This window comes from Mercenaria mercenaria, chromosome 7 (genome assembly GCF_021730395.1).
Source record: "Mercenaria mercenaria strain notata chromosome 7, MADL_Memer_1, whole genome shotgun sequence".
Classification (NCBI taxonomy): Eukaryota; Metazoa; Mollusca; class Bivalvia; order Venerida; family Veneridae; genus Mercenaria; species Mercenaria mercenaria.
Genome location: NC_069367.1, coordinates 40038188 through 40110276, shown reverse-complemented (window position 1 = coordinate 40110276; position 72089 = coordinate 40038188). Strand labels below are relative to the sequence as shown.

Here is a 72089-nt window from a genome sequence, read left to right as displayed (position 1 = left end):
GTAAACTGGGGAACTGCAGTAAACAGCGAAAGATACACACCGTTGTAAAATTCTGATTGTGTGTGAGATATGTGTATGACTAGAACCGGCGTACCGGGGAATAAATTTCTATCGCTCAGAATCAGCTCAAATTTCGAGGTATGACTAATTTGAAGGTCAGGAATAACGTGGTATTGTTAAAATGAACTGGGGAATTCCCCGGTTCGAGGCGTATCCCCAGTACGTTGGTGTGTATTCATACGAAATTACCCAGTTGGCAGCGTTTACAAACTCACACGCACACACACACACACACACACACACACACACACACACACAAATAAAGGGACACAGTGGGGCACCGCCTTGGAACACATATCATCTCATAAACCAATACCAATGCTGGACATACCTTCTAATGTTAAAAATAGCTGCCTCGTTAATATAAAATCAGGGACAATTTCAACGTTGAATAATATTCATACTATTCCATGGGTTGATGTTTTTATCTTTGCATATCATAAATCTACAATTCGGTGATGTAACCCTTACCCTGTTAATTTCTATAATGAACTCGTCCATCATTCAATTCCAGCAATCCATTTCCAATTCCAATTTTATTTTTCAAATGGGTGTTCACTGAAAATTTACTGACTGAAGAGCGAACAGTTCAGACCAAGATAATCCTGTACGGCAGGCTGATCTTGGTCTGCATTGCCTCAAAGGCAGAAGCACTTGCCGAACGCAGGCTTAAGGTTAATTTTCTCTATCATGTAGCATATCTTCAAGCGGCAATTGACAGCTTAATTGTACTTCATAGACGTTTTTTTCAAAGTGCAGTATTTTGCGAAGAAATTTGCCACTAATTACTAGTTTTTGGATATGCAATATCTTATATTTTCACGGCTATTTATAATAATCGTTAATCATTTCTTGCTGCTAGAAATTCAGATTTCATTTAATGAAAGAGATATTTAATTTCTTTTCAAATAGTGAAATATATATCAATAATTAATGACGCGAAACTTATTATATGCTATGGAAATCGGGATTGGCATATTGCATAAAAAGTACACTGCACTTGATTTAAATAAAAAGAATTTAAATCATAAAGTTAAGTTACTAAGAGATCCGGTAACATATAATAACATAGAACGTCGTGTATCTGACTGAAATATAACTCGAAAAAAGACAAAATAAATGATGATCTTAACAGTCAGAACGGCTTTTAGACATGATTTTGCTGGTTTGCAAATCAGCGGGGTGCACTGTAAGGTACGACAGCACAGTTTTATAACGTAATTATGCACGTTAAACCCAATGATGAATATCCAACAGGGAAAGCCACGTTCCAAAAACGCAACCTCCCCAAACATAAACCCAGCACGCGGACGCGCACAGGACCAACACACATACACACATGACGAACACACGCACACATACGCACAAAGTAAACACACAAGGATGAAACAAACAAATAAAGGAACACAGGGGGGCATAAGAGTTTTCTACATATTATGTTTCTAATATTTTGGATTTTCAATTACTTTTATAGTGAGAATTTGCAGAAAAATTTGAATATTTCACAAACGGAAGATTTTTAATATGACTTTTTGAGCAACATCTGAAGTAGATCCTTCAAGTGACTCCTTGACTGGGATAATTGTAAAGTGACATACATGTATTGGAGCTATCAGGTAAAGTTGTGCTAAATTAAAGCAGCATGCCTCCAGATTTGGCTAAAAAATAATCTTTCTTTCAAATTGAAGCTTGGTCATATTATGAACATTAGAATATGAATTTTTGTTTCTAACATATTTTAAAAGTTCCAAATCAAGAAAAAAAGATGGCCGCATCTGGAATCGAAACCGGACCGCTTAATAAAGACATTTTCCCGTCGTCGTAACCAATAGCGTTATAGCTGAAGTAATGAATTATGCCTCTATAATATAGATATTTATAATCGAGACAGTTTACCTGTAGTAAAAGCGTGACAAACGCTTTTCAATTTTCATCGTAAAAAGTAGTAAAAGCAGCAAATTCTCAAGTATTTCCGTTTTAAAGCCTTCTTAAGAAATACAGTATATATTTCAAGATATCTGAAAAAAAAAATTATTATCGATTGATCTGGAGGCATGCTGCTTTAATGCCAATATAAGGCTTAATCGGAAACTTAACAACATATACTGAGAAATACTAAGATAAATGATAAATGTCTACATACATCACAATTTTATTATGACATCTATTAAGCAGATTTAATGGTATTTACTGTGTTTAAAGAACGTGGGCATTAGATTTTGATTCCCTAATACCACGGGAATAAGTGTTTCCCGTATACATGCAATTAGAAAAGACGACATGCCACATGCACTAACTAAAGCTGATGGGCTTGTACTCCCAAAAGTAAATGTTTTTTTTACCATTTCTCTAGAAAATTAAATTAATTCAAAGCAAACATCAAGACAAATTTTAATCAAACTGTCTGAAATTACATTATTTTTCAGACCATTGAACTACGACTATCTAACCCTACTTCCTTGCTTGAGATCGATAAATTCTATATTTTTTCGTTTTAAATCAATAAATCGATTGCAGCCGAACGTAAAGATATAAGACCCAATTTAACTGAAACTATTCAAGCATTAAGGTAGTTCCGCACGCTTTGTTAAACGGAAGTAATTGAATAACTTTATTTATCCGGAAAGATAACATTGACTTTGCGTTATGAATTAATGGCAATCCATGAGAAAATTTATTACAAAATCAACGTTACCATCTTTCTAAAGTTAAGATATGACATCAAAGCATTTGGCATGTTGAATAATTCCATATATTATGCCTTAAATTTCAAATCAGTCTGGCACCACACGGCCCAATCCTTTTATGAGCAGAATTTTCTAAGTATATTCTGAAGTTTTCAGACATCATGATTCTATTAAATTTACATTGTTGAAAAGTGTTTGATTCGGACATCACAAACTAAATTAAACAAAAGTATTTTATAAGGTAGGGATGGAATCACTTTGATTTAGCCTCGTATAACAGCAAATTCTGACTTTTTCATTTTTAGGCACAATCAATTCAATGGGCAAGTTATTAATTTCCGGCAATGATATCAAATATTTAAGAGAACTTAAATTAACACTTTTATTTCTCCAAATAAGTGTCCTGTAGTACAACAGTAGGAGTTTCGTTAATCCATTTTTAAGAATCTTGCGTTGGTAAAGGTAAGACAGTATTATAGTCTAAATACTTTTCATGTCATTTTGATTTCACAATCAGCTTCCATAGTTGAGTTTTTGATACTTTTCGTCTCTTACAAATTTAAGTTTCTTTTAGATTATGATAGAGTACAGTTAAAAAGGACTAACCCACACATTTTAGGCGAAAACCAGATTCTCCATATACCATAAGAAGTAAGTGCTCTGAAAGTGACTAATGCTACAAACTTATTGACATAATTATGTTTTTACAAGATATTCTTTCAAATAACTAAACATATTGTAAAGAAGACAACTTAGCTATTGCAGCGCTTAAAACTTGAAATAATGTTGGAATTTACATTCTAAAATTTATTTTCATCCACTTTATCATTTTTCAGTGTCAAATATACATACATTCTATGCAAATTCGGTGGAAATGAATATGTTGAAAAATTTCGTCTAAACTGTGGGCGAGTAGCTCTATTTTTTTTTTTTTTTTTTTTTTTGATTTAACGTCGCACCGACACATGATAGGTCATATGGCGACTTTCCAGCTTTAATGGTGGAGGAAGACCCCAGGTGCCCCACCGTGCATTACTTCATCACGAGCGGGCACCTGGGTAGAACCACCGACCTTCCGTAAGCCAGCTGGATGGCTTCCTCACATGAAGAATTCAACGCCCCGAGTGAGGCTCGAACCCACATCGATGAGCTCTAAATTCACGACCTTTTGTTACAATGTTCATATAGATAATATTGCTAATATATCCCAATCTGACTAAAGTACATATCCTATTACGCTACGCATAGGATCTGACAACGAGCTATTGATAGCCTCGTTCTGACGACCCTTCCGCTAGCCAATCAAAAGTAAACCTACAACATTCTGCAAGCTTTAAAAAGCCTTGGTTTTTGATATCTACAATTTTTAATGGCGAATGATGTCAGATAGCCGGTTAGCTCAGTCGGTAGGGCATTTGCTCTGTAAGCGAGAGGTCCTGGGTTCGAGCCCTGGATTAACTGCAAATTTTTCTTACTCTTTGACATTCGAACAAGTTGTCTGATTGGTTCAAATAAAAATAGATTTGCGAAAATAAAAATAGCAATATTGGAAATCCAAAATAAACAGAAGACGACCTTGAATGTGTTGTTCTCAGATCTTCGTTTAGAAGATCAAGTATTTTAGTCAGATTGAATATATCCATAATTTATGTTCGTAACAACCGTTTGTCTCTAGTCAGAATCATTTAGTTTTACAAATGCTACACGATATTTTTTTTTCAAATAAGTGTTTGTTACGGAATTAAGGTATTAGATCACTAAAAGAGAACCTCCTTTTTGAAGAGTATTCAATTCCTACCATAAACCTACTTTTACTGCAGTGTTTAGGGGTGCGTAGGTTCAAGCCCTACCGGGACCAAATTTTTCCCCCCTTATTTTCTTTTTTTACTAGAAAGTTTTTACTTCTTTCAAGACTTATTATTGATTTTTTGTACAAAAATGGAAAAAGATGAATCTTATAAGCGACTTCTTGGTGTTCAAAGTGAATTTACTACTTAAGCAGAAGGGGTAGAGTTACACATCTTTAAAAATATTGAGTTACAAAGTGAAAATTCTCTATTTTGCTTTCACTCTTAGATTATATATTGTGGAAGAAATTTAGGAAGGTTTTACATCTTCCCTAAGGTTATTTTTAAATGGAGTAAGCAAAATCCAAAACAGAAACACATCATTCGACCTTATTTTTTCAATGTTGAAGTATGAATTCTGTCTCATTAAATCCGTTTACTTGAGGCACCATAGGAAAAATGACATTGACATTTTTATTTTGTGTTTTATAATTGTTTACCAATAGTTTGATGTTTCTTCTTTACTGGTAAATTAATGGTAAAATGAGTTCTCTGCAAACGTTTTGGATAGTGGCTATCACTTTGAAATTTGTCTCTACTTGAGCTTGAGTAGATACCATAAGTTATTCAAAATTTATAAAAAACGGCACGGTAAAGGTTGTTTAAAATTTGCAAAATAGTGCAAAACACGGTTACCTTTCAGAATATACCAAGCAAATGCCATTTTGTAAACATTACTATTAGTGACCTAATACCTTAAATAAAAGACGATTAATGACGAACTGATACCTTATCCGCTTGAAACACAGCCTTTACAAAACAAAACCTTACAGCAGTGTATGTATAGATGCGTAGATGAAAGATATCTGTACAAGAAAACATCGACGAAGTAAAATAATTACAGACCCAGGGCAAAAAGAAAAACATAAAGGAACATTGTAAAACTGTCCATTTGCTGCAAATGTCTGAGCTCGTTTGTAGTTGTTTTAAAGCCGTGCTCTGACTGTTGAAACCCCATGTAATTGAAAATAGATTGACATTTCTATCATACCACTAAAACCTTTACCTCCCTGTGTGAAGTTTTTCCTATCCTTGTCTATATTCTAAAATGGTCCACGAACCAATGCAGTAGAAGCATTTGGTTGCTATTTTGCGATAGTTCAAGAAGGAAGTATATTGTCTAATAATGTTTAAACACTACTGAGATACGGGCAGCGTGTATAAATGTTTATTATGATTTTAACTTGAACGACATTTTTCTTAAGAAAACCTGACATCATATGCGACTTTTCAGATTTATAAATAAATGATCATAACTTTCTTTATTGAGTGACGGTATCATACAATGTGCACACAACATAAGCATGGCATAAAAATACATTTTTAAAAGCATTTTACCTCTGTTTGACATGAAAATTTGTCTCTTACCACAAAATACCTAGACGCATGTTTTCTCTAAAAATGCACTTCACAAAAACTATTGAATCACAAAAGTAAGGGAACTTTGGCAACATTAATAAACTTTAAGAACATTCTTATCATGAAACCTTAGTGTCACTTGAATATTCTGAAATTGTTTTCAATAAACAAGAACCAAAATTCAGACTGCTGACCGCTACGACGGTTGTGGTTTGAGTTGTAGGCTAGTTTGTATTTCAGACCGTAAACGCATCGCGATTCAATCAACTGACTGGTTTTTGATAGTGATAATTGACATATCACTCGGATTAGGAATTGAAGGAATTGAAGACTGGACTGCAGTTAGTGTTTTTAAAAGTATATTATAGGACTGACTTCTGTTTTAGCTTCCTTCATCAAAAACATTTTTAAAAGCGCTTGCAAAATACTGCATGACAGGTATGCAAGTTATAATTCCAATAAAAACTCTTTTTCAAGTTCGATTTCCAGTTTAAAATGTTCTGACTCTGCATCAAATATGTAAAAATGACATATTTTCCAAATTTATTGTAAAAACTATGACCATTGTATAGAAACTACTCTAGGAAGAAATAGTATGGTTACACGAATGTTTTTTGTCCAGAAGCAAGTGAGTTTTAACAATTTTTCCCAGTTCTACTGTTGTCTGTTCCATTAAAATCATGACGTCAAATTGTTTATATTCTAACCTTGAAGACTCAGTTTGTTGCGATTAGCTTTCCCTATTGCATAATTCTTTTTATTCTTTTAAGCAACATTTCAATTTCATGATAAATGGGATAAAAACATCCATTTCTCAGAGGTCAGAAGGGGTTAAGTAAATGTATTGTCGATCGATGTATAATGTAGCAGTCAGTTATATTGTTTAATCCATAATAATTGGGAAACGCTTCCGCTTTTCAAGCCCGAATATATTCCAGATAAACCGTTTCTGAGAACCTACGTTTAACCCAAATACGGTTGAGTCAATTCTTTAAACAGTTTTGTATCGTGTATCTCTCCTAGATCTGCATTACTTACAAACTCACAGTTTCAGACATTAGATTCATGATTCATGTTCAGTAGAATGTGCTCTCCTACAATCACACTAAAACTTGGCTTTCCACTAGATTTCTTTTGGGAAAAGCCAGGATAATATTTGCATTAAATACGACCACATCAACAACTCTCTCTCTCTCCCAAATTTTCGATTTGTCCGCACTACTGCAAATGGTATTACCAAAGACTTCATTAAATTGCTATAAATCTCGTGGTGTAGAGGAAGCATAAACAAAAACAATTTTATTAAAACTAAGCTTCTCGATTTTGTCAAATTTCGTATTTAAATTTGCTACCATCCAGCATTTTAGGGGTTTATCAACAGTCAGCATTTCATTATATTTGAGCTTAATTAGACAACTGGTTCGACTTGAGTGTGCTTTAAAGCTTTTAAAATTTATCGAACAGGCTTAATCAATATATTCACTACTCTTCTGGGTGAAATTTCTGAGCTCATTTTAGTCGTAATAGCTATGCATGATTGTACAAATCGCATGTAATTGCATATAATTTAACTCTTCTGTCATATCAGTAAAAGCATTACTGGTTCCCTAGTTTATGATATTTTTCTCTTCATGGTCTCAATAATTTAGAATGAAACGTGTTTCAATCCTCCAGGCGCTAGTTGTTGAAATGAAAAACCTCCATCATTTCTCCGATAGCTCGTAAATGCAGTGTCTATCTTGTCAATTCTCTGGCAGTATCTTTCATATAACAAAAATATATGTGACAAATGTAAACCTCAAAGGGGAAGAATGCCTAACTATTAGTTGATTTTATATGAAAGACATCGTCCATCCATTTAAAACAGCGAGAAAAAAAACGAAACAATATTGAGAAGGTTTTGCAAAGTGAAATTTAAGAAAATGAATATTCAAGGAGGTAGTCATTAATATAGTGTGTTAATGACGTCAAGAAAAAACTACAGAATTATAATATAAAGAAAATTTTATTTCGTGCTTTATTTGAGGTAAATATTTAAAGCATGATAATTTCTTTCGTTCTAGTTGGAAAAAAGAGAAATTATTTTTCAAAATTAGGACTCGAAGGACAGACAAATATTTAAAAATAAATTAAACATGCCATTGTTTATGTTGCCATGAAAAAACAAAATGACGCTCATTTTCTTTCAAGCAAAATATTTTTATATATTCTTATTTATTTACCGATTTAGAAAATTCTTTCACTGCTTTGAATGATTTACGAAGGCAAAATTACATTGAAACAAAACTGCCTTTTTCTTTTAAAGATGTCATTATAGTTCATGGAAGTATATAATCAAACGTTAAAAGCAAGTAATCGAGTAATAAGATACACGCTATGAATTTCGAAGGTGACCTAGCTTAACCTTAAAGCAGTTTAACGCAGACGTCTTCTTGCAATAGTCTCGTATATAATTTCAAATGTAAGTACCAACATTTTAGTGATCTATGAGGCTGGAGAATTCATGTGCACCATTAAAACAATGATAAATGATATCTTTTCTTGGATAATCAGCAAGAAGTTTTAAACTTGATAAATCATCTTTAAATCACAGTGTAATTTTAAAACGATTGGTTGGAACAAATAGATACCCTGCTAGATAAAATAACCAATTTCAAATTTGATTATACAATAGATTTATTTAATAAAGTGAATAAAAAGAAACCCCGTGGAATAATTTGAAACAGCAATTTGCAAAACATAGTTTATAAATCATTCTCATAAGTATCAAATCGTAAACCTTTATAACTTGTATTGGCATATAAAATGATGTAAAAAGCTGTTCATTAGAATGTTAAAAAGGACGTAATTTGTGCTTTGATTTAGTCTAATCACGAGAGGCAGTGCCACGTACAACACCTTATCACGGCCCCTAGCACTGGCTAAAGTGAAAACATTGAATAGACTTCATGACCTCAAGGGAGAAGAAATATAACAACACTTAATCAGGGTATACCGGGCGGCCACACAGCATCATAAGTAGTTCGGCAACATACAATACAAAAGGTGCAATACGGAAATTCTTTCTGCCTGTTTATATTTACTTTTGAAATACATGCCGAATTTTTAAAGAATTTGTAATATAATATATAGGTATATAATATAAATGTTTATCTTAACGGGCTGTTACTCACTATTACGGTTTTCATACAACAATTACCAATAGATATTTCATTCCACAATTACTATCACGTATGTCATAAGGTATTTCATACAAAAATTACCATTACGCATTTCAAACACAGACCCGCAGTTAGTGAGCAGGCATTTTGCAACATTAACTATATAGCTTTTTTTTCAAAAAAAACAAAACAAAATCATTTAAAAGGTGTGACTTTGTTTATGACTAACATTTGACCTCTATGTGGTGGAGATTCATTTTTACCAACATTGAACTCAACACGTTTTTAGATTTACTGGTTCTTTCATTTTTATAAATTAGATCTAAATTACAACACAATTATTTCCAAATAAATATAAGATATCTTTTCCAAATTGAAACATCTGTAATTCTCCTTTTAATGTTCTTATAGCGAATCTCACTAAAACAGTAAAAAGTAATGTACTTATAATAAATTTTCCCGCCAAAAACACAAAACAACAAGAAAAGTATAAAAATCCGGAATAATCTGTAATTTTCCCGCCTTAAATTTAATCATTGGAGGTACAAAGAAATATAGTAAAACTTATTTGATATGAGGAGTAAAGAGATAGAAGATAGAAGAATTTTCTGAGGAGTAAAAGAGTTACGTATGAATATCCAAGTATAGCTATAATTAGTTTTATCGAAAATTCACATGTTTAGGTGATCAAAAATATCGTTTTCTTAAACAAATATTGTGATTTAGAAACAATTTCATATAAATGAAAACAAAATATACAAAAACATTGTGTATTTCACAACACTATCAAAACGTATTGGACGCATGATAACACGTCCTTCTGTTTGACTCATGCACATCTTTGTTTTGCTTTTTTATGTATATTTGTATATTTTTCTAAGTACGAAAGGTAATACATATTATTTCTCATTTACGTGAAAACATTTTACGGGATTCAAATCATATTCCAGTTGAAAGGCTCTTTTATTTCAAACTTTTGCAAAAAGAACTAACCACACATTATACCATATTGTAGTTTGTAAGATGGATAATTCAGCAAACTGAATGTGAATCGTCATTGAGCTATTTGGACGTATTAAGCGTGGAATATTTACATAACTCAGAAGTAAAAGTCACTCTTCTGCCAGTGATTAGAAATAAACGGATCTTGTCCAAGTAATGATTATTACAGACATGATAAGTGGCATTGAGCGTATTGCATTATAATGACAGATATGATAAATGACACTGAACAGACCGTTACGAAAATGTTGCAGGCTCGGTTTGATTGAGCCTGTTCTTGGACCCTCCAACCCCTGATTGAGCAGAACTCAAAATTAACATATGCTACAGGTACAAAAAAACAATTTAGAGACATTGACAGATGTGTTCATACTGCGATGTACATGGAGCCATTCAATATTACACTAGCGTGTAATTCCATAAAAAGCGGCGTATAGTCCCAAGTTAAAATAATGGGTTTGCCCGAAACGAAACAGCAATGGGCAGAACTAAACAAACTGGAATTTAGAAAGGGGATTTGAGGTTAAGGAGCCTGCATATCACAAAAACTCCCGAAAGACAAAATTAAAAAGTAGGCACAATATCCAAGGGGTGATTATACATAACCCAAAGCCATGAAAGCGGGGATATTGGATTCAATCAGGCCGAAATGTTCAAGCTGAGAAGCCAAACAATACAAATAGCACGACATAACGACATAAAAGTCGTGCTGAACGATCTGAGAAGATTAAAATTCAACAGACATGTTTAGCGCTCGATGCAGAATTCTTTCACTCAATTACTCCAAAAGTTCCAACTGAAATAAGAATCTGAGAAGCTTCAATAAAAAAAATGCCTTAAACTTTTCTAGTGTGGGTCTTATTCAGAACTGTCAATTTAATCAAAGTTTTTTGGGCTTTATCAAAGATACCCATTGACAGATTTGTTCATTAGACAGTAATTACTAGTGAATATTTAATCGTTTGAGAGTTCTTTTAATTATTCCTAAGTTTTGAAATCAATAAATTGTTACAATCAATTTTAATCACTAATTATCATTAAACGGCAAATAACTTTGAGTTTTAATTTCCACATGAGGCGATATCTTGGAAAACAAATTTTGTTATTTTAAAATTCATTCATTAACATTAAACCTTGGGGCTTGCCAATTTTAAACCTCCTTTTGACTGATGCTTGGTCAAATGTTAACACGTTCTACCTAATTTACATAAACATTAATTAATTTTGTGAATATTTGTTTAAATTAAAGAAATCAAGGTCAGATAAGACAAAAGGTAATGTGGGGTAAAACTAGTTTAGGTGGCTTCATGGTCCGTTTATTTGATTTAGAACTGCAGATGTTCTTCACAAAGGCTTTTATCTTCTATTATTAAGAGGTGTTATATTGAACTGCTTTAATACTGTTTTCTGACCAGTTTCGTCCTGCCCTTAATGTCTTTTTCTTGTTGTTCTGTTTTCTGCAAAATCATTGAGTGAGAGCATAACTGTTACATGGGTTTTGATTCATATATTTACATAAGAATATTTATGTTTTGCGACGTGTTCCTGTGTTAATTGTTACGTATATTATGAATTCACCTGGAATTTGATTTACATTTTCTGACAGTGTAGGAACATGGTCGAATTTCAAAGTGAGGTTTTCGGCAGGTTTAAACCTAAGTTGTGGTTTTGCCACAGTCTGTTTCAGGGTGACACCTTGCTCTGTTCTTTCTTCATGTATGTTTGTGTCTGTTTGTTGCATTTTTTATTATAATTGTCTTTCAATTGTTTATAAAATATATATATGTACACTATGCATATATATGTTTTTCCTGGTAGAGAGCTGTAGTGGCGTTCTTTGAACATGGGTTTCCTGATGGACTCTTGTCCTTATTTTTACTCTACTCTTAAAGTAATCGTTTACTAATGTAAGCGATCAGGTACACTGTAACTTTAAGTTGTTGTTTTATATGACAATGGAATAAATATTAATGGCCACAAACGATTATGTATGGTACAAAATTAGTGCTCAAAGAAAACAATGGCCTTTATAGCAGACATGTACTTTTGAAAAGCAAATACGAAAGTGCGGACGACAGAGTATCAATATTTACACCCCAGCAGTAAGGTCGTTCTCTGTATTCAAGGTGCATTGTTCGGTGTTTTGTTGCCTCCATTGAGCAGCAGTTTTCATACATAATATTTCAAGTAGCTACTTAAGTCGTCAGTTGATCTTAGTTCCATATCTTATTTCAAGCGAACATTCGGTTTCTGTGAAAAGTTGAAATTCAGAAACAGAACACTAGTGATCAAATGTTATAGTAAATAATTAAATGCTCTTTGAGAGAAACAACATATTTCATTTAAACATAATGTCTAATTCGTGTAAGTATAATAAAGCCAGTGGTATTGTCACTGTTTTGAGAGAGAAAAAAATACGCTTTACAATGACGGGGACAGTAGAAAATAATAAATAATGCCGGTGTTTGCAGCATGTATACGATTTCCGTAAAATACAAATACTTTATATTTTTCATTGTCGAAACATGTACGGAACATGTACGTTCTTTTAATTCGATTGATAGAACTGTTTTAACAGTTGTAAGCAAACAATGTATTTACTTTATGTAGTGTGGGGCGACCTGTGGTTTTCCACTTTCTTTATTTTGTTATTTTACATGACAAAGACTTTATAAGTCTGGCATTCGGATCAATTCAAATGAGAATTGATCTGTGAAATAGCTGTTTGTTTCTTTTAGAAAGCTTTCAATTATTTAAAAGGTAATCGGGTCACCATTATTATGTTTCTGAGCCTTGTGATTATTTTGCACACTCTTTAATCCAAAAGGCTTTTAACATGTCGAACATATTTAAAAATGTTTCAGGTACCTTTTAGCGCTTTCAATGAAATATGCATCAATATTTTATTAAATGCAGGCATAATCTTGTTAGATGTTTTCGATAATATTTCCATACTTTTCATACTGTTGAACAAAGCTTCACCAGTCTTTGTTCTAGTATCAAAGGTTTTACCAGACTTATATTTGATTTACTACTTCAATGAAATCTTTCAGTAGAATTGCGTTTTATTTGTGCAAGAATAAAATGTCAATCATAATTATTATACAAGGCTTTGAAATGTTGTTTTGAATAGTTTGAAAATTGAAAATTGTTTGAATTCTATAAAAGATTACCCCGCTCCAACCCCATCCCCCTCCCTCTCTGTATTTTGCATATAGCTGAAATGTACTTGTTGTTGGATTTTTAAAGCAACCCGTCTACAACATTTTTCCATTACAGCTTCTTTTTGTTGTAAGTCTATTTTACGATGCATGGCTCTATGGCTGTGTTTGGGTTGCTATGTGCTGCCGGGAAATCTACCCTTACTTTTTATCTTTATGTATGTATTTATGGGGCCTCCATGGTATATTGGTGATATTTCAAATCTTTTGCCCCTCACAGATGTTTGTTCGAAACCTCACCTATGTTGCGAGCAAGCCTATCCAGCTGGTTTATGAAAGGTCAGGTACTGTCCTATCTATGAGGGTCACCGAGGTCTTCCTCTACTATTAAACGTGAAGAAGTCACAAAATGAGAGAAAAAAGAGATATGTCATTTGAACAGGTTTTATTTACAATTTGGTAAAATATTCCAGTAAGATATCCCATGTGATAACCCAAAATGATAAGTAAAAGACACTTTAGATAATATGTTGCTTATACGTTACTCTTCCAGTAACCCATTTATGAAGAATATTTTTTTCAAGCTGCTACTCTGTGACATTAAACATAACAAGATCAATAAAATGATGAGCAATTATGAATGTACTCGTATAATTTTCACAGATAAGAGCATTTTCTGTCCCTTTTCAATGTATTTATATTTCCGACTGTAATAGGCATTTCATGGATTTCTATAGAAATACTTGCTTTCTATGATATAAACGCTCCGGTTTAATCCATAACCATTATTATCATTATAATGATGACCCATTACAGCGTGTTTTGTGTTCGTTATATTATCGTTTCTTATAGAAAAGGCAGCTTCCGCTAGCTGTGGAAAATATTTGAAATATGCGGTTACAAAGACGTTCTATGTTCTGTCTGCATATTTTCATTTAGTTACGGTCAAGAGTGGTGTTATCAATTGAATTTTAAGTTAAAGGTAAAGAATTTACATGTCACTTATTTGCCCCTGTTTTGACACTCCAGATTCTACGCATATGTATATTTTGCAATCGTTTACATTGCTTTTATCTTTAGAATGGAATGCAACTTGATATTTGTCAATATATATGGAATGGAAATAGTACCTTTAAGGCTTTAAACAAAGATATATCGCAAACTTACGCCAAAATTACAACTATATATATTTTGGACTGGTGACATTGTTTTTTGGGGTTTTTTTAGCTTTTAAGGTTTTGCCAACGACGTTTTATTCCATGACATTTGCATCAATATTATTATTATTAATATACCAGATTTATATAGCGCACTTTTCGTGATAAACACGTTAAAATGCGCTTTACGTATAGCAAACGCAGCCAGACAGGGCGCGAAATTCACCCTCTACTAGTACAGACACAGAGCGATCTAACCAGAGGAACAGAGTGAAATAAAGCCCCCAGAAGAGAAAGAGAGAAATTGTTTCAAGATACAGGCCTGTCCGGCTAACTTAGCCTAGCTCTTTGCAAACAGAAAGTCTGGTTCTTTAACGTGCCCGGTGTATAGCACCGATACACGCAAAGCCGTCATTCTTTGGAAGTACCAGTACAGGCCTCTTAGTTAGGTGGAAGACACTCCAGTGCCTGGACTAGGATTCGAACACCGGATCTCTGGATTGACAGTCAAGCGTGTTACCGCTAGACCACCGGCCCACCTTAAAGCAATAAGGTAATAGAATAAGTTTCCATATCGCATATGTATCTATTTATGGACTGTTTAAAGTATGTACACAACTTTGTAATATTTATTAGGAGAGTGAAAGGTCTTATATAATATTTCACAATAGAACAAAAAAGATATTGCGTTATAAATTGTCAAAACATTTAAAGTACTTCAAAGCGAGCACTGCAAGACTTTGGAAAACATATATATATATTGCTAAAATGTAAGATTGTAAGTCTACAAGACGTCAGGAACAGCCGTGTTTTACTATGTACTTTATGCAAATACTTGAAACAAATAAATGTCCATTTTACAGCTATAAAGCACTGTGTTAAGCCATTAAGCAATAGTTTTGCTGCAAAGTCCGTTGTTTATTTATGCTTTGAAGATATTTCTAGGAAACAGTTTACTGGAATGAAATAGTCGACATATTCACATAACATTTATGTAGTTTATGCAGTTTGGCGAATATAATGTAATAAACATGAATTGTACTTTCTTCTTTCTTTTTTACTTTAAATTTTAATGTAGTGATTTAAACTCTAAACTCTCACAAAACATAGTTAATGTTTAAAACTTTTCTCATTTAACACTTAACAAAGACATATATTGATATCTAAATTAACGAAATTCAATGAATAACAAATTAATCAGAGGACTTTTAATCGGCTGGAAGGCAGAGTAAATTAAAGTTTCCTATAAATATTTAAATATTGTTCAAGCAAAGATGTGGGTGTAATTTGATGACAGGCAGTAATCGTCTTAAGTTGTTCCACACTAAATGAAAGTCACTCTGGATCTTATCTTATGTGTTTATTATATTATGAGACATTGTGGAGAGACATATAGTCTTATCTACCAGTTATAAAATCGTGTGCGTTCGGTATCTTTTTTTTTAGCTCCCCTAGAACAAGGTGAGCTTTTGTGATCGTCCTTCGTCCGTCCGTCCGTCTTCAATTTCTTGTGAACACGATAGAGACTACATTTTGCAAATAATTTTAATCAATCTTGCACACAACTTGTACTGGCATAATATCTCGGCTCCTTTCGAAAACTGGCCAGATCCCATCATGGGTTCCAGAATTATGGCCCCTTAAAGGGCCAAAATTGCTATTTTGGCTTGTGAACACGAGAGAGACAACATTTTGCAATCAATTTTAATCAGACTTGCAAACAACTTGTATTAGCATAAAATCTCGGAGCATTTTAAAAACTAGCTAGATCCCATCATGGATTCCAGAGCTATGGCCCCTTGAAGGGCTAAAATTTGCTATCATGGCATTTGCGTCCATATAGAGACTTTATTTATGGTTTGATTTGATAAAAACTTGCAAAATATCTTTAACAATAATAGATTTTGGATTACATGATGAATCCTCAGATCCAATCATAGGTTCAGAAGTTACGGCCCCTGATTGACCCATGAAAGAGTCACAATTTGTTGATTTTTACCTTGTGAACATGAAAGAAGAGACATTTTACATTCGATTTTAATCAAAACTTTAGTCACAATGCGATCCCACTTCCTTTTGAAAATCGGCTAGATTTCATCATGGGTTCTAGAGTTACTGCCCCTGAAATTTTTTATTTTGGCTCTTTCAGTCATATAAAGGTTTCATTTTTGCTTTAATTTGATACAAACTTGCACAGAATGTTTAACTTGGTGATCTCTAGGTAAAGTTTGAAACTGGGGGTCAAAAACTAGGTCACCAGGTCAAATTAAAGAAAAAGCTTGTTAACACCCTAGAGGCCACATTTATGACACTATCTTCATGAAACTTGGTCAGATGTTTTTTGTTTTTTTGTTGTTTTTTTTTTATAATTCCTAGTCCAAATTTAAAACCGGATCGTGTGGGGTCAATAACTAGGTCACCCGCTCAAATTAAAAGAAAAGCTTGTTAACACTCTAGAGGCAATATTTATGACCCTATCTTCTTTTTGGTAAGAATGTTTATCTTGATGATTCCTAGACCAATTTTAACAGGTGAGCGATATAAGGTCTTCGTGACCTTCTTGTTAAAGGATTTGGCAAACATTTACAATGATAAGACGTTAGGCAGAAAACAACTTTTGAACAGGCATGATGATTCAAGATAAATTTCGAATGTTGAAAAACAATTCGAACTAGGTTTATCAATGTTATGTGTCTGTTAAATACTTTGACACCACTTTGAAGAATTTCAAATCATTTGACAGTTTATCATAATGAGACGTCATGCAGAGAGTAACATTGAGTAAGTCTGGTTCAAGATCAGGCCTAAAGGTCACATAGACAATATTTCAAGTCCGACCACCTGAAAGGAATTTCATACTTTCTGACTCAAATGTTCGCAATAAAAAAGACTATCTGCAGAATACAACCATTATAATAAAATCTGTAAAAAGATCCTTTGGAAGCAAAGAATGCAACCAAGAAGAATAATACCAGACTCGGTTTGATTGAGTCTGTCCATGAGAGGTAATGAAATGTGCAACACCTCTCACGCCCCCTAGCACCGGCTTAAGCGGAACTCTATGATACATATGTTGAATGGTAACCATGGTCAAGGTAATATGTTAGGTCTAGAGGCCAGAAAGTCGGTATTTCATATCTGCTCCATAGTTTTTAAATTCTTTGAATGATATATAAAGATCATTTAATTGATGTAGCTATGTGTAAAAGACTGTCTACAGAGGAATAATATTCGTTGTGCAGTGAAACCTCGAGGCATTTTGCAAGTTTCAATTTGTCTGTTCTTGCATTTTGATAAATTCTACTAAACAAAATATGGGTGCCGCCTATGGAGGTATGGAATAATTGTTCAACAACTGTTAGAAAATTCCATATTTCCTTTTTGAATATCGTATTCAGTATTATTTGATATCATTAACTAAATTAGCGGCGGCGGAGTATTGTTACGTAGCAACATGACGCTCGTAACAGTAATTTTAGATGTCTTGCAGTATATGGAGAACAGTTAACTAACGTTTTAATGCAATAATTTGCAAAACACGCAATTTACAGGATATTGTCCAAGTCATAACTTGAAACCCTTTTCTTCATAATGGAAGCACCACTTTAGTGACGTTTGTTTAATCGTAGTTATTAAGTAAATCTATCTGACATAAATGTTTTATTCAGCACAAAAGATGCAGGAAAAAGGATTGTTTTCTCAAGGTCTTCTTTCTTTAAGTTATCAAAGTTCTATTTGTAACTGTTTCCTTTTACGCATTATAAATCCAAATATAATATGTAGTTATTTTGAGATAAGATGAAATAGAAAAAAATAAAATAGTGTTAATGAGAAGTATTACAAATTTAAACTAATTACCAACATTAATAGTTTTAAATTTACGCAGTGAATACACGGCTCAGTGAGCTTAAGATAGTGTCTAATTATAAAATTACGCACGTCCACAAAATGTAGAAAATATGCAAATACGCGAAAGCAAAACAATGATACTATAATCCAGGATTTCAGGATTTTTATAGGCCTTATAAATCAATTTAGACATTCAAAATACTCCATACACGTGTAAATGTGTTTCGAAAATGTTTATATTCTGTCTTATGACATTCCGAATACTTCGCATACGTTTACATAGTTTAGTTTAGTTTAGTTTAGTTTATTAAAGTCTCATGCACGTATAAAACCAACATTGACATTTACAATAAAAACATTAAGACATTATATACATGACCAATCTATAGAGTTATAGGAGACAAGAACATGCATATTTTATGACTTGGCATGTGATTTTGCAAAGATTATACTTGCAACCTAAAATTTCGCCAAGGTTCCATAAAACTAAATAAGTATTAGCATGCTTCAGATGTATTCAGTATGAATATTCAGTAAATTGGAGATATCCAGTATTATCTTTAGAGCTGTATCAAAATCACATACTTTGCATAATCACGGACAGTGTACCCAGTCACTGAGAAACTGGCATGACGGAACCCATCCCATGACAATACAATGTAGACAAATACTGGGCATTCATATCAACTATATCATCTAAAAAGTAAAAACTTATGTTTCGAATATGTTGATATTCTGTCTTATTACATTCATAATTCTCCAGACACATTTTCATACGAAGAATATTACATTCATAATTCTCCAGACACATTTTCATACGAAGATGTTGAAATTCTGTCTTATTACATTCATAATTCTCCAGACACCTTTTCATACGAAGATGTTGATATTCTGTCTTATTACATTCATAATTCTCAAGACACCTTTTCATACGAAGATGTTGATATTCTGTCTTATTACATTCATAATTCTCAAGACACCTTTTCATACGAAGATGTTGATATTCTGTCTTATTACATTCATAATTCTCCACACACGTTTTCATACGAAGATGTTGATATTCTGTCTTATTACATTCATAATTCTCCAGACACCTTTTCAACGAAGATGTTGATATTCTGTCTTATACATTCATAATTCCCAGACACGTTCATACGAAGATGTTGATATTCTGTCTTATTACATTTATAATTCTCCACACACGTTTTCATACGAAGATGTTGATATTCTGTCTTATTACATTCATAATTCTCCAGACACCTTTTCATACGAAGATGTTGATATTCTGTCTTATTACATTCATAATTCTCCAGACACCTTTTCATACGAAGATGTTGATATTCTGTCTTATTACATTCATAATTCTCCAGACACGTTTTCATACGAAGATGTTGATATTCTGTCTTATTACATTCATAATTCTCCAGACACGTTTTCATACGAAGATGTTGATATTCTGTCTTATTACATTCATAATTCTCCACACACGTTTTCATACGAAGATGTTGATATTCTGTCTTATTACATTCATAATTCTCCAGACACGTTTTCATACGAAGATGTTGATATTCTGTCTTATTACATTTATAATTCTCCACACACATTTTCATACGAACATAGCTTAGGGTTTACTCTACATATAGTTATTTACAAATAGACATTCTTTCTTGGGGAACACTCAGGTGATACTGTAATGATAATGCTATAATGACATTATTATCCTCCCAGATGGTATCAGGTTATAGCTGTTGTTAAACCGACTTTCGATGTGCGGGGCTATACTCTTTAAGTACCGAAGTACTTTAATTGAAACATAGGATAATGATAGATATCAATGGAGCACACGCCACACCTCCCTCTTGAAAACGTTTCACATTTTCAACGAATTAAAGACATTCGAGTGAAATTTGACTATAGATAAACATCTATGACAGGAAGAGTACAGGATGCTGCGTAGCTCAATCTTAAATCATTTTGAAGTATTCCGCAGTATACTTTCTGTAATTTTGGGCAATAATCTTTCAATCATTGAAAAGGCAAATCACATGACTACAATGTAGTATTATGTAATGCTAAATGTACCATGCAACGGGCATCTTCTTGATCTCTGCATAAATTAATAAGAACAATTATGGCTTTTCTGGTGGAAATACTTTATTAAAGTCCAGTCAATATAAAAATAATCATTACACAAAATGTATGATGCACGCGTTTAAAAAAATTGGACTTTCTAACTAATTGCATATGATCGCTTTAAAATGCGAGCAATCACCGGTTTCACATGTAGCCTTGTTAATAAAATCTGTAAAAAGATCCTTTGGAAGCACAGAATGCAACCAAGAAGAATAATAGCAGACTAGGTTTGACTGAGTTTGTTCATGAGAAGCAATAGAAAATGCAACACCCCTCAAGTCCCCTAACGCCGGCTTAAGCAGAACAGTTACTATTACACATAAGGGCCAGAAAATATAACAAACTGGATCAAAGTACGGGGAGACATTTTACGGCCGCCGTACGGCATATAAATACTGCTGTTGCGGTAGTTGATGAGATCTGTAAGAAAATCCTTTGGAAGCATAGAACGCAACCAAAATTATTTTCACCGTTTTTCCTAAAAAATGAATGAGAAATATTTGTGCAAATGTGTGTCTTTCATAAATTTGAAATAAATATGCATGTACTAATTTGAATAATAAAATATAAGGTGACTGACAACTGTTTAACTTTGCTGGTGAATTTTTCAAGCAAAAGTATTTTAGCTATACAGCCCAGTTTGGCGTTTATTATTATAGTCGACTCACACAATTATTTTCTTGTCTAGACGATGTTGCATTATTAATTACTTAGACACCGTTGAAATTGGCAATTAAAGGTATATGACTGTCTTATAGCTCTTAGCAAAAATATGGTGGATATTTAATACAATCTATAAGAAAGACCTTTGGAAGCATAGAATGCAAACAAGCAAGCAATATAAATCTTACTTCTTTATGACGTTTATGTGCGACTGTTTGGTCATAAATAAAGTCTCGTCTATTCTTTTATCCGACGATTCTGTTACCTACTTATTTATACTCAAATTGGAATAGACGTTTCAAATGGAGAAAATACGGGGTAAAGAAATCATACAATAAATATCTTAATCTCGTTTCACTTGAAAAACGAAATTACTGTTATTTACTTTCATTGTAGTGTTCCAAATTGAATGTACCGACCACATGTTTCTACGCAACTCGGCATTTAGCAAAATTGTCGCCAGTGTAGGTTTTTTATTTAGGTGTGTATTTTTTTCTATTAATACAGATACACGTTTCTTGACTAGTTTTTACGTAATAAGTATGCCGTCTTACATGATCCCTATAATACTTTATTTTGAATCGACTTCTCTCAAAACAAACAGTAAATATCATAAGACGTAATTATTACCACTTACATGAAACATGTCTATGATGCCATAAATTACCTATTTTAAACTGTATCAAATATTCTACTTGTTGTAACAGGGTTAGAAATCAATAGTAGTCAGTATACTATCGTAGGTCGATACATAACTCAGATTTATACTAATTACCTTGCCTACTAATTATCTTGTCTTGCCAAAAATATACTGCATATAGTTCATCAGTTCATATCTTCCGATCATGATAAGTGTGCTGATAGTAGCCCACATGATGAATTAGTAAAAAATGATTTAAAGTTAGTAATAAATCGAAGTGATAAGGGACATGTGATTGTGCATTGGGTTGTGTACAATTTGTCTTCTTTTGTTCTAAAATTTCTTAGGTGATGGACATTACTCTAGAATAAAAAAATGTTCTGAATGTTATCATATAATGACCTTGTTTTTCTCAAAGGATCACAATTCACTAATAAAATTCAGCCAACGGAAAAAAGGTTTGTGCGTGGTATTTAGCTGAACAGAACTAAATGAAATTAACCTCGAAGAAGTTTTCACAAAGGTAGTCTGGAACATCACTCCGACATATAATCATATAATTGGAAAATCATTCAAATAAATGTAGGTACATGTCTAAAAATCAATTTGCCATTTTAATGACACTGTTGAATAAAATGTGGCTAACTTAATTTGGTAATTTGGAAATAAAGATTATCTTACAATGTATTTAATGAATATTATCTAACTGCTTGTGTTGTTTTTATTTACAGTCTCATTGTCATATTTGTTTGTCAGGTTCGATATTTAAATAATTGCAATCTAACATTAAAATTGTTTAATGTAATCAAACAACTACAAATGAAGTGAAAATTGCAATACAGTGATATTTAAATAGCAGAATAGTGAAATAAAGATACTTTTTGATAATACATTTAAAAGTATTTTGTAATTAAGAACAATATAAGAATGTCTCATTTAGAAATGTCTCATTTATGTCTCATTTAAGAACAATTAAAAAGATCTCATTTAGCACTCTCTGAAATCTTGACAGTGGTGTTAATGAAGTTCAGTTGAGATAGATTATGGGTACAGAATACTATTTTCCAGCTTATATTATGTCTGTACCAATATATATGTATAATATGTTGTCTTGCATGTTGGTAGTGTTAATTACACCTCACCCATCACAATCCTTGACACACACATATTCTGGCCGCTCGTCCCACTCCCCTCACGTACTCTTACTTTCATTACTGTCATAATGTATCCTTATTGTGTGTTTCATTCAAGTTTTACGCCAATTAGTTATCTATAACTGAATTGCAATCATATACAGTTTTACATGTTATTTCTAAACAAATGCATTTGACAGGGCTAAATGTAAACGAATGGCCCCTTGTGGCTTTGACAAGTCGAATGTATATTTTCAAGTTTTCCATTTGTCATTACAAAAAACTTTTACCAACGTCGCGAATCTTTTTCTTTCGGTTCGTTCACACGCAGGCTAGTTCTTGCCACGCACTTAACTCGACAGACACTAGCAGTATCTTTACGAGATATGGGACGAAAAGGATTGGAAATGTAGAGATTTTTCATGTCACAAACTTTCGCTTTGTGAATTGGGACGTGTATCGTAAATCATTTTGACAATTTAGAGGCGAACTATCAGAAACTAGGGAACCAATAATGATTTTACTGATACGACAGATTTCAATTACGTACGATTACTACAGTCTAGCCATGGCTATAACGACTTTAATGAGCTCAGAAATTTGCCCCATTAGAATAATGCAGTAATTGATTAAATAACTTTACGTACAACATGAGAATGGACTGAAGTTTAAAAGCAAAGTTCAAAACGGACAATTTAAAAGTTCAAAAAGTGCAGTGAGTTACAGTTTGCCAAAATGTTCGCTCACTAGTGTTACCCTTAGATGGGCATTAGTAATTTAAGACGATGTATAAAATATCCAGAAACACTTTATTTCCTAAAAGCACTTATTTGTTTTAACACGACGATTTGACCGAGTAAACGTTTAGAGGATGGTCATATTTTCAGCATAAATGGCGTCGGGATTTAGGTCAAGGAAACAATAAAAGTAAAAGCTCTCCATACCTCAGTCACATAGTAATATAGAATTAAAGAAATTCAGATATCTTCTAATATACATGTAATAAGTAATAGTCATATTTGATAACAGGTAGATGCAAACATCCGTTCGAAGATAATAACGTACATCTGGAGACATGCCCTTGAAGTCCATTTCTAAAAATGAAAGCCATTAAAATAATATTTTAACAAATCCAACCAAATACCTTATCACACATTTAGTATTCTCCCAAGACATTTCTAATGGATTTTGTTCAGAAATAGAACGTAAAACTGTATATGATTGCAATTTGGTTTTAAATAATTAAATAGTGTAATTCAAGCATCAGATTATGGTAGTGATGTAACATGCACTGTTACGAACTTTGACATGCAGAACGCTGAGTGTGTAGATCTGTTAAGTAAATTGCGAAAATAAACTGGCTTGTCAATCTTAGAGGTCCAAGGTTTAAAACACGGTAAATTCCTGAGATACTCCTATCAAACTAAAAGGCAAGTACTGGTTTCGGCGAATTACAACGGGAACGTTAAAGAACCAGACTGTCTATTCAAGAAGAGCTAACCTACTTTTAAATTAGCAGGATAGGTCTTTGTCTAAATTTATTTCCCTCTCTGTGATCTGGGGACTTTGTCTAGCTCTGTCCATTTGTTTAGATTGCTGTGTGACCGTACTGGTTTATGAAGCTGGCACCCTCAGTGGCTGACTGTGTATGTAAAGCAGTTTTGAATGTGGTTACCATAAAAAGGGTACTGTTTAAATCTGGTAAAATCAAATACATAATACAAGTTCAGATATAGGAATTAATGTCAAATAAATGCATCAACATAGAATACAACCCCAACAAGTCGATCGATCCAAAGGTTTCATTAAATTAATTTGCACTAAGTATTACCATGTATATCATTGTCTCTCACAATTTTGCATTAGTGCCGATTGAATATTTTATCAAGTCATTTATTTATATTTATGTACTCTATTTCATCAGTTATTCTGTCATTGGATATTATGAGGCGAGGGGCCGTGAAACAACTTGTTTAGAACCTGTGTCGCCTTGGTTAAGCTGCCGTTTATGTTCTGATCTCAAACAAAGTCTTTCCTTGTCATTACATCAATGTCATTTTTTTCTAAACCATTTTGTAAGCAAACTTCCTGTCTTGTGCATTATAGAATACCCGACACTTTATCTAAAATGGACGACAGCCTGGATTTCATTAAGAGTTTAAATGGCTACTTGTAGGCTAAATGTGAGCAATCAACAGTCTGAGAATAATCGGTGATGAGTTGCATTAGCACAAAATTTGTCTGTGCCTCGTGTTTTTCTCTGGTATTTGCTGTGATCATGGAGCCCCTGGATTCCATTCAATATATTTGAATAGTAGTGTTCAGCGTAAGCCGGTTCTATGTTGAACATTGCATTATCAATCATGAAGCGACACAGTGGAACCGAGTCTGCTATCTTATGGTTTGGATCCGTTTTATGCTTCCAAAAGACCTTTTACATTCAATTGTTTATTAAAATGCAAAAATGCAATTTTTGTAGAACCTATTTCTAAATATACTTTACTGTTTTAAAATACAGAGCAAATCATTTCAAAAACTGAGAACAAGCAGATGTTGCTGGGGTTTTTTTTCTTTCGTTTTAGTTTTTTTTTTTTTTTTTTTTTGTTGTTTTGTATTTTGAGCGACCTTGCATATATACATGTATGAAAGCTCACGAAAACAACAACCACGATGATTTACTTTACGTGTGTATAGAATTTAAGCAAACTAATAAATCTGGAAGCATCAATATCATAAATAAAAATTTTAAAATTGCATTAAAAATATATTACTATTTCGGTAATGACCTGAAGTAGACAATAAAAAGAAACAGGAAATTTGATCCTCTACATATGCATGCAATTATGATAATCACATAATCGACCATTACAAACTTGATCTTTAAAATCTAAAATGAAGAAACATTTACTAACTAAATAATGGACTAATCAATCTGCGACTACTTCCACAACGATGATGCCACCGAAATCAATGTTCATTAATTGGCTAGAAAACGGTTATAATTTTGTAATTCGCTGTCAAATGGTCTTCATTACACCATGTTAGACACATTACAACATGTCCAGAACATGGCATCATACCTACCAGGAGGATAGAAGTAAATAGACAGTCAGGAAGAACCTAACTTCGAAAGACAATGTGCCAGTAGTTTTTGAAAAGACTTAGACGGTAATGTATGGCTACTTGAGCTTTGCGTAAGACTATGGAACTTACTCCACTCAGTATCAAATATCACTACAAAAACTCACTTCTTTTAACATTTCGTAAACCGGCAGACCAATCTTGTTCCTTAATATGTATGTTTGAACCCATTTGTCTTGTTTGGCTTTATATCCATTTTAGATTTGTATTCGATTGTTTATGTATTGTTTGGAATACCTAACATAGAACTCTTTAATATTATATGACGCATGAAAGGTGCATGGTATTAACATTTTAATCATAAAGATAAGGCCTAAAATACTCCGCAAGATGTCCTTTGCCTTATTATTATTAAACACTCTATTCATGCGTATACATATTCAGGAGTGCCTGTAATGCTGAAATTGATAATAATGCTAATATATTTAAAATACAGACATGGTACCTAAAGCATTTAGATACTATACACTTAAAGACAATATCAGTTGATTAGTTAGCGAAGTGTTGTAAAATGAAATTGGTCTTTTAACAGACATTCAACCGCATTCAGGTTATAAGCATCTGTAATCTCGATTTAGAGAAAGTTCCACAGCCTGGGAGCTGTGTTAGAAAATTTTGGGTGACATACATCATGGCCCACGTCTGTCTCGTAACTACGACACTGTATCTCTAGATCTTTAGTTACTGACCTGTCTGTATACTTAACCATTACCGTGCTGGGCATGACTGATTCTGCCTTTTCGACCAGTGTAGATCATGATCAGCCTGCACATCCATGCTATTCAGCCATTTTCTTTTTGGTAAGCACCCCTTTTAACAGTTAATGGTACTGTCCAAATTGGAAGATGGACAAGTTCATTATTGAAATTTAGCAGGGTAAGGGTTCATATAGAATGGGACATTACCGTGTGCAGCCTTCTATGTGTAGTCCGGAGCTTTATACTGTATTTGTATATAATGGGTAACTAATGGAACTATTTTAATTCCAATAAGTATGAAGTTCTAGTTATAGTACGAGCTGCTGTATATTTGACAATTCGGTTCAGTTGTTTTTACTAAAATGTATCAAACCAAATCGGAAATGTTTTCATTTCAGGCCATAAGCTATTTACTTCTTCGCTACAATGGGTCGATCTTGGAATAATAGCTGAAAATTTCTAATGATAAACAGTTAGCCAGTTTTCCATTACATCCTTTTGCTATATATCAGGAATTAAATATAATAGTACGTTCGTAGGCTGAACAATGCACAGAGAAAGCACTTATATTGTCCATTGAATGTGTTGCTAAAATCTAATTTAAAATAAATATCACATGTATTCTCATGCAATTCAGTTCAATTTTCAACTATTTACTGAATAATGATTAATGATTGAACATTTGAAACGTTTGAATTATTTAAAGAAAATTAGTGGCTAGAGTTTTACCAATAAATCATTTTCAATAAAACATTTAAATAATTAATATTGTCAAAAACGATGTCTCTGTCAGAGAAAATGTCTTTGTATTTTAATTTCTAAAATGGTAGGAAACAAACATTGTATCTTTTTCATAATATAAACTGAGTGAATTTTCATTTATTATTATGATTTCAATATATACTAAACATTGTTACAGAAATAAGTGTTAAGATAATGAATAAAGGAATTCAAGGGTCGATAAGGATACACGTGCTCCTCATTGCCTTCGGTTTAGTCCACACGTACGTGAAAACATCACAGGGAGGGTTTTAGAGGATCGCATTGTACGAGGATTCTTCAAAAAGTTTTTTTATTGATTTTCAAGCACCAAAGGTGTTTTGTATATAATTTTCTTTAATTCTTGTAACCCATTTGTGCAGATCCCTTGTCTGTCAAACAAAAAAGTATAACTAGCAGTTTGTACAAGAACACAGTACTTAATTCCATCAACAAAGTGTAAAAGAAGAAGCACACGAGTACTAGTTTGAAAGGTATTTTCCTCCTTCATGACAATGCTCTAGCCCATAAAAGTAATGTCGTCATCAAGTTCTGTAGAATGAATAGGTAAACCACCATATTCTCCAGATTTAAGTCTTTGCGACCTTTTTCTATTTTTTTCAGTGACAGTAAGTGTTCACTTGGAAGTGCAATAGATCAGTGTTTGAGACGCTTAGACAAGGGACAACTCAGACGCTTTTAGACAATGGATTTCGCATCTACAAAATGTATTTTTTCAGGTAACATTAAATAACATTTATTTACAGCGGTTATTCGTCAATTGTTGATGAACAGCAGCTCTTGCATAATTTGGAAAGGTATATCATGATAAAAAAAGAGTTAAGTGTCAATTACAAAAACAACCTGATTTAAACAATGGTACTGATTCAATTTATAAACGAATAACATGCCCGTGTGCATTACCACAGTGTCTGATATTGTTGAACGTATACAGTCATCTTTATTGAGTTGATATGACACTCTTGTCGCCATTTCACAAAATGTATCCTTTGGCCTCTTGTCACCAATTCACAAAATGTTTTCTTTGGCAAAATGTTAGCGTTGAATTACATACAATAATTTTGATCAGATTTGAATGTGCCTTACATATAAATTCAGCTTGTTTTCTTCTTGACGCCTATTGATTAATATCGCTGATATCTACTCAGTTATCGTTTTTTAGTGCCGTCGACATCGGCTTCTATGCAGGAAAGGCATCCAGCTTGTCTGTGGTAGCTGACAATTGTACATAAATGCTCACCCGTGCCTTAACATGGAATACCTAACACCTTGTAACTTTAAGTGTTATCTTTACTTGCGGTTCAGGTATCATGCTTAGTAATAGTAAAAGGAAATGTATAAATATTTCTTATTATTTCTGTTTTAGTAATGTAGCCATTGTATTTATTATTGTACTTTGACTGTATGTTAATACATAAATCCTTCATGGTTAAGTTTCTTTAAATATAAGATTCAGATGATATCATTTTTCGATGAGAAAAAAAACTGAGGATAGGTAAATACAGCTTTAAAGGTGGATAATCAGATTTTGGCCATGTAATGGATTTGTTCGAAACTTTAGCATCTGATCATTTACACTCATTTATGTTCACTTAACACTTAATACAAATTAGATTTTCACTGGAGGTATTTCTAAAATTTCATTTTCCTATCCTGGTTGCCCAACCAAGATAGAGTTATTTTATCATATGTATAAATTTGATAAACATACTTTGCCTAAGGAAATGTATAAATATTAGACATATTGTAATATATTTGTAAAATATTTGCATTAAAAATTATGTATTTAGATGGAATTCATTAGAAACGCAAGTTTGAAAAAATATTATTACCTCCCTTTGCCTATCTTGGTTGCGCAACCAAGATAGATTGGAAATAAATGAATTCAGAAGCTACACACAGCTTTAAAACTTGCAGTCTGGTTCAGATTGTTCAATAGTTGATATGTCTATCAATGCAAATGTAAAACTAGACATTGTATCGAAATAAAAAGAAATACCCAGCTTTTTATATACTTTCATATTAAAGGGGAGTAATTACAAAATTTTATAAAAATAATAAAATAAACATTTCAAATAGGAATCTAACTCTATGTAATCAGTCTTTTTGTTCCTTAAATAATTCTCTACCAGAATATACAAAAAGTAAAAAATGTCATTAAATGTTAATTAAATGTGATTGACTACCTTTAATTGATTATCTAAATCGTCGTCAACGGAAAATCATTTAATACTGCCTGTAAAATGAGCTCCTACTTTGCAATACAATTCTATGGTAATGCATAACATCAGTCTCACTGTCGCAGTAACCTGAGTTCTATAAGAGAGAAAATCAATGTTTATTGAAGTTAAAAGCAAATCAGAAGTGTTACGTTAACAATGTAGCAGCTTTAATTTTCACGGGAATATCGTGCAAAATGGAGATACGAAGACAATTGAAATAAAGTGACGTTTTAGGATGCACAAACGGCTGCTTATAAGAGTTATAAATAGTTCGTGTAAAAGTTGATTGGAAGGAAATTTATTACTACGTGAAATTTTGCTTGAGGTTTATACAGAGGCAAGAAATATTTTGACGGAAGTATGCTATAGATATAGTAAACATCTAATACCACTGTCTTTACTAATGTCCGAGATATGGACACTGTTTACAGCTTACTGCTGACTGGAGACTACATTTCGCTTGTGTGTCTAAAATTTAGGAACATGGACTTAAGGTCTAGATGCAGTAAATTTATGCCCTTTATTGAAATGCCCAAGAATACCCCAAAGGCTGCCTGTGCACCCAGCATAACATACTGATGGTGAATGACATTGTCATGTCACCTCTATGTAAGTACGCATGTAGGAAATTTATATCTTTATAATAACAATCGGGCGTGATATAATTTATATGTTTTACTACATTAAAAGCCAAACGGTGCATTGCAAATATTTCGTTTAGAGTTAGACCTTTGAACGACAATTGTGTGAATATGTACAAAAGTATCTGGTCATTTTATTGCGCTTAGAAGTTATAGCTGTATGCTGTAAAATGATTAGTATACGAGTTTCTGTTCGTCAAACTCTTTCTTAACAACAGAGATCAGTATGAACATAGAGTTATCATCGTTTGACGTTTGTTTTATATATTACAGTGCTTTATATAAGAATTATTGCGGATAATCGATTTAGTGACTGCCTTTACATATACTTCAGTACTCGTCATTTTGTTTTTCAATCCTTCGTCTGTTTCTATTTTTTGTTGTTTTTTGGACATCACTGCACAACAACATTTATGTCATAAAATATTATGAACGAAACTGTAGTCGAACCTGCCTTATAGATACCTGTATTTAGCAGCCACTTGTCTTAAACAAACTGTAAGCTTACATCCATTTTAAACTTGTGTAGAGCAGCCACCTGCCTTAAAATACCAGACTATGTTGTTCCCTTGGTTTCCTGCTATAAATACAGATTGGACTGTAATAATTATCTTAAGAAGCGCAAGATAGCTTGCATCGTTACCACACGATTAATCAAACGTCTGACAGATTGTATATCTATCGAGATACTTGAATAAGACAATAGATATACCGAACTAAGGATTCCATAAATATTTGAATACCTTTCTCTGAACGAAATAGATTGGCTATTATCGGATTTCATGGAAGTGTCTCAGAATGTCCTTTACTGTCTTTCCAGACTAATTGAAAGCACAGTTTGATCACATTAATGGAAAACTTTGTTTGCTTTTATGATGATTTAAACATTATACGGTTGCAGGAAAATGAAATGTAAAATCGTCATGTTCGCATTCTGCTCTGACTTACACATTTCCCTCCTCCGTAATGTGTAACAGATTTAAATTGAGTTTGCATGACGTTTAGATATTTTTTTGTATGCATTTAAACATACTAAGTTTCCATCATAGATAAAAACGTATTAACTGCGATTAAAAGTATAATTATAAACATTCTGCATACGAGGCTTCAATAACTTTTATCCTAATGTATTTATGAACAGCAATCAACACTGGAGACTTGTCAAGAGACATATGAAATATTTTATACAATCATATGAAAAGAACTTGAACAGAACATTGTATGAAAGAATTTATCATATTATCAATAAATACAATAACTTCCAATGGTCAAATCCGCAACCTTTTACACGGAATATCCCTATAGTATATAACGTCTAAAAAAATAGAACTGTGAGTTTCCGTAGTGAAAAAAGCATTCGCTGACCATCTCAAAATAATTTTACTTTGGCATGGAGTTACTGGTTGGTCCTAAGTGTAGTAAAACAATAGAAATTTACAATGCTCAACGCATTTCGACTATATTATTTTATTCTCCCAGATCAGACAAATAAAAGGATCATGTGAAATGACGTCATCAACACTGCGTTATATTTTTGTGTAAAAATAAATACATAAATGTTTGTTCTTTGATACTGGAATTGTTACATCGCTTTAAAAATCGCCTTAGTCAATATTGCCTTTAGGTGAATATCACACCCTATCCTATGGCTCAGGAGTCAATATTATGATTTACATAGAGCCTGGCAAAATTACGGATTAAACATTTAATTTATCAAATTAACATACCCGTATTTATAATGTTTCCTCCATAGAATATATCTAGTAAAATCTACCCAAAATGGACATGTATATGATACTAACTGCTATCAGTAATTACATTGGTGTGTATGAAACATATGTTTAATTACAAGTTTATCCACAACAAGATAATACAGTATTTATCTGTTTTAACAAATTTTAAGTTCATCGTTAGATGACTGTACTGGCACTGATTAATTGTATGTTTGCGTAAATAAATTGGAGATCTATTACCTTTCTGTGTATTTTCCGATCAGGAACAACATATTTTCTTTAACTTGTTTTGTTATTTCATTGGGAAGTTTTAAAAAAAAAGTTACTTCAAACCAATTGGGCAATGAAAAATTTATTGCAAAACTAATGTGAGTATTGGCAAAGTGAATCAGAAAATGAAAGTAAATTTCTTTGTAAACTTCAGAACAGGACGAACATATCAACCATAATAATTCTACACGTTGCATACTTGAATAATTCTACACGTTGCATTCATGAATATTTTAATACAAGGAGATAACCGTAAAATATTGCTTCCCTGGTCTACATATATCAGTCTACAGACAAGTTATGTTAGTTGCAGTTTGCGATTTGCACTTTGCACTTCGAACTGTTTATCAAAAATACAGTCCGCAATTCGAATTACAAACTGAAATTAATTCCATTTGCAATTCACCGTATAAATTTTACACTTCAGACAGCTTCACAGTGAGAAGAAAACCCGTAATTTTGTAGTTTGCATTTTTTTCTTTCAAAGTCTAAGATTCCAAACTGAGGACTTGTTTAAATGTATAATTTATAGATTGGGTATGCAACACATTTAGCAGAACAGAACTGAGCTGAATTTCATACAGGTATAGTTTGCATTTCAAGTTCTTTATTTGAAATACAGGAAGACACAATACAGACTTCATAATTAAACATTTCAGACTGTTTGTACTAAAAGTATTTTAATTCGAATAGAAATCTGCTTTGAAACGTGATTGCAAACTACCAAGACGGCTAGTTAACATCCGTTATATTTATCTGGCGAAAATCACTCATATACTTGCATTATAACTCCCAATAACGCTCCATCTGGAGCTTTGGACCACATTATAATAACTGAGATTCAGAAAATCAAATGTTTAGATGATGGTCCAAAATTTATATACTGGCTCTATATCTGTAACTGAATATACGAAATGAGAAAAACATGCCATAAAATGATGCGTAAATGTGATGCCATAAAATGATGCGTAAATGTGATGCCGTAAAATGATGCGTTAATGTGATTTGCCATCTTTGAAATTAGATAAAATTTCAATAGCACAAAAACACTCGTCTATATCTGCAACAGTTAAATAATTCAGACTTCTCGACAAGATATCGTATGAAAAGGAACTGTACTTCAAACGAATTTTAGTAAGACAAATCACCCGCCAATCAGACACTGTAAGATGTGTTATGTGACAAAGACTATTAATGTTTATTGACTCTAAATGCAATAAAGAATCGTTACTACCAACTCTAACGCTTTAGTTTTCTCATGGGACATATAATCAACGGAGATAGTCGAGAAGCAAACCGTTTCATGTAAAGTTGATATTTTCGTATGTACAAACATGCTTTTTTTAAATAGGCATGTGGCACAGGACGGACGGGAGACAGTCAGACAAACAGACCGCAATAGCAAATCAGAACAACATCAAACTCTTCTGTACAAAACTTACAATTTATTTACATACAATAAACAAAAAAGGAAAACTTGCAATGAATAAAAGAAATGTGCACTATCTATAAATTGCTTGAAAACCTATCTATACACGACAAAACACTAACTATTTGGACGTAAACAAAATGTCATAAGACTGTCACAAGACTGTCAGATTTATTAGTTCTCTGGACCATTTAACTGTTTTAAAATTAGTAAAGAAATGGATGTTTTGACATTCAATCTCTGAACTTCTAACGAGGCTTGTATCAATGAAGAGTAAAATCAAAATGTAGACATCGTTCAAGTACCAGTACAGAAAGTTTGCTATTGTTTTCCCATGATGGTAATTATACATGTTTTGCATAAAACTGAGAAATACAAGTGTCTACATTGTTTTACAAATGCAATTTGAAAGAGACATTAGAAGGCTAAGACTTGGTGTTTACTATCTCAATTTTTGCTGAATTAGTGCAGCTATGTGCGTGAGGTATATAGCAAGATTATAGCTAAAGACAGTTATCTGACGGTGTATTTAAAACTGTAAAATATTCTGAAAAAAATAATGACTACAGGAAAACAACAAAACGCCATTAGCAGAATAAGTTACTGTGTCATCAGAATGGTTTTTATGACGTTCGAACGTGGGAAAATATTTAATTAATTAAGTTAAGGCGTGTCTTTAACACCAGTTAATCAAACAAACAATTTGTATAACTGTGATGATCTTCTTCAACGAGTTCCGCTTAAACCTGTAATAAGTTGTATGGACAGCTGCCCATTGTATTACTTCTCGTAAGCAGACAGTGTCATCCCTTTATTGAAGTTTTTTTCGGGTCGTTCTTTCCTATGAAGTAGTTCTTTGAAATTGTGACATGTATTTACTGGCATTGTGTGAATTTTATGTCATTTCTGATGAGTTTAACAGTTGTTTTGTCTGTTTTCTGCAGGACAACATTTCTTTGCGGATGTTCCAAAAAGTGCCCCAGAACAACCGACCCAGTGTATGAAAATGTGGTCAGTGATTGGAAAAATAATTGAAGTATAGCAAAAGAGTTCATAGTTCATGTCATTTGTTTTCTAGTCTTAATTGACTTGGATAGTTTTAAACATTAGAAATACAGACCTGCCATTGCTGTAATTTGTTTGTGAAATTCATAAACCATGTCAAATATGATTGTTTTTCTATGCATCAGACAAAGAGAAATGATACTGGACCGACTCCAGACTATCAAACCGATGTGACTTATTATCTTCTTATCAGAGGATACTAATGTAGTTGCAACCATAGTACATTTCATCCAACGTTAGAATGATAGCTAGCATAACAGTGTTCAAACCTAAAGAGACTCAAAGCAGCACTCTGAAAAGGACGTCATAAAAAAGAACCTTACATATCGTAAGCCGGGGACGAGTGTAGGGGACAGGTTTTGTCCATTGTATTGATATTTCAAAAGGCATAAATTGACAGGCAGGGTAACAAGCTAATTTTACGGAGAAGCAAACTTGCTCTGGAGTCCGATCTGCTTCATTAAGCATTATTTTAATCTCAACACTGTTCATGTCAGTTTTTTAAAATATTATTGCATGATATATCTCACTAGGAAATGGGCTACTCAAAAGTTCCAACCTTTTCACATTACATTCGTGTCTATAAAATAATGTTTTTCCTTCTTTTGTCTCCAATCCAAAACTGTATCCTCAACGAGAACCTTCATCGGCGGGACATTTTAATTAAGCACTGCACTGAAAGCGACTAGGTCTACAATATTGTCTTCTCTTTGAACTAATTTCAAAATATCTATCCTCGCTTTTCTTACCAATTTCCTAGTGCAGAACGCATGATTTTGCTGTACTGTGGCGGTCGGAACAGCCACATATTTCAATGAATTTCTCGCGCCTGGTAGTAAAGCGGATTCATATTCAATATAGTGTTAAAAACAAAAAGGTGTTATAAAGAATATAAACTGTGTCTGATTTTGTTAAATGCCAATTGTATTTCTCTACAAGCGCGTTGCTAAGTCTAGCGGCAATAAGTTTTAGTGATATAAACTTCCAATCGCATCTGAGATACCAATGTGTCCGTTCTGAAATTTGTAACTTGAAATTTGCTTGAAAACTTCAATCCATATTGAAGAAACCTTCTTGGTTTAATCAATGGCGGAATCAACTCTTTGGGGGCATTCCTGAGCTCATTTTAATCGTAAAAGCAATGCTTTGATTGTTCGAACTGCATGTAATTGAAAATAATGTGACACTTCTACCATGCCAGTAAAAGCATTACTGGTTCCCTAGTTTATACTTTCTCTTCACCAAAGTGTCAAAATCATTTCCATAATTTATAACGATACAAGTCCCAATCCACAAGGCGTAAGTTGCTGAAATAAAAAAGATCATAACCAGTCTTTATTGTGTCGTCCAATATCTCGTGAAACCTTATGAAAGCAGTATTTAGTCGGAAATGCCATAGTTTGTTTAATTACAAGTATAAAGCTGGACAAAATTGATTTTTACTCGTAAAAGTATATGAGTTGATTCACAGGTAGCTTGAAAGCTATCAATTCGCATTAGAAAAAATTATTTACACATATTTGTCACAAAGATTGTATTACAAAATACCTCACTTGCATTAAGAAAATCGAAGGAAGTGAAAGCCAGTATTATAACAAATCCTTAACGAAGGCTTTTTTTATCCTTTCTTTGCAAAGGTAAAAACCTAAATTTGATTCCTTTTATATGCCCTGGGAATTGCCGTGAAAATGATCGTAACAATTTACGAATGTATGTTTATTACAGGCCACAATATATACTATTATTATGAAAAGTAACTTATACTTTGTAAGTGGTTTAAAACACACAAATACAATGTTTACACAAGTTATTTCCATTTGATTATGTTTATAAATCTATAACATTGTCGTCGTAGATAACATGCTATAAAACAATACCCAGGAGAAATCGACTTACTTTCCACTTTTTCTATTTTACAGTATAAATTTGTAAATAGATGAAACTTCGCCTCTTTGACTGAGAATTTTATACCCTTAGTTCATAAGTTACTGCGCAGTTTTACTCCAATCTAAAGAACTCGGCGGGAGCTGAAAAAAGTCATTCTTGTAAAATATAACTATAAGTAAAAATATATAAATTTTTAATCAAAAGCTCTTTTAATATTGCATTGCTTATTGTAGCTTAAGCCATTTAACTGCAACTGTGACTCGATTTGCTGCCATATTCTTATTTAAACTTTCTAGATTTATAGATAAAAGTACTGAAAGTACAGAAAGGCTGGCTATCATAAAATACTGGGTGAAAACTGTGCGGGAAAGATGTTTGCAAAATCTTAGATATTATGGGTTTTCCATTTCAAACTAAGGCGAGCATAGGGTACTGTTGTGATGAATCATCTGGATTAACTTGAGAAGGTAGTGTAAGGATATTACAGACTATAGATGGTGAAAAACTAAATTGTGTTTGCTCCATTGGGGATAACATAATTAGTGAGACAAACAAAATATAATTTTCACTTGGGAATCTGAAAATGCAGAGATTAATATCTAACAAAGAAAATCAGGTTCCGAGAACGCAATCCAATCAAACCATAACATCGTAACAGTGGATGTATTGATTTGTATACATAAACATATATTCAAAATATAAATGAAGTAAAAATTATAGACAAACGGGAGCAAAATGAACAACGAAAGGAACACATTCGGGCACCGTCTTGTAAATGTCAGTGGCAAACACACCACAGTTTAATTTAAACCGGTTTATGCTACGTTTGTAACCTTATAATTGCCCCCCACCATGGTATTGCGATCCCAACCATGGTTTCAGAGTTAACACTAAAAAGCCAAATTGATTCATTGACTTTATTATAGCATGGACTTGCATATAAATAAGTAAAATCTCATATCAAGATACCGTGTTTTGGAGACTACTTTAAGTAATTTTTCAGGAGGGCGTAGCTTCAAGCCACCAGGACCAAACTTTTTTTTTTATTATATTTCTTTTATCTAGTAAGATAAACTGGTTTTTTTAAGACTTATTGTCATTGATTTGTTGTACAAAAGCGGATATTTTTCATTCGATTAGCCATTTCTCGCTGTTTAAAGTGAATTTAACCTCTGATACAGAAGGGTGAAGGCTTAGATATCTTTGAAAATACTTAGTTACATGTTGTAAAAGTTCTTGATTTTGCATTTTTTCTTTAGTTTATAAGTAAGTTTAGAAGAAATATAGGTAGATTTTACTTCTGCCCTATGGTTCTTTTTGAATGCAGAGAGGAAGGCTATGGAGCTTAATGTCTGTCCGATTAAATCCTTGTACTTGAAGCTCCCCAGAAAAATTGTTATCGACATTTTTATTTTGTGTTTAATAATTGTTACGCAATACTTTGAGGTTTCTTTTAGCAAAACATTTGGTATAACGAATTCTCGTTCGTTTTGCGCAGTGGTTGTCACTTTGAAATTTATCTCTGTTTGAGCTTCAAGAAATAACATAAATTATACAAAAATAGAGAATATTCGTTGGAAACATAGACTACAACCAAACCAGTTAGTATCAGATTGGGTTTGACTGAGTCTACTCACAGGAAGATTAAAAAAAATGCACAGCACCATATGGTTTAACTAACTATTTATCTGAAGACTTAAAACAATACTATAGATATATTGTTCCGCAAGACGATCTTCACGTCGCCATTAGTAAGCTGTCAATATACATTCATATTCATTTACTTAATTTGAATTCTGCAATGATATGTTGTTCTGTCATTTGTACACACGTACAGATGAGTGTTAGTCATAGACTTCTTTCATCACGACATTTTCTACTTTTCTCTCATTTTTTGTCCATTAGGTTAGACAAAAGCAATAAAAGTATAGATCATTCAAGCCTTGTCGTGTAACGACGGCTTACTACTATTAATCACACATAATATATAATCAAGATAAATTTTCAGTTTGAAACACGTGGTCTCAGTTTGAGGATTTAAACTTTTCTATTTTTTGGAATACCAGTTTGCAAGGCGAATATTTCTTGGAACTTTTTTGTATATCTTTTTCAACATGTTGTCATGAAAAACGGTTATTTTAGGCACGCCTACTTGAAAACCTTTTTAGTGTCTCTTAAAGTTGTGCATATGATATTAAAGATAATATCGGACATTCAACCTATAATTTAAAACGTCTTCGAGTCTCAAATCCTGAAAACGTGTGAGCTCTGCAATTTATAGCATTAAAATGTCACATTAACAACAGACTTGATTATATGCATGTCAGCCACGAGTGCTACAAATATTTTTTTTCATGTTGTAAAGTAAGAGAACCTCCAAAAGCATTTCTGCCCTTTAGTATATTCATACAGCTCTAATTCAGGGAACGTATGACCAATTTGTTATGTTTTATAGATAAATGCTTTAACATACTCGTAGCAAAAAAAACAAATGCAAGCCTAAGTTGATCTTTTCATTTCTGTAGCAGAGCCATTCCCTTTTTAGACTATTTAGTAGTGGTTTCTATGCTATTATGTGCAATTTGGTTAAAAGTTCACATCATTTAAGAGTGACCAGTTCAATAACAGATGATATGGTTATCATTTTGTTTGACAGTTTTTCTGCAGCTTCGACGACTTACACTGATTGGATAGTTCTGTCCTAAACTTCTTTACGGATAGCACTGGCGTACATGAACTAGGACGCGCAGCTTTTTCGAAGTAGTTTGATTTTCTACATTTGCCTTCTAGGGGGCAGATGTTCGTACATGCAATAACGTAACCTTTTTATATTTTAATATTATAAAATAATAATAATATTATATATTTAGTGCCGATCGTGTCAGCTTTACTTGCATGCACAGACAACTTGCACCTTACTGCCCTTTTAGCCCATCTTTTAGTCAAGAATGTAGCTCGTCATACAACATGTCTGTATATCTCGGGCATTTCTTCTATTGTAAAAAAAATAGTCTTGAACATCTTACTTAAAGATTTATGTTACGTTGAATGCTTATCAGTTTTGATAGGTTGCATCGGACAATTGACATCAGGCAACCTATAACGCTTGATTTACTTCGTAAACTTATACAGGTGACAAATACTGTTTGCTCTTCTATATTTTAGGCATTACAGTTTTCAGCAGTAATTTCCCTGACCATTTTGATTTTTAAGGATATGTGAGCTTGTACGCACGAACTCAAACTCATCGAATATAAGTGTTAAAGGTCACGCATTATGTGAGGGAGACGTTAGTATTGTAAGTATTGGTGTACTTCGCATAATTCTTCATTCGTCAAAGGACGATCAGAAAAAAGACGAAGGAGTAGCTATTTATTTACAACCTTGCACATTGTTCTACTTGACCCCTGGATTTAATAGAGAGATATATGGTTGTTCGACCATCTAGTGCTTCAAACTAGTTATTTGTTTGTTTATTTAAACGGTCTACCCGTCATACGCTGTCAGTTTAGTGTGTTCTAAAGAAATCTTTGACTGCCATTCCATATAAACCACATTTATTTAGAGTAGCTGCTGCAACAGCAGCATGACTGCTTACGATATTACAAGAATGGGGCGTTGTGCCCCGGATTCAAGTGCACTTAAATCTTACATTAGAATCCTCTCACGTCAGCTGTTGTCACTCAGATCTTAAGCCTATAAGCAGTTTCATTGTACCTGCCATATGTTGCCCTTTTTTGTTGACAATTGTTTTCAGCTTTTCAGTGCGTTCTACCCATATTTGGATAGTTGGATGTTCAATTATAAAGTCGGTATTTCGTTACGACAAGGAATCAGCTGAGGGTTCTCAACTTGTAATGCAGCGTCATAATGCGACCATAATGTGTCAGAGTCAGGATGGTATGAAATGGCGGCAAGTTAAACCACTAATCTAACACTTGTTTCCTTTTGAAGACAATCAAGGTATCATTGTTATTCATTGGGTAATTAACTTTTTTTCATAAGAGAGAGCTAGAAAACGCGTTAATAATTTCGTTGCTCATTTGTTGTTGTTTGTTTTTTAAAATACGTTGGTGGATACGTTCGTTAACCAGAAATCGTCGAATCCGTGACGGGTCTCTTCAACAGGGATGGGGTGCACTGGTCATAATTTGGAAATATTTTGTTTTTATTCACTCTGCAACACAAGTTTCAGTCCTTTTAGCAGTAAATTGTTAAGGCACAGCTTCTCAGGCAGGGTTTGCTTCGCTATACTGGTGGCGGTTGTCAAGAATTTTCCACGTTGTTCCAAATTCTCGACATGTGGCGGTTAGGTCAGCCTCCACCAGTATATCTTAACGTTGTGTAATAAGAAGTTTGTTTGTTTCAAGTACACTGTATTAGGCCTCTGTTCACAGGGCCTCCACATCTGCATTTTAAACATATACTTTATATCATATGTATTTGTATATTGACATTTATGTGAAGCTGTGACCAATTTCTGCCAACCATTAATTTAAACGAAATTAGATACTAATTGCTTGCTATAGTAAAATTATTAATAGTAAAAGTAATGTATTCATACAACTGTCTTGGGTTCTTCTTTTTAGTATTATTATTTCTGTGCCAAGCTATCTTCAGTAATGTGTTTTTAATGATTACCATTCAAAACCTGTTACTGAAGGAGCTCTTATCCTGTTGTTTAGGCCCGCTTTAGCTTATGTCTTGTTGGTATATTAATATACTTGTTGCGATTTAATCTCCTTTTGGGCCCTTTCAGTTGTGAACAGAGGCCTAATACAGTATACTTGAAACAAACAAACTTCTTATTACACAACGTTAAAATATACTGGTGGAGGCTGACCTAACCGCCGAACCTGGGATCAGAATTCAACGGAGATCAGGTATACAAAACCAGACATACAGAATCAGTGACTACGTTAAACGTTTATATATGACACATAAACATTTCACAGTTCTGGAAAATATACACTGTCATGTCCATACATCAACATGTGAAAACTGCCAATATTCCATGTGAAGCTGTAACGACTGAAGGGAAGGAAGGTGTAGGCTGAACTTGAACACATAAGATGTACCTGAAATTATAAAGAAAACGGAGAACACAAGCAAAATAAGGGGAGTGGAGGGTGGGATATTAAACATCAGCAAGTATAAACAATCGAGGATTCCTTCGATAAGAAGCAAAATCAACCCTCGCATCTATTTGCAAACGACCTTCTTCTTCCATGTGCAAAACTGAAAGGACCCAAAAGGAGATTAAATCGCAACAAGTATATTAATATACCAACAAGACATAAGCTAAAGCGGGCCTAAACAACAGAATAAGAGCTCCTTCAGTAACAGGTTTTGAATGGTAATCATTAAAAACACAGTAATATAATTCTCCTTGTATATTCGCCTCGATATGGTTGTGTGTATGTATGTCCGTCCGTTTGCCTGTCAAAATTCGAAAAATACTTATTATACTTCATGTTTATTACCATTGCAAAACTCAAATTAAACAAGTGTGAGATGTTTTTAATATTTCTTGCAAACATACTGTCTTACTTTTATACTTGTACTGTCAGAGATGTAGAGACTGGGATTTTCAAGCTTTCTGTTAAGACAGTGCACCTCAGTTGCGATGAACATAAAATTATTCAAGTTAATTTCTAAATAATTTCACGATAAATTTGTGAAATGTGCACCATTCTATTGCTTTCTGTTTTTGTTCTCATTACAAAAATGTTGTACATGTATTGCTTTTCCTCAGACAGAGCCACAGTAACATTGACAGTTGCAAGCATTTTCTCCGCCTTGTTTGACTACGGAATCGTATTTTGTTCTTTTTTCTACTATTGTCCCATCGCCCAGTTGCCAACACAAGTGAATTCCGCTCTGTAAATTTATTTTTACAGCAGTTAAAATACGGCCCTGGTGAAGAGCACTTTGTTTATCGTGAAATATATTTTTTCAAGAAAGATATATTTTTTCAAGAAAACTTCCTCAGTTGATTCTGATGTCTGAAGCGAACTTTGTTAGCATAACGATTCTTAATTGTATTTATAGTCTATTCTAAAATATAGCATCTTTTTGGATGTGTTTTAACAGGAAAGAAAACGTGTGAAAAAAAGCCCGATCCTACATCCAAATGTTATGAAGGTGTACGCAAAAATGAAACTTTTTGCATCATATACCTATGGTTTTCTGTCTAAAATACAGCATGTGTTTAAATAAGTAATAAATATCCTGTATTCAACTCCCATCAGATACACAAAACTATTTAATGGTGGGAAAACCTGCTTTGGTTGTGACGTCAAATATGACATCTGAAACGACGTTATGATAGCATATTGACGTTCAATCCGTCTAAAATTTCACTATTTCAAACGAGTTATCAGTTAATAGGTACCCTAGAACACTCCGAACACTCCTTCTACATTAAATAGCATGTAGTGAGAAGTAAGTTTTAAATATTCATGAGACACCCTATATTTTCTCCAGTTGAAAAAAACGAAACGCCATGACTGATTTCAGAATGAATGAGTAATTTCGTTAATTTAATTATCAACACAATTTTCAGACGAGACTATTCAAACTACATTTGTGGGTTTTGTTGTTTTGCGCTTCGCTTAATTATGTTTTAAAACTGTATCATCGACTGTTATAGATATACTACGCCCACCTGCCAGTGGAATGTTATCATTAAGAAGTTGTTTTAATTATTGCTTGTTTTATTAAACTGGAGCTGCCGTGGATAGATATTATATTATCAAGATAGCATGATGTATTGTTTGCTGCAATGATAATTTGGGCCAGCTGATCTGGAGAAACACTCATCATAAACTCACTTTCATACCAAAATAAAAACAAATCCGAAACTAGCGAATGTACACTTTGTTCTAATGGGAGTAACAATAATTGTCGGAAAACTGCATTCCCAAACCTGCAATAAAAAGAAGAGGACCTTACAAACATTGTCACAGTTCCACAAAGTATGATTTTCAACAAAAAAAGCTATTAAATTAAGCTTTATCGAAATGAGGCATTCTCCCTGGTTTTTAAAACTACATTGCAGTAAAGTGGTATACAAAGTCGTATGCAAAGTAGAAACATCATGTTTACTGACTGAAGAATAAAATCTGTGAAAAGATTCTTTGGAAGTTTATAACACAGCCGAGCAAGATTGTAGCAGACTTGGTTTGTTTGAATCTAGACGAGAGGTAATGAAATATACAATAATAGATTCCTTTCACACCCCTTAGCACCGTCATAAGCGGAATTCTATTATAGTAACAAGAAACGCGGCAATGCCGCGAAACCAGGTTTTCAACACTTTTCATAAGAATAAACAAGAGTGCCAGAATGTCACAATATACGCCCGTCACAGCAAATTTCTTTACTCTAGCACCTGTATTTGCAGATGTAGTTTTAATTTTGTGGTTGTTTAGTAATCATTGTAATTCTTTTGTTTTTCTAAGTCCACAAAAAACTCCTTACCAGGTAGAGATACCTTAAAATACACCTAAAATTAGAAAGTAACAACTATGTTGTACCACAGAAAAGTGGTCTTGGTTTTTCCCTATGGTCAATTATAAAAAAGTTACAATATAAGTTATTTATAGTAACAACTAAGGGAAGTTAATCTTAAAAAAAAAAAAAATACAAATAAAAAAATTGTAAGTCCACACAGAAATCCTTACCAGGTAGAGATTGGTCAAAATACACCTCAAATTGGATGTAACATGCATGTTGTACTACAGAAAAGTGGTCTCGATTTTTCCCTACGTCTAGTAATGAAAAAGTTACAATATAAGCTATTTATAGTAACAACAAAGGGAAGTAATTCTAAAGAAGGGAACTGCGCAAGACACATCGTCTCATGATGGTGTATAATTGTGCCAAGTTACATCAAAATCCCTCTATGCATGAAGAAGATATGCTCCGGACAAAGTTTTCATTCTTGTATCCTTTGACCTCTAAGTGTGACCTTGACCATAGACCTAGGGACCTGGTTCTTGTGCATGACACTCCGTCTCATGATGGTGAACAATTGTGCCAACTTTCATCAAAATCCCTCCATGCATGTAAAAGATATGCTAACCCTAACCCTAACCTAAGCCTAACCCTATTTTTAGTAACAATGACCTTGACCTTGATCCCAGAAACCCCAAAATCAATCCCAAGCTACAACTTTATATAAGTTTTCTATACACCAAGTTTCATCATGATAGCTCATTCCTAAGTTAAGTTATTGACCGGAAACCCTTTTTCTATTTTAAGTAACAGTGACCTTGACCTTTACCCCAGAAACCCCAAAATCAATCCCAGCCTTTGTCTTGATATAAGCTACATACATAACAAGTTTTATTCAAATATCTTTACCGAAACAAAAGTTATTGACCGGAAACACCAGTTTGACGCCGCCGCCGCCGCCGCCGCCCGCCCGCCCGACCGACATCTACCCCAATCTAATAACTCAGGTTTTCGTTGAAAACCTGGTTAAAAAGAATGTACTAGATGATCTTTAAAGCATCAGAAAATGTAACACTGGGTTCAAGTACGGGGAGACTTGTAGTTTATGATTTTAAACTTAACAGGATTCTTAACAGACTGTAATATTGGTTTACCGAGTTTTAGTATACTTATCGCTTTTACTGCAATAAGGCGTGCATGGTGTAATTAACTTAGAAATACTGTTGTACAAGAGCTTGAATTAGCGGTGAAACGAGCTTTATATGGTTGTTTATGCAAATTAGGAATGCAATACATGGTTTTAGTTGTGTTTAATTCGTTTTGTAAAACATAAATAAGTGTAGGCGTCTATTGATTATGATATTGTCTACCGCTTGTCTGCTTGAACTAAAACTTACTTACAGTTGAGTTCTTGAATGCAAAATTATGTATAGGAAGAAGTAGGTGATCAAATGTTACTGGAATCGACAATGTTAAATATTTCGTTTGATGATGTTAATGCATAGGATCTAAATTCTTAAGACTGGAAAAGTTACGATGGGTACCTCAATCTGACTAAACAAATCATCAAAATCAATGTCTGAAAGAATTCTGTTTTAAGATCCTTTAATGTGTATATTACGAATACGATATCAAAATTATCAGTGATGGCATGACTCGCATCTGAATGGCAAAACTTTCAGTTTTTACTTTTTTCAATCAGTGAGTAGGTGTATTTGATTGTACATCTAGGTTTAAAACAATTTTAGTATGATTTAATATAATGCTTCTTAAAATATCTGCTACAGTGTAAAGGAGATATGTTTAGATATGGTAACCGGAAATGGACGCTAAAAGCCGTTTTACCCGATAAACTGTACCTAGATCTTATACATGAATTAATAATGCTTCAGGTACAAAGGCATGCATTTCCGTGTAAGTGAACAAGATCACTTTAGCTTTTGACTGATAAAGTTTATTCAGCAATTGTGTTCGTATGTGAAGAGTTCAGAACTAATTAAAAATCGTTAAAAACACTCGATTGAGAAAATTCCAAAGCATGTGATTGGTTAAGGATGGTTAAAGTTAGAACTATGAACAGATTAACCGCAACCTAGATTGTTGAAAAAAATTGATATGTAAAATTATCATAAGGATTTTTTCTCTTGCGTATTCTCATATTAGAACTTGAAGAAAGCGTAGAATCGTTCTAGCGATATAAAAACAATAATCACACACACACAATCCTGTGTCTTCATTCACTTATCCGTTTTAGAAAACCAAACTAGATCGAAATCATAAAAGTGGTATCTATGAATAGTCGGGAATTTAAACTAATAAATCTCTTATAGAAGATGAAGATAATAATTACAAAAATGTTGACAAAAAGTTTAAAGTACAGCTTAGTGCCTTAAGTGAACGTCGGAACGTCACGCTGAAATCTCATTTTTGTAAGGGGCGCAAATATACATGTATAGTCGAATTACAATAAAACTACTAATTGTTGCGTCCCTTAAATTTGGAAAGGGCACTGGTTAATGACGTCACTTACTGATGACGTAATCACGTGTAAAATTGTCTTTTGGTTCCTACTTTCATTTTCGGTGTAAACAACACGGTAGGTACCCGAAAACAGTTGAGTGTAGACACAAAAGAAGCCATTGTTTCACTCTTCTACTCTGGTATTCGTCCAGCTGATATATCCCGTATATTAGGCATTCCCAGAACTACAGTGACAAGTATTCTGAACAGATTTCGAAAGCGAGGAACTGTAGTAATCAAAGTTAGATAGGGTGTATCGAGAAAGCTGAGTGAGCGGGATACTCGCGTACTTCTTCGTGTTGTTAAACAGAACAGAAAGAGAACTTTGTCGGACATTACCAACACTTTTAATCAGTCGAGGGACACTGTAGTTTCTAAGCGAACAATTCAAAGAAAATCATACAAAGAGGGATATCACAGGCGGGTTGTTAGGAAGCGTATCCGGACCAGAGAGGTGAACAGGAAAAACAGGCTCAATTGATGTAGAGCAAATAGATGCAAAACTGTTGACCAGTACTGGAAGAGAGTGATATTCAGTAACGAGTGTAAAGTTGAAATAGGAACTGATAACAAGGTATTTGTCTGGAGAAAGGTAGGTGAAGAGTGGATTCCATGTTATCTTGCAACTCCCCCAACCCCAAAGCTTAGTCTTATGATGTGGGGATGTATAACAAACGATGGTGTTAGAACAACAGCAGTTGTAAATGGAAACATTAATGCCCGGAAATACATTGACATACTTGACGATCACCTCTGGCCTGTTGTTGTTCGCCATTTTCCAAACGAAAACTATATATTTCAAGATGACAATGCCCCTATCCATAGAGCTGGTATAGTGGTTGATAATAAAGTTATAAATCACATTCATTCTTTGTTATGGCCAGCCCAAAGCCCGGACTTAAATATTATTGAAAATGTTTGGTACAGACTTAAACGTGAACTGAAAAAATATGAAGACAGGGTTAGGTCAGCTAAACATTTAGAGCAAGCAATCAGGACAGTGTGGAGTAACATCCCTGTGAATTACATCAGAAATCTATATTCGTCTATTCCGAAGAGGATTCATAATGTTCTTTTGTCAAGAGGTCACATCACCAAGTATTAAGGTAATGTCATTTTGTTACACTGTTTTCTGAAACAGTTTATTTTACAAAGCTCAGCTCAGACAGTATGACGTCGACCATTTTGATTTTGGACGTTCATTGATGGCACAAAGCTGTGTGTAATAATTTAAGATACTCATTGTGCAATAACACAAATCATCTATCCATCTGTCGTAACAGCTGTAATTTGCCATTAAATGACAGATAAAATTAATGACAATTAATACAAAATTGTCATATCATAGGATCTGCGGCTTTCTTTTTCGCAAGGGATAAAAGCATCAACGTAGACAAAAGCTTCTGTAGCAGTTGGCGTAAAATAAAAGTTTATTGTTTTACAGAAATGTTTTATGATACTGTATCTTTAATACATAACAGGTTTGCGATTCTTTCAGAAGAACAGCCCGTAATAACCGATGTATATGTTTCGTGCGTCTAGCTAGGCCTTATAGTTTACAGTTCAGAAAAGACACTAGCAGAACACTAATAGTGCTAACTGCTTCGCAAGATGAGTCCAAGTCCAAAGGTGATGATTTCTGTATTGTAATTTAACCACCCGGTTTCTCCTCTGTTCATTATTTCAGGCGCAGAAGGGCACCTGCGTAGAATAACCGACCTTCAATAAGCCAGCGGACGGACTTCCTCCCTGGACGAATTTATCCCAAGCAAAGTTTCGAATGAAATCGATGTGGGGGTATTGAATCAATGCCTGCGGCCTGAACAACCCGGCCAAAAAGGCCTCAAAATTTCTGTAACGACTTTCCAGATGAAAGAGAAAAAGTATACCGAGTGCGAAAAATACAACTTTTGTAAATTGAATAAAAGGCGTAGATTTTGATACAATTCAATGTTTGTTCTTATCTATTACATTCACTTAACTGATAACTAATTTAATAAGCATTTTAAGGTTTAGACGTTCCGTCGCATAGACAGTTTGATCACAACATTTATTTGATGACTTCCTGTCTCTACAGAGTAATAAATATTAATGCTTCTTGCATTTCATTTACTTTCAAAGATATTTTAGAAACTAGATAGTTCTACTAAAAGTTTTTTAACAATGTTTTAAGTCATTGTAACACTTATTGAAACTGCTCAACATTTTGTAATGCAAAAGAAAGCCAAGCACTTAAACCGCTATTTTTGAAGATTTTATCATGCTTATATGACTTTTACATATTTTATTGACTTTCACAACAGCAGTCGGCGGCTGTAAGAGGTGTCCTCGTAATTGGACTCAGTGTTGTATATTGGCTGGTCCTTTTGAATTATGCAGTCCATTTAACGTTAATGGATTCCGCTGAAGCCGATCCTTGGGGTGTGAAGGGTGGTGCACATTATATTAACTCTTATGAATAGACTCAGTCAAACCCAGTGAAGTATTATTTTTGCTTGGTTAGATTGCATGCTCACAAAAGATCTTTTTTCACGAACTCAATTTTAAATATATATGTATGAATGTGTGTCCCTTTACAGTAAATGTCACTGATAAGTCCGTATAGTGACTATCTTCATCTGATTTTTGTCAAACACAGGAAAAGCTTAGTTAAAGAATCGTAGTACAGTGGTACGGTACACACTATTCAAAGTTCTTGTTTTATTCCTATGCTTGAAAATTCTTTTAAACTTAATAAGCATGAGCGCAAAGTTGCTTTTGTCTTACTAAGATATAATAGAATGTGAGGAAATGCAGATTACGATCAGATTGCAGCGATTCCGATACTGCTCTATACGATGAACGATGCATCGTCCTGAAAATTTAAACTTGATGAATAATTTAAATGACATAAAAGCATTGTAGTCTCCGTTATGTAGCGACTCGACACAAAGACGTTTTGTAACATTAATGTCTAACATGTATTGCATTATGTAAAGCCCCTTGGTGGCGAAATGTTTGCTAGATGACGTTTTAATATAATGCAATTTAAAAAAATGCAAGTTTTCAGGATTGGGGAGAAATTATTTGCTAAGGTATAGCTTAGATATTGATAATTTATCTTTAACTACATAGTGTAATTACTAAAATGTTACTAATTGACGTAAGTGGGATTGAAAGGAAATGAGATCGTTTAACTTTAATTAAGCAATACAAGAAATTAAATCTAAATTATATACGAACATTTTTCTGTTAAAAATCAAATATAAAATACGAACAAAAATTCTGTTTAAAAGCTGTAGTTCCACTTTACAATATACTACAGCTGTGCATGCTTCATATACACTAAGGTAGTTGAAAAAAAAGCATACAAAGGAGAACGGTTGTCTACAATTTCTGGAGGTCGGATGCAAGAAAACAATTATGGAGTGGAATCAGGTTAACGATGGGCATTACCCAGTCATGCTCAAAATGTACAAGACAGTGTAAATAAAAAGCACCGAGGTAAACACCAAAATGGTGTTTTTTAAACGAAAACAAAGTCTGTTTAACATCTTTATTGAACAAGTATGAAAAAAATACAGCTTTTAATCAGACAGAAATAAATGATAGAAGACGTTACAGAAAAACATTACCTAAGGAAGGTTTTGAGAAATCAGTCTTCTGAGCATGTTCAAGAAACACTATCTAAACTGTTCAACTCCAGTTTACTATAGCTAACATTTTCTCAATATATTTCATGATAAAACTGTAAAGCGTTTCAAAGAATTTGAGATTTTAAGAATATATCACTAAAAACCTTAAGTTATAGTTTAACTTCAAAATATATAGCAAGCAAATATGTGTTTGTACAATAAACAGGCAAGCTAACCGTTATCAGAATTAACATATCTTACATTTAAAGGAGAGAAAGAAGTGTTTGCAAATACTTTGTTCCTAGACACAAGTCAGTTTTATAGAAACTTGCATGAAATAGCAATAAAATCAATTCTTCCAGCCCGATATTTTCCTAGCCCCACTGCTGTTGGAAAAAGATGACATTTCGAGTGGTTATGTTTAAAGGGTCACGAAAGGGCAAGGCGTTTGAAAACGCTCAGAAAAACAAAGAAAAATATCAAACAGGGAATGCCACGCACCAAAAACGTAGCCTCCTCAAAACGAAACCCCCAGCACGCAGACGCGTGCACCACACACACAAACACACACACACACACACCCATTGTCATTTAGCTCTACATTATATTTCAAGAAACATTATATACTAGTACATGATGGTATATTCGATTCAGTTATGGCCCAGATTAAGAATTCAATAGCACAAAAACACTGGTCTATAACTGAACAGTTAAATAATTCATATTTCTCGACAAGATATCGTATGTAAAAGAACTGTACTTCAAAAGAATTTTAGTAAGACAAATCACCCGCCAATCAGACACTGTAAGATGTGTTATGTGACAAAGACTATTAATGTTTATTGGCTCTAAATGCAATAACGAATCGTTACTACCAACTCTAACGCTTTAGTTTTCTCATGGGACAAATCATCAACAGAGATAGCCGAGAAGCAAACGGTTTCATGTAAAATTGGTATTTTCATATGTACAGAAATGCTTTTTTCAGGGGCGTTAATACGTTATATGTTTGTGTACAAATAAATACATAAAAAAATTGTTCTTGAATATTGGTCTGGAATTGTTACATCGTTTTAATAACTCACCTTGGTCAGTATTGCCTTTTGGTGAATATCACACCCTGTCCAATGGCTCAAGAGTCAATTTACATAGAGCCTGGTAAAATTACGGATTAAACATTCTTATTAAATCAATATGCCCTTATTTATAATGTTTCTCCAAAGAATGTATCTAGTATAATCCCCCCAAAAAGGACATGTAATTGGTACTAACTGCTATCAGTAACAACATTGGTGTTTATGAAACATATAATTATACATGTTTTAATTACTAGTTGATACCGGTAATACAGTATTTAACTGTTTAATCAAAATTTAAGTTCTTCGTTATATGACTCTACTGACACTGATTAATCGTATGTTTCCTTAAATAAATCGGAAATCTATGATCTTTCCATGTATTTTCCGATCAGGAACGACATATTTTCTTTAACTTTTTTGTTTTTCTTTGGAAAGTTTTAAATAAAAGTTACTTTAAACAAATTGGGCAATGAAACTTTTATTTCAAAACTAATGTCTGCCTAGGCAAAGGGAATCAGAACATGAAAGCAAATTTCTTTGAAAACTTCCGAACAGGACGAACATATCAACTATAATATTCTACACGTTGCATACTTGAATATTTTCATACAAGGAGATAATATTAAAATATTGCTTCCCTAGTCTACATATCATGCAGTCTACAGACAAGTTAAATTGGTTGCAGTTTGCACTTTGCACTTTGCACTTCGAACTGATTGGTAATGTAAAATAATTATAATTAAATTCGGTTTTACGTTTAATATCAGAGCCCGTCCATTTGACATTTCCATTGGGAACAAAATTACTTTTACATTCTGAAAGCTTTTTAACAATATATATCACGATAGCAGTGTTGTATACAGAGAAAACACTGTTTCAAGCCCGCAGAGATTAAAGAAAAACACTTTTTACTGGATCGGAAATATGTCCACTATCAAAACTGGTTGTTCGGCATTGAAACTATGAAAACTACGGAATCACAGAGAGACACCTACATGTTTAAAAAGAAAGCAGAAGCATGTGACATTTCATAGCGTCTAGTTTCTATTCTGATTACAGCAGTACCAATTCTAAACTTTATTGCAAATGCTGTTCTTCGAGTGCGAGCAAGTAGTATTCTTTTACAATAATTCTTGACCAGATATGCTTCCTTAAACGTACCATATGTGCGCAGTTTCTTCTCTCCATTTCTAATTGGTGCAATGAGATTATTAGCATTTTTTCCAGGATGCTACATAACTGCTTATACTGTTTACCGAACTTATCAACAAACACAACTTTGGAAACAGCAATATCATTACTTAGTGGTAACGTTGTCGGCCCTTTAACACGGACGTCGTGTGTTCAAGAATCATTGGAGTTACGAGGATACCTTCTCATATAACACGAATACTACTTTTTTGCACGAAGCAGACTCGAAAGTGATTCAAGTAGGTTTTAAGCTTCCATTTCAATCGAGCTAAAATAAATTAGTATATTAACTAACCACATTTCTTTAATTTCAAGATCACACTTGTAAAAGATTTGGTATACAAACTTGTCAAATCGACATAGTCTCGTTACCGCCAAAAAGTTATTCTCCAACCGATTATTCTCATCAACACTTACAACCAGTGAAAGAATGTTGAAGTCCTGCAACATTCTCTTTATTTATCAGTTTTCTAGAAAACATACGTACGACTTTGCCAAGCTTAATCAAGTGAAATCGTCGCATATTTAAATAAACAGCATTAAAGTTAGTATCAAGGTAATGGCATTCGTCAATTTACGTTCGATTACTTTTTCGTCTAATGTTATTTGGCATTCTCCGGCTGTTTATTTAGTTCATACGAGGAAACAGCCGGAGAATGCCGAAACTGCATACGGATATCATTGCGGGTCCATTACCTGAAAATTCGTTTGCTAAATGCAAAGAAAATGGTGACAGGGAAACAAACTGTATTTAAAAGTACAGTAAAACCTGCTTAAGCGGTCACCTCTAATTAGCAGCCAACCTGCCTTAAGCTGCCTGTGTCTCATTTCCTAAAATGGTCGTTTATTCTATAAATTACCTGCATTAAGCATCCATTTTTCCCACTCCCTTAGCTAGCTGCTTAAGACAGGTTTTACTGTACTTCATTTCTCTACAGACGTCAAATGGTTGATGCTTTTAACACTTTAAATCGCTTCTAAATGCAAAAGTGGCCTGTTGTCTATCTCACATATAAATGAAATAACACATTGAATATGTTGCCCACAGTAGTCGTTTTGGGCAATTTTCCTAGCATGTTTTAAATCCAGAAACTGTCTCAAAATGCTAAATCTCAATCAGAAAATGATTTAGTTCGTCTGTCATGTGTTTAACATGCCTTTGAAAGCAAAATGGGTTCCCAGTTCTATGGTTATTCTCCTCTAAAGTGTCAGAGCGGTTTAAATAGTTTAAAATGATATACATTTCAGTTCCCCTGACGTTAAATCTTCGCCATTCTTCATCATTTTCTTCGATATCTATGAAGCTCGTTTGGCGAGAATATTGAAGTATATATAAACTACAGACACCGCAGACAAGTGAGAATTGTTTCAATGTGAAATTTCGTAATCATATAAAGTTGTAAAAGTACAAAAGTACTTAAACAGTCTAACATTTCACATCGAAATTCAAAATTAAAGTTGCGTAAGTAACTAAACCTTTAACGTTTCATCTTTTTGCGACTAATCAGCTGACTCGGTCATCCAGTTTAACTCCTAGATTAACATGGCGACTGTGAATCTATTGAATCCAAATACATTGTAGACAAAAGAACATTATTCATTGGGAAAATGGATTTAACATCTCAACAATATTTGAATATTTTCTGCATACTCATGTCGACTTAGGTCAGTTTGGAAGGGTTCATTCGGTTTGTTCAACCTTACCCAACTTTTCATGGAATTACACACTAGTGTATCATTTAAGGTTCCATGCGTACCGCCGTATGATCACATCTGCGGATGCCTTTAAATTGTTTTTCGTTTTTGTATGTGTAATGTTGAGTTCTGCTCAACTCGGGGCTAGAGGTTGTGGACGGAAGCATCCATTTCTAAACCGTCAATGAACAGGCTCAATCAAACCGAGAATGTAACATTTTCGTTTTTGTGGTGCTGAGCTACCTATGGAGTTTCCACTTTTCTATTTTATGTACATGCGAGTACAGGTAAAGTATGTCAGGTCTAACGATTGTCGTTTTATGGAGAACACTGCTTTGAAAAAAATGGTTTTCACTTTAAAATAATGTTAGTGATGTAATCTATTTGTGTATTCTGTATAATTACTGGAATAAATGACATTTCATTTCTGTTTTGTACTTCTAATGATAAAACACCTACTGCAGTCATCATTAAAACCAATTTAGTTACTTTGAACTCACATATGATTGATTTTATAATTAAGGAAGCAAGGTTATGCGTAAGTCTACTTTATTATATGTGCACAGACTTGTGAAATGTTTTCCGACAAGAATATCGTCCCTGTTTCGTAATAAGTAAGTGTAAAAAGGAATATCTACATAGCTTATTTCTAAAAGACCGGATCCTAATTATTTAAATAAAACATGTTTATAATGAAGATCCAACAAGCCTCGCAGTGACCCTTAACGCTTCAAGTAATTGACCTGGTAGTAATGTCATCACATTAAATAAGCAAGCAATAGCACACGCGCACAAGACTATTTTTGTACTTGCAGCATGTGTAAATGTTGAGTTCTGCTCAGCTGGCTAGAGGGCGTGGACGGTAGCATGCATTTCCACTACCGTCCACGAACAGGCTCAATCAAACCGAGCCTGCAACATTTTCGTTTTTGTCGTATTGAGCGACCTGTGGCGTTTCTACTTTTTCTATTTTATTATCACAGCAGCGTTGTTTGTGTCGTATGGCGGCCGTAAAATGTCTCTCCGTACATTTAATCAGGGCTGTTATATTTTGATCTTCTCAGATAGTTCAGCATGACTTTTATGCCGTGTTCTTAGTACTGTTTAGTCTATCAGCTTGGACATTTCGGCCTGGATGGTTCCAATACTCCTGCTTTCATAGCTTTGGGTATTGTAAAATCACCCCATGGATATGGTGTCTGCTTTTTAATTTTGTCTTCTGGCAGTTCCTGTGATATGCAAGCTCCATAACCTCAGATCCACTGTCTTAATTCCAGTTTGTTTAGTTCTGCCCATTGTTTTCTCGTTTAGGGCAAACGCATTATTTTAAGTGGGGACCATACGACGCTTTTCATGGAATTACACGCTAGTGTATCATTGAAGGTTCCATGTGCACCGCCGTATGAATACATCATCAGATGTTTCTAAATTGATTTGTGTACTTGTAGCATGGGTAAATGTTGAGTTCTGCTCAACCCAGGGCTAGAGGGCGTGGACGGTAGCATGCATTTCCACTACCGTCCATGAACAGGCTCAATCAAACCGAGCCTGCAACATTTTCGTTTTTGTCGTGTTGAGCGACCTGTGAAGTTTCTACTTTTTCACGGGTGGTAAACGCGCAATCCAACTTCCCATTCCTCAATTTCGTCTTTTTTACGCGCAACACTAGCACCGGACGTTGCGCAACCCATTTTAAGCGTATTACCAGCGGGAATTGGATTGCGCGTTTACTACCCGTGTTTTTCTATTAAAATATTACGCCTATTGACAGAAAAATAACAAATGTATATGTACGTGTTTGGGTTTAACGTCTTTTTCAACAATTTTTCAGTCCTATAAACGACGGTGTCCACTGGTAGCACTGGGCAAAACGTCCAACGTTATATTGCTACCTGACTAGAATATATCGCTGTATACATATGACATGATACCCAACTCTGGCTGACCAGTCCTAAACTATCATCTTAATGCTGAGCGCAAAGCAAGGAAGCTACTAGTACTATTTTTCACGTCCTTGGTATGACGCGGCCAGGAAGCGAACCCACGGCCTCCCGAACTCGAAGCGGGCTGTCTACCACTAGGTTACCGGGGGGGATGTTGTAAAAATAGCTTTCTTATAAAATACGATAGAGTAAAATGGAAAATGCCAATAATTTCAATAAAAGTTTTATGTCATAATACAAAACACTTAAAATAACGTTAGGCAGTAGTCACAGTTACTGAAACACTAACATATGGAATTAAGCGTTTGTTCCGATATCGGAACAGGATTGTTTTACTGACGTTTAAAAGAAATGAAAATGCCCTTTGTTTACAACTGCATTTAATGGTGACTGACAATGCTACAAATCATAATGTCTGTCTAATAATGAAAAGGACAAATAATGTTACAGACAATCAAAAAGTTACCACTTACGTATTAACACCCGAACACTCTTACCTGCAGTTCAATCCCACAATTACATGTACATTTCATCACGTTCCCTTTAATCAGTGATTAATCAGATACATGTAGTAAGTTACCAAATAAGGGATAAGAAATTAAACACTCAGAACATATAAAAATGGAATTTTGCATATTTTCTGTATGTTTATGAAGATGCTGTCAATGATGTATTTCCACATTTGTTTGTCTAAAGTCAATGTTTTGACTTCGTAATACCTTGAACTTAATATTCTGTTAACATTACAATTGTCAAAGATATACTCTGAAACTCGTTTAAAATTGTGAAAAAAAAAAATGTTTAATGACGTTTGTCATTATTATCTAAACTCCAGGACTGAACTTTTTGTGTAATGTTTAGAAAAGAATCTTAACGTTTTAATAAGAATATTTTCTATATTTATCAAGATCAATTACTGCTACAACTTCTTTCTTTATTTTCAAATTGATTTTGCAAGACTATGAAAACTTTTTACATTATGCTACGGTATCCTGTGAACATTTTAAATTTGAAATAGATTTTTATTAAAGTGTACAGTGCAATATATCTATTCCCAACACAACAACACCTATTTAAAATATTTCCTGCTTGTATATTACGATTTGCAATCGTCTACGATTATGACAAATATCACTCACTTTAAGAGACACATAGGAGGAAATGATAAGGGATGGGACAGCAGCCTCCATGATAAAATTTCCGCATCCAATAAGTACATGAAACTGAAAGGTTTATTTTGAAACTTATACGTGTAGGTAGAATTATTGTAAATATTTTTGTTATAAACTAAAACAGCTACTGCAGATTGAAGCGAGCCATTGGATATAGAAACCATATCTGTGTTTGTTTACAATGTTTTGTATTCTTGTTAGTCTAAATATCTTAGGGGATAATATGGAAAGGTTTGGCAGGTTGAGTCATTTTTAACGTAAGTTTTCTTTACTTACTAATCAAGGAGTATAAGGCACTAAATTGGCAATCCTATAATAGATTGCGTCTCTAGGAAAACCTACAATGGAAGAAGGTACACTAAAGAAATCATACTAAATCTTGATGAAATCCTGCAACGGATGAAGATACACATATGAAATTTTATTGGGAAATCCTGCACAAGAGAATGTATAAATATCAAGGTATGACATCCTGCAACGGGAGAAGCAAGTGCATTTGTTTGACATTTACGCAATGTAACTTCAATTGTTCTGTAGTTATTAGATGGAAATAACACAGGATACACTCTGACAGACGGGCTGACCGAAACACCAACATAAGCAAAACAATATAACCCCTTTTCTTCGAAAATAGGGGATGTGGTTGTGGTATACTGGGAAAATTCAGCAAGAAACAGGACAAAAGTGAAACAGATATCAGTGTATTTCCGACAAAAGATACTTCGTGTAAATATAACAATTAACAGACCTTTAAACATAAACTTACAGCAAAAGCCATCGATAACACTAAAATGTATGTTTTTGCAATGAAAAATAAATGATTTTTAAACGTAAGCATAGATTCATACTATAATGTTATTAACTCAAAAAATAATACAAGGCCTTACCAGACAGACTTATTGCTGATTGTTTCAACAGATAGACAGAACGGCAAAGAAGTTCAAACTTCACTTAAGGCACAGTAACTCTTATTTATAATTTACGTTATGTAGGGACTAATATGGTTAGTATGTTAAACGGGCCAAATTTCAGATTGTAAAATATTTTGAGCAAAAATATATTGATAACACAGTTTTATCATAGATGGCAGCGTAACAAATTACTTTTGGTCAACACTATCCCATCTTGTGGAACCAATGCAAATACCCTCCCCTCTCCACCACTCGTTCAAGTTTGACACTGACAACCTCGGTCTGTTCGGGTCCCAAAGCATTGAGCAAATGCGGCACCAGAATTTGGTGTCAATGAACGTCCCAGTTTCTTTCCATTGGAAATATTTATTATACTCAGTATCGTCTGCTGCAACTTTCAAAAGATATTTTGCAAGGTCCTCGGGACCTTTGAAGTTTTCTATATGTATGAATGATCCCGGAGGGGCGACTCGCTTGTAGTCGTCTGGATTCGCACCCATTACAACTGGTAGGACATCATTCCTGAGAAGACAAAATAAGAATTGTTTAAATAAGCAGGATTATTTTAGAAAGCGGATAGTTCTCCGTTATTTTTATCAATGATTTCATTTCATATATTAACTTAACATATTACACCGACTTGTATTATACAGCATTGTATATATTTATGATAAAGAAAAGAGCACACGTTCATTGGCTTTGTGAAAATATGCAATAATATATCGCGATAGATTAGTAGTGTCAAAACCCTAAAAAAATATTATTCTGGAAATTCTTCTGTCACTATGTAACTTTTATACAGCTGAAAAGTTATTCGATAGATTTTACTAGATATTGATAGGTCAAAATTGTTTGCAACGGTGAACAAAGAGTCTAAGGAGTTGTTGACTATTTTAGCCAAAACAAAGCATTCTTAGAAGCCTTTGCCAAAAGGAGAAATTACCAATTGATTCAGGAAATATCTGGTGTTATGAAGTTGTAAATGTTTAATGTGATAGACCGGCGGTTGGCCGGAATATAATTGGTATAATTACTGTCATACATATATGAGATTTAACATCAGAAATATTTGTATAATACTAGCAAGTTAATTCAGTTGAAATTCCTTACACTTAAGAATAAGCTCGAATATGTTCTTTCTTACACAAATGAGATAAAGTGTGTAAATGGGACTGTGATATCTTCCTACATGATATGCATTTATGTTGTAAGTGTAAGTCAGAGTAATATTTTCCTTGTTTCTTAACGCAATATTGAGATTAGATTTTAATGACTTATACGACGCAAATGTGTAAAAGTAATTCTAGGGTAATCATTTCTACGTATTATCCTTTTAATGCCTTTGTGTATTATAAACGGATTTGTTTAATTTGGATTTACCCGAAACTTTACAACTGAATTACTCAAGTTGCTTCATTTCTACCTTTTACACCTCGCAGCAAAAACTTTTAATCGAAAGTATTATAAGAACTCTCTTTGTGCCAATTATAAAAAACTCAAGAAGCTACAATACAAAATTTTATTATTATTATACCAGATTTATATAGCTCCCTTTCCATGATAAACACATTCAAAGGCGCTTTACATATAGCAAATGCTATATGACATGCATCCACATCGGTCAGAAATGAAAGATCCTAAAGCAAACTTTAAAAAAAAGATGTAGAGAATACGCACTTCAACGCATCTGACCAAATATTGCTTTTAAACCTGTGCATTTTTAAATCCAAAGCACGATGAAAAGGTTCTAGTCCATATTCATTCTCATATTTCCAACATTTACAATTTTTGCAGGATAAAACGTTAAGATATAACACCGAACGTGAACAATACAAACTGTCAATCCGCTATTGTCAATTTGAGAAAGAATTTGTGGTTAAGGTGAACACGTTTAAACATATTTTGTTCAGAAACCAGATAAAACTGATTTTGATAATATTATTATATATTTTTTTACATTTCCATTTTAAATATTTACTAGTAGACATACTTACCGTAGGGCATTAAGGAAGAACTTTTCTGTTATATAGTCCCGACAATTTGCATTTTCGAAAGCAAAGTAGAATTTGTAATCCTTTCTAAGCATATCAAAACAGCTATTTTGAGGATTTTTGCTACACTCCAAATCTCCACAGTATCCAAATATGTCAACTGTCATATGTTTCTTCAGTTCTTTAATATATTCCAGCCTATTATTTGATGCATCACAATTCGAAACAAAAATTGCTCCGAGTTTAGTTTTACCTTCTGCATAATTCTTTGTGTTCTTTTGAGCAACAATGGATGATATATTATTAAAAGGCACCCATTTATCGTATGGGGTCACTATGGTAGAATGGTGTCTGTATGTCGCAGTCCAATTAATTACATTGTTCAAACCTTCATAGTTGGGAGACGCCTCCGGACTTTCAAGCCCGAACATAATCCAAACTTGGTCCGGAGTCCGCATCGTTTCTTTAAACATACTTTTAACCAAATAGCTGTTTAAGTCAATTTCTTTAAACATCCTTGCATCGTATATCTCACCGGGATTCGGGTTACTCACAAGTTCGCAATTTTTAACATTACAATCATGTTCAATAAAAGTTGTTCTCCCTTCCTGTTGCCCCCAACCTGAAACGCCATGCTGCATGAGAATTCTCTTTGGTGGAAGATCTGAATTAATCTTTGGATTGAAAGCGACTTGATCTACGATACTGTCCTCTCCTGGAACTACTTTCCAAATATCTCTGCTCTCTCTCTTTACCACATTTTTAGTGAAATATGTTTTATTTGTCCTCACTGTAGCGAATGGTATTGTAACAGATTCCAATAAATTGCTTTCTGCCTCGTAATAAAGCGGAATCGTATTCAATACAAGTGTTAAAAACAAAAATATTCCTATAAGGAAAATAAACTGTTTCTGGAGTTTGTAAGATCCCATATTGAATTTCTCTACTAGCGTTTAACTGAGAATTCCTTCAGTAAGTAAGAAAATAGGTAATACTGAGCTCACTTCTGCTTTGACTTTGTTGTCCGTTTGTACAATTTCACTTCAAATGAGCTTTTAAATTTCAACCACGCCTTATATATTATTGAAGAAACGCTACCTTAATCGATGGATTCAGTACTCCCGGGCGCATTTCTGAGCGTAATTTAGTCGTAATAGCCAAGTATGATTGTAGAAATCGCATGTAATTGAAAATAATTAAACTCGTCTGTCATACCAGTAAAAGCACTACTGCTTCCCTGGTTTATGATATCTCTTCTGTAAAGTCTTAAAATTATTTCCATGATTTAAGACGATACACGTCGCAATCCACAAAGCGCTGGTTTGGGAAATAAAAAACCAACTGCCATTCTTCATCATTTTCTCACATAGCTTAAAATGACAGTGCCTTTCTTCTCAACTGACTGGCAATGCCTATCCTATAAGAAAAAACAACATTCCTAAATATAAAATGGAGGTTGTGTCATGACAAACATATGATTTAAGATATTTCACGCATCTCTGACAATATTATGAATGACAAAAATAAATATGTATGGAAAGTGTATGTGTAAACACATTTTATTTTTCATTTTTCATTTATTCCAAAGTATAAGTAATTTTCATCCAGTCAAATTCCAGATATATCCTTCATAATCGAGACCATTTAGTTTCGAAAATCGGCGAATTAGACAACATAGTACATGCTCGATAACAGATAATTTTTTTTATCATATATTTTATAGGAATCTTATATCAGAATGGTTCTTTTCAGACGAAAAAACATACAAACTCTTTATTGTTAGAGTTGGACCAGTCTATATTACCAGTTTATTTCATAAAAAATAATATCTAATAGGAATACACATGTACCTTCAAAAGTCCAATTTTAGTAAAGTTTGTTATAAAATGTATATTGGAAAACATATATTGTGCTCAATGATTTAATTTAAGTTAAAGAAATCCAATTTAATTTTTCAAAGAATCAAATGTCAGGTCCGCACGCCAATTAGGAAAGTGCAGATCAACGGATCTTGGGGTCGTGAGCTCAAACCCAAACGCGAGGCGTATGCTCTCGTTGACGATTGACAAAATACATTGTGTCTGTACGCATTCGTCCTCCACCTCTGGTTGGTTGTAACTTGCGAAGAACAAGTTAGCACTGGTACAGGAACTCTAATTAGATTAACTGCCTGCCGTTACATACTTAAATAACTGAAATACTGATGAAATATGGCACTAAATGAAAACAAACTAACAAACAAACAAAACTAAACAAACGCACTAGTAGACCATAACCTGAAATTCTATCACTGATCTGTGTTACATTTACAATATCTATGAATTTGTAACTAAATAAAATTTGTTTTATATGTTTGTTTTCAAGCTGAAATATGTAACACGAAGTTAAAAGAAAAAGTGCCTCGGTGCCTTGCCCTCTGTCAAGTGCTTTAACCACAACTGACGCATATTCAAAAGGAGATTGTCAATAAAATATCTAAATTCTTTGCAAAGATTAAGTCGCAAAGGTATAACAAGAAATGATACACATGATTCAGATTTTAAAAACATCAGTTACTGTAAATCATATGTCAGCAATTTTTTACAAAACGTATCTTACCATCAAAAGGTTTAACAGATACAACGGTGTGCATGCACTACAGCCTGATTCAATATCACAGCTTATAGTTCATAAATGGGAACTATTACTACACGTTGGTTAGGAAATAAAAGTAATTGTACTTGTATAAAGAATAGGAGCCTAAGAGACAGTTATGAATATGCCTTAATTAAACTATTCCATAAAATCAGTGATAAATTTCAAGTTTAAGAATCCATATACTTGGCAAAATGCATTAAATATTATGGGATAAAAAAAAACCGTAGTTTTTGAACAAAATAAAAACAAAAATAATGGTGTATAATATATTTCGTGTTAAGGTTTAACGTCTCGGAAACATCCTCTCAGTAATGAATACGAGAATTTATAATATTATGCCTTATATTCTATGATTTGATTACTACTAAAGTCCCTGTCGTGTTTTACTTTTTATACTGGCACTGACGTTTTGTCGTTGAACTACTTTTATCTTTAGACTATTATGAATTTTGATCTTTAAATTTATGAAGAATGAAACATCAGGAATCATTCTACAGGAAGAACCATAGACTTCACACACCTCTGGTCACAGGCTTCCTTTAAATATAAAATTCAAGACTGGTGAAACTCGAAGGGACAGTGGTAAGGCACCTCGAGGGAGGAGAATCCCGAAAAATAAAGCTTGGCGTCAGTCTTTAAAAACTATGTTTTCTGTTTTCATCAGCCAATTAAAGGTCTAGCTATCTTTGAACGCGTCGCTTTAGAAGTATGTCACTGTCTGAATTTATGGCGTGATAAATTCTGATAAGCAATTGGGTTTACCAAAGTCATTATCTAAAGCGGACTGGATCAAAGTGTTATAGATATGCAAGATGTAAACATAGCATTCGTTTACATTCACATGGAACATGAAGAAAATCACTTGGTCATTCGATTTAAAGGGAAAGGCAAAACTGTGGTAATGTAAACTGTGTCTGCTTGGTTTTCTTAAACATTTAAAGCTGTAAAAGAATATTTTGATACACTAAAATGGCTGCTTCCGTGGGTACCTATTTTCTACGATTTCAAAATTCAATACGGATCGACTAATGTTTTGAATGTTATGAACAGTTCGACGAAATCACTTTCAGTTAGGCAATCCTTCACCTTTAGGAACTAAATGTTTATTTAGATTGTAAGTGTTGTCTAAAAGTCTAAAAAGAAATTAAATGAATAATAGAGAACTTGTAGCCGGAATTAAAACAAATGGAAAAGGCAGTCACATAATAGCCTTAGACCTTAAATAGTTATTTTTAGACTGCATGCTTACATTTGTATCCATTTTGCTTTCATTTTAGATACTTCAAACGTGAATGCTTCCATCTTTTTTTCAAACATCAGAAGTGGTCTAGACACCTTTAGATCTCGCAGTTAGCCGGTTTAAAGTCGCTCTAGGTGTATCAAATATTGATAAATATTGATAGCAATGAGGTTTACTTCAATCGATATGGATGAAAGTGTCATAGATATGCGATATGTAAATACCCCATTCCTGTACATCCTCGCGAAACAGGTAGACTGAAATAGTGTCTGTTACTACATTGTACATGTTAAGTATTGCCTGAAAATATTGATAGATAATAGACAACTAGACAAGTTGTAGACGGATTTCTAAGGACACCTGGAAAAGGCAAACGTAACAGGCATACACCCACAACAGTTACTTTGAGACGGAACCAAATAGATAGGAATTTGACATATATCTTCAGAAAATGTAACCATTATTTTATATTCGCGGAATATGACAAATAAAATATTGTGCCATTGTTGCTCCTTTTCTCTTGCTGATAGCGTAATATTCTTTAAATAAGGTGTGTATCTACTATGTTTCCATATTAATAACTATTCATGCTTTGAAATACAAAAAAAATAGAGTCTCTTCATTCAAATTTAATTACAAGCTGACACTTTCGTTTAGAACAACAAAATCATAATGTTTGCAAAAAAGGTGACTCTGAACTGTTTTTCCTCAACTGATGGTTCTACTGTATGAAAATAGTATCAAGAGACGTATTTTCATGCAATATACACATTTGGGCGTCAATTATCAAAGGCAATATCCGGTCAAATGTTTATTACATTGATATTGCTGGTGCTCTCGCGTACCGTGCAATCATTAAAATATATCACTAAAATTATATTATTTTCATGCAATATACACATTTGGGTGTCAGTTATCAAAAACCATACCCGGTCAAATGCGTATTACATCAATTTGCTGGTGCTGTCGCGTTCCGTGCTATCATTGAGATATGACATTAAAGTATTTGTTACATTCGTATACTACAAAAATCTTTGCAAACTGTACTTTAGTAAATATAAATAACCTTACCCCAGAAATGGTAATGTAAATCTATTATTAATTACATAACTAATACACGTTCAAGTTATAAACACGGAAGTATTTTGTTCGCTTTAAAAGTATTTATAAAGATCTACTCTATACATTGTTATTCTACGGGGTTTAAAAAAGGGTGTTTCGGTTAGATAGGGTGATCCGACTTTGAAACTTGTCTAGTTGACGACAATAGTACAACCCGCACAATATTTGTTTCCCCTTAAAAGCTGACAAATAAGTGTCTAAATACCATGAAATATAATCATGAGGAGCCTTATATAAAATTCAAGTTCAACTGCTGGTTAATCAAAACCTTCGGATCGGGTTGTTTACTAACATCAGTAGGCTCAATCAGTTATAGGTATATTAGTGCATAACTTTTGTTTATACTTTGTAGCGCTTGACAAAGGGCTAAATATATCTTTCATATTAAACACGTAAGCAGCCATATAATTGTATATTATGTGACTGTTTTTCTTTAATATGTTACCTGCAACTAACATTTTCTCATAATCTAATGGTTAAAATCGAGCTCGTAGATATGCAAGTAAAGGTGAGTTTGTCCCTTTTTCAAGTATTTTATATTTATCCTTATATATTCGAATGAAACAATGCAGATGATTTGTGTTTTTTTAAGTACAAACTTTTAGACTTCATGTCCAAACATATACACATAGTACTACAATGAAATATCTTACTTGTTGTTTTCCCTTTTCTATAAAAACGGCAACTGAATTATGTTACCGTAATACATTGTACGAATACTATAGGCCGATGTTATCGGCATACTTAAGGTAACAATATATTATGTAACTTACATGTTGATGGTCTAATAATCCGTATTTTTCTGCAAAAATGTCGTCATCTGGTTTTACCGATTGTTAAACAGTGACCTCAATTACATATAGAGATAGCATTTCAACGATAAGTTCACAAGACGGGAGTCATTTTAAATACACGCGTTGTTTTAAAACCTGATAAGACAGTATCAGGTGCAACACTCAGGTATTATTTACAAAGCGCCTTTAATGTGGTAAACTTCAATATAACTGCACTGATAAAATGTCATTAAAATTTGTACGCGGATATCAGTATGCGTAATTTGAATACTTACCAAGTTTCGTTTATAATATGTAAGTACTTCTGTTAACACGTGTCAAAAAACAAAAACAAACAAATGCTTTTATCCATGCTTCATGAAACAAAACTGTCCCATGGCGACTTTCAAAAATATTCTACAACCACAGATGAAATCTAAATCATGTCCTCCATTGATGATTCTGAAATATATTACTTTTTTCTTTAAGCGGTCTATTTAATTTAATAAAAGCGTTATCGTTCCAAACCGAAACAAAAGTTACTTCCAAGAACATAGTGATAATTACTGTACAAAATACATATTGCAGCCATTTAAACTATTCAACCTGACGGAACTCTATTACATCATATGATTGTTATTAATATGTAAATAACGGCTAACCCAACCAGTGTTAAGGTTCATTCTATCGGGAAAAACAGACCAACAGCATATAGCACAATTTATTATCTCCGATTAAGTCGTCGATCAACTTAAATGTTAAACTGCTAGACTCCTCGACCGAGATATATGACAGAGTGCCTCTCCGGACATTTTCCGCACAATTTAGAACATCTTACGATTTCAGTTGGATAGCTTCTGCACATGTAATATATTCTACATAGTAAATAGCGTTTCGGATTAGGTGCAGCAATTCGGACACTCGACAGCGACCTTAAAAGCCCTAAAAACATAACTAAGCGCAAACCACTGAACTAAGGGCAAACCCGGATCCAGAAATATTTGATAGGTGAGGGAGTGGGGCACCAGATTAGAACGAAAGCGCATAGATCCATGCGGGAGTAGATACAGGAGGTCCCCTCCGCACATGTTGAGGGGTCTGCCCTTGAAAGTTTTGAATTATCGGTATGAAATGGTAGCCTCTGGTGCATTGTAGTAAAATTTCGAAGTACGAGATGATGTAAGGGGTCAGGGTGTTTCCCCCCTGGAAATTTTGAAGTATTGGTATGAAATAGTGACTTCTGGTGAATTTTAAAGGGATCAGGGTTCTTCCCTGGGGGAGGGAGAGGGGCACTGACCGGCCCTGAATCCGGGCCTGATAAGTGCAAGTTAAACATTGAAGCCGCGGCTCAAACATATGCATTACTTTGGACGACTTTTTAAAGTCTTCAGGTTAATATTACAAACCTTTGAAAAAACATATCAGAATAAGTCTGTGGAACTAATACCATTGATTATTTAGTTGTTAACTTTATAACAAACGTTTTTGAAAGTTCCTCTACATAATGTACATATTCACGGAGTGCTTTTATAAACAAGTATTGAATCGTAATATTTGTAAAAATTACCGACAACTAAAACTGAAAGTACTTTTTGTCTGACTGCCCAGCTGTGTTCATTTTCTTGTTTTTCCTCGTTGTGAACATATAAATACTTCGCATCTCTGTACAAGACCGATGATAGACACACGGATGTAGGATTTCTTTTTACACATTATCTTAGATAGACGATTACTCTTTTTATATTAAATACTGTAATTAAGTAGAACATATTCACAGACAAAACGCGTTAGTATACAGCATCTTCTGTGAATGGTTGTGCTATTAGCGATTAAAAAGACGAAAGGGACAACAACGTTAAATAATTCATAAATACTGTTTATTTTGCAGTGTAATAAATTGATATGCATGTCCTCTCAAATAAAAGTATCTATTATCAATGCAGAATTATGCATAGAAAGTGGTGCTTCAAAAGGAACCAAACTCCAACAAAGTGTTTCTTCCCCTTATCGGTACAGTTTGACAATATTCCTTCGCGGAGGTTGCAAAGGGAACTAGAATGGTGTTGACAGACAGTGTACGACACACGCCCCTGAAAATGCTCCATTCAATAATCAGTCTACCGACGGCCCAATAATGTTATCAAGTAAAAACATAACATAACTAAAACAACTGAACACAAACCAAATTCGCAAGTCTACTTGATGTTCATGATGCTTAACATTTTTTTCTGAAATCGAATGAAATGTAGAAAACTACAATGTAGTTGTCAATGTCTTCAAAGAATGGGTTCAACTCCAGGCAAAATAATTGACCATAAAAGTCCGGACGTCTTGCACATGTCCACTTCATGTTGTCGATGTATTCCAAGTTTCAATTCAGTTGGATGGATACTGTAGGAGTGGAGTATACAATCACGGTGATGAATTATTTTGAGACCCAAAAGGGCAACAACTCCAGAAAAAAACAAGAGCATCGTAATGCGGAATAATATACACCCGAAAGTGTGACCTTGACCTTGGAGCGAGCCATCCGAAGCATGCGCTCTGCATGTCGTCTCGATTTGGTGAACATTTGTGCCAAGGTTCTTTAAAATCCTTCAGGCAGTTCAAGAGTCACAGAACTGACACGAAACAAAGTCATTTAATCTTTAATCCCTAAGTGTGACCTTGACCTTAATGTGAGCCATCCAAAGCATGCGCTCTGCACGTCGTCACGATGTGGTGAACATTTGTGTCAAGTTTTTTTGTAATCCTTCAAGGGGTTCAAGAGTTACTGAGCGGCATCTTAATTGCTAACGGACGGACGGACGGACGGACAAACGGACACCGGCGTTATAGCATAAAACGTCCGTTCGAGTGTATAATAATTGGGCATAGATTCTTGTAGTAGTTTTATATTAATTTGATGGCAACTGTATGGGTTAAGTTCTTCGGCACCGGGGACATAAAAAGAAATTGTTGTACGAGGAGTTCAAATATGAATGCAACTAGGCCAATTTTCAGAATTGCTTAACAAACAATGCCAAAATGATTATCTTAATCCTTAAAAATACTCACCACCATGTGATATACAAAGTTTCAGTTTTTTAATCCATTTTTAAAGGCATTTTCATAATCTTTACAAGGTATACTGTTCAGACACTGTAAAATAGCCGAACCGAGATTTTTGCGCGTTTGATATTTTCTTCCAGTAAGGTGTTTTTTGAGCCTCGGAAATAGGAAAAAAGTCAGAAGGGGCAAATCTGGCAATTAAGGAGGGTAAGGAAGCTCGGCAACCTTTTCCTGTTTCAGAAATTCGCTTACAATGGCCGCTATGTGTGACGAAGCATTGTCATGCAACAACCTCACACCACGGAGACCAGTTGCTGGTCGACGGTTATCGAAATATTTCTTTAATTTATGAAGGACATTGCCTTTGTAAAACTTGGCATTTACAGATTTACCCTTTCGTAGGGCAATTTTAATAGCAGGACCTTGATTTGTAAAGAAAATTACATACATTACCTTTTTGATGCTCATGGTGCGTTTTGCTATGCAAGGTCTTTGGCTTCCTTTGGTTGCCCATATTTTGTTCTGTATCTTTCGCTTGGGCTCATAAAAGTGAAATAGAAAATGTGGAAACTCCACAGGACCCACGTCTCATCGCCAGTGATGATATTTGCGAAAGATCGATTGTTGTATTTAGGGAACTGTTTCAACAATTGTTTGGCGAGTTTTACCAGAGCAAGTTTTCGCTCTTTTGTAAGGAGATGGGGTATCCATCTGGCACGCACTGATCCTTCTCATTTTTAAATCACGTCTGAGAATTGTATGAGCAGCTCCTACTGAGATACTAACGCATTTAGCCATATGCCTAGTTGTAAATCTTGCATTTCAATTCATACTTCAATTTTTGAAACTTTCAGAATTCCGATGTCTGAAAGAACAAAACAAAGAAATCTTACAATATTTTTATAAAACTGGCGAACTTGCCTTAATGTAGTGTTGTAATTGCAATTGGTTATATATTTCATTTTCTGGAAAGAAACATATTTCCGTGATTGGGTGCAGAAATGTAGAAATCCAGGTTGGTTGGTCCTCGGCTGGTGATTTTGATGACTACATATTACAACAAAGACAATAGTCCCAAACCAGGGAGATGACTGGTTTTGCCTAAATAGGGCATTAGCCTTAAATTAAATCCAACTAAATCTTTTATATAATAGATGTTATATTTAATTAACACACATCAATTTAGATAATACTTATCCGGAATTTGACATCGTACAAGGCATCGTGCAGACATTACAAAAAGCAACACCGATATTTATTTATTTCTCGAATTGGTTAAGTTTGTAGAAACTATTTCACATAAAGTATAACATCTGTTCAACAATCTCACCTGATACATTAGATTACAGCTGGTATTAAGTTATACGATATAGATTCGTTGTGATTACAGCTTAAGTTATAAGATATATATTCGTTGATGTTTGTCACACGGAAGTGAGTCTACTGACATTAGCTTATATCACCTGTGTCAGTTGTAAATGTAGTCATTAATCATTTCGGTTCACCAGTCACATAAGGTGATCCTGACCCAGCACATTTTGCTTGAAACACCAATGGAGGACCATCACTTTGCCTGTTTTTTACCATTGCCTTCGTTTCTGAAAAGAAACATTACCGCATAGCCCTGCTTTTGAATGACATCAAATAGTCCTGGTTATTTCAATAAGGAAATGACAAAGCTCCAAAGCTTTTATGGGTTCTACTTTAATTTATTGTTAATTTTGAAAAGACGTGTACCAGAACTTCGCCGTTGAAAATTCAGTTTTTATGTGTTTGAATTACTCTGTCACGTGGACTAAGTGAAAGTCTATAACGGCTGTTACCTCATGTCAGGTCCCTTATTTAGAATTACTTCCCTTTGTTGTTACTATAAATAGTTTATATTGTAACTTTTTCATTACTAGTCGTAGAGAAAATTCGAGACCATTTTTCTGTAGTACAACATGCATGTTACATCCATATTTGACATATCTGTATCTAGTAAGGATTTCTGTTCGGGCTTAGAATTTTTTTGGGGGAATTGTTTTTTCCTTTTAGATTAACTTTCCTTAGTTGTTACTATAAATAACTTATATTGTAACTTTTTTATAATTGACCGTAAGGAAAAACTAAGACCACTTTTCTGTGGTACAACATACTAGATGTTACCTTCAAATTTTAGGTGTATTTTAAGGTATCTCTACTTGGTAAGGAGATTTTTGTGGACTTAGAAAAAACAAAATAATTACAATAATTACTAAACAACCACAAAATTAAAATTCCATTTGCAAATACTCAAATACATTTGCTAGGGTAAAGAAATTTGCTGTGACGGGCGTATATTGTGACATTCTGGCACTCTTGTTATTATCAATAACAGAGACCGTACGAGAGTCTTTTGTTTTTCGCGTACTTTGATTTTTGCAAAAATAATGGGACTTGTATGTGCACCGGCAATGAGCAAAATATAAACAATGAACTTGATGTCTAAAGATCATTGGAATGAATGATTGACAGTCATCATAGCTATAAAGCTGTTTGACAGTGAATGTGATGCAGAGAGGTATATACTGACAGAACTGTAATCTTATTGAATGAAGTCCTCTCGACAGTGATATTTGGACAGAGCTCGCTGTCTTCGCCGTTTGTCTGCTGCTAAAAGTGTAAATACATGCATATAAAAGATTCGGTGTATTTTATATATCACTGGTACTGCCAGTTAGTAAGTTAATACTCTAAAACAAACACATCGGAGAAATTTGGGCAGTTTTGATCAATCAAAAATGTTGGGAAAAATAGATTATATTTCTTCTTTAACGAATATTGACGTTAGCTTACAAAGTCGATACAGTGATAATACGGAGTTCTTCCAACACGTCATTGTAACAAAATTTTTCAAGATCACGTAATGAATGAGGGTGCACTTACACTGCCTAGCTACAGACTCTGTTTCAGCGAAGTGGAAGTCTTAGATCGTCTTAGGAAGTACTTTAAA

General features: G+C 33.8%; 1 protein-coding gene across 1 annotated transcript; it reads right to left on the bottom strand.

Moving 5' to 3' along the window:
* Positions 1 to 58075: 58075 nt before the first annotated feature.
* LOC128558546 (glycoprotein 3-alpha-L-fucosyltransferase A-like) lies at positions 58076 to 66302 on the bottom strand. Its single transcript, XM_053548182.1, has 3 exons — positions 66065 to 66302; positions 60296 to 61709; positions 58076 to 58823 (listed from the first exon to the last, which is right to left on the bottom strand). Exons 2-3 carry the CDS (start codon positions 61222 to 61224, stop codon positions 58490 to 58492), a joined length of 1263 nt encoding a protein of 420 aa, XP_053404157.1. The 5' UTR covers positions 61225 to 61709; positions 66065 to 66302; the 3' UTR covers positions 58076 to 58489.
* Positions 66303 to 72089: the final 5787 nt, after the last annotated feature.

What these genes read in the sequence shown, in the direction of transcription:
- LOC128558546 (XM_053548182.1), bottom strand. Translation starts at nt 61,224, where the DNA reads ATGGGATCTTACAAACTCCAGAAACAGTTTATTTTCCTTATAGGAATA. An exon ending in TTCTTCCTTAATGCCCTACG is followed by an intron (nt 58,824 to 60,295) that starts GTAAGTATGTCT and finishes TTGTCTTCTCAG; the next exon opens with GAATGATGTCCTACCAGTTG.